General features: G+C 39.8%; 1 protein-coding gene across 3 annotated transcripts; it reads right to left on the bottom strand.

The window, feature by feature from the left end:
- Nucleotides 1-20410: 20410 nt before the first annotated feature.
- Nucleotides 20411-69012, bottom strand: TMEM19 (transmembrane protein 19). Of its 3 annotated transcripts, XM_021922605.2 has the most exons (7): nucleotides 68293-68626; nucleotides 65338-65451; nucleotides 58463-58600; nucleotides 57527-57781; nucleotides 55971-56180; nucleotides 54056-54249; nucleotides 20411-20640 (listed from the first exon to the last, which is right to left on the bottom strand). In XM_021922605.2, exons 1-6 carry the CDS (start codon nucleotides 68420-68422, stop codon nucleotides 54086-54088), a joined length of 1011 nt encoding a protein of 336 aa, XP_021778297.2. In that variant the 5' UTR covers nucleotides 68423-68626; the 3' UTR covers nucleotides 20411-20640; nucleotides 54056-54085. The 3 variants fall into 3 exon arrangements, with proteins under 3 accessions (XP_021778297.2, XP_021778296.2, XP_021778298.2); XM_021922604.2 differs by lacking the exon at nucleotides 20411-20640 and having other exon boundaries at nucleotides 51038-54249; XM_021922606.2 differs by lacking the exons at nucleotides 20411-20640; nucleotides 65338-65451 and having other exon boundaries at nucleotides 51038-54249; nucleotides 68293-69012.
- Nucleotides 69013-72089: the final 3077 nt, after the last annotated feature.

Below are 72089 nucleotides of genomic sequence, written 5' to 3'. Positions count from 1 at the left end.
CTCCCAAGTAGCTGGGATTATAGGCATGTACCACCAAGCCTGGCTAACTTTGTATTTTCAGTAGAGACGGGGTTTCTTCATGTTGGTCAGGCTGGTCTCGAACTCCTAACCTCGGGTGATCCACCCACCTCGGCCTCCCAAAGTGAACAGCAATTTTTTAATTACTAAAAACTTTCTGTTCAGAATGGTAACAGTCTCAACGAGTCAGTCTGCAGTATGTCGATTTTTAAAAACTAGATGCCAGTAGTCATATGAAACTGGAAATTCTAGAGATATTTGTCTATTTAAGATGGGCCTGAATGACTATACTTTCCCATCTCCTTGAGAAATCAATCACTGTAGAGAATTTTAATAGCCTCTTTAGTAAAGAAATTGCTTTGCCCTGGTGAAATAATTTGGCTGAGGATTCTTACAGATTTGTGATGTTGAGATTGGAGAGCTTTGGAACAGCTATAGTCAGATGGGAAGTTTGTAAGTATTAATGCTAGCATATTCTGAGAATTATAGCATTCAGTACCACTGATTTGAGTGTTTTCTCCTATCAGTTACTCATTCCTACTTGGCAAATGTTTTAATTAAAATTCAGGTGTTGTTAGGCCAGGTGCAGTAGCTTGCACTATAATCCCAGCACTTTCGGAGGCCAAGGCAAGAGGATCACTTGAGGCCAGGAGTTTAAGACCAGCCTGGGCAACATAATGAGGCCACCCCCATCTCTACCAAAAACTTTTTAAAAAATAAAATCAGCTAGGCATGGTGGTGTGCATCTATAGTCCCAACTACCTGCAAGGCTTAGGTGGAAGGGATCACTTGAGCTTAGCAGTTTGAGGCCACAGTGAGCAATGATCATGCCATTGCACTCCAGCCTGGGTGACAGCAAGACCTTGTCTCTAAAACAAAACAAAATCTTACCATTCTTCTATACCCCCTTCTAAGTACTTCCTAGCATGTATTGTTGAGTATTATAATTACTTATTTATCAGTACTAAAGCTGTCAGTCCTGAACTAGTCGAGATCTGCCTGTTTTGCTTACCATTATATCCCATGTATAGAATAATGACTGAAACATAGTAGGTGCAAAATAAATGAACTTCCAAGTGCAGCCTCCCTCCCTAGTCCATCCACCAGTCCTCTCTTGGTCTGTCTCTATCTTCCTGACTTCTAGCTGCCTCATATTCCCACGCTCCTCACAACCAGGTTCAGACTCTGCACTGAGTATCTAAACTCTTGTCAGCACATTTGATTTTCATGTATTCTTATATTTCCACTGCATCATCACAAAGCACCAACTTTAATGTGAACTTCTGGAACAATTTTCTAAGCTACCTGAATTTTGCGCATCAATACAAATTCATAGTTACTAACTTCATTCTCAGGGCTATCAGTCCCTGTATTTGTCTGGCTTCAGTTTCCTCTCTTATTCTCCTTTACCACTATTACAAACTTTCTTCAGTCTACTTCTGGTCCTAATTAGAGTTGTTTGTAGCACACCCTTATTATCCTTTAGTATCTGTAGGTCTGTAGAGATCTTCCCTCTTTTATTCTCGATATTGGTTACTGAGTAGTCTTAGTTTCTTGGTCAGTCAAGTTAGAGATTTATCAATTTTAATTATTTTTATAAGAGTCCACTTTGGTTTCATTGATTTTCTCCACTATTTTTCAATTCTCAATTTCATGGATTTCTGCTGTTTATTAGTTCCTGCTTCCTGCTTGCTTTGGGTTTAATTCACTCTTCTTCCTGCGGTTTCTTAACGTGGAAAATTAGATGACTGACTTGAGATCTTTATTCTTTCCTATTATAAGTACTTAATGCTATATATTTCTAAGCACTGTTTTGGGTGCATCCATGAATTTCAACATGGCATATTTTCATTTTCATTCGGTTAAAAATATATAAATTTAGCCAGGTGTGGTGGCTCATGCCTGTAATCCCAGCACTTTGGGAGGCCGAGGTGGGCAGATCACCTGAGTTCGGGAGTTCAAGACCAGCCTAGCCAACATGGTCAAACCCCGTCTCTACTAAAAATACAAAAATTAGCCAGGCATAGTGGCACAGGCCTGTAGTCCCAGATCCTTGGGAGGCTAAGGCAGGAGAATTGCTTGAACCCAGGAAACAGGTTGCAGTGAGCCGAGTGTGCGCCACTGTACTCCAGCCTGGGTGACAAAATATATGTAATTTAATATATAAATACATACATTATATATAAATATAAATATTATTTATATATCAATAATAGATAATTCAATATTTTAAAGACATATTTATTAATATATTTGTTAATAAATATATTTATTAATAAAATATTTATTGATAGATATATTGATATGTTTAATAGGTATATTGATATATTTATTAATAGATGCATTTATTGATATAATATTTATTAATAGATATTTATTGATATAACATTTATTAATATATATTTATTGACATAGTATTTATTAGTAAATATATAATTTAATATATTTAATATATTTTATATAATTTAATTTCCATTGAGACTTTCACTTTGATGGCTGGGTTGTTGTAGAAAGCAGAATAATGCCCTCCCCCTACTCTGGCCACAAGATGTCTACATCCCAATTCCTGGAACCTGTGAATGTGTTAGGTTATGTGGCAAAGTGAGGAATTAAGATTGCAGATAGAATTAAAGTTGCTCATCATCTGACCCTAAAATAGGGAGAGGATCTTGGATTACCCAGGTGTTTCCAGTAATTCCACGGTTCTTCAAAGTGGAAGCGAGAGTTAGAGATGTGATTACAAAAGCATGATCAGAGTGATGGGATCCACCATAGTGAGCTTTGAAGATGTAGGAAAAGAACTTATGAACTAAGCTATATGGGTGGCCTCTGGGAGCTGAAAAAGGCAAAGAAAATGACTCTCCCCTATATCCTCCAGACACGAATGCAGCCTTTCCTATACTTTAATTTAATTTAATTTAATTTATTTATTTTGATACAGTATCTCACTGTCACCCAGGCTGGAGTGCAGTGGCGCGATCTCGGCTCACTGCAATCTCCATCTCTGGGGTTCAAGCGATTCTCATGCCTCAGCTTCCCGAGCAACTGGGATTACAGGTGTGTGCCAACATGCCCCACGAATTTTTGTATTTTTAGTAGAGACAGGGTTTTTCCATGTTGGCCAAGCTGGTCTCAAACTCCTAATCTTAAGTGATTTGTGTGCCTTGGCCTCCCAAAGTGCCAGGATTACAGGGGTGAACCACCGTGCCCAGCCCCTGTACCTTAATTTTAACCTAGTGAGACCCATGTTAGACTTCTTACCTACAGAACTGTAAGACAATAAATTTGTGGTTTTTAAACCACTCAAAGAATGATAATTCCATTACAGCAGCAATAGCAAGCTGATACAATGATGTTAAAATGTGTCATTTAATTTCCAAATATTTGGAGATTTGCCATAATATCTCTTTCTGTTATTGATTTATAATTTGATTGTTATGGCTTGGGAACATACTTCATATGATTTTTATTCTTTGACTTGCAGTCTGACCTCTGTATCCACTGGTTCCACATCTGAGGATTCAACCAACCACAGACAAAAAATATTTTAAGAAATAAAAATCGGTCAGGTATGGTGGCTCATGCCTGTTATCCCAGGACTTTAGTAGGCCAAGGCCGGAGGTTTACTTGAGTTCAGGAGTTCAAGACCAGTCTGGTCAATGTAGTGAGACTTCATCTCTTAAAACAAAACAAAACAAAACAAAAACAACCAGAAAAACAACTAGCCAAGGATGGTGGCATGCACCTGTAATCCCAGCTACTCAGGAGGCTGGGGTGGGAGGATTGCTTGAGCCTGGGAGGTTGAGGCTGCAATGAACCAAGATTGTGTACTCTAGCCTGGGCAACAGAGCAATACATTGTCTCAAAAAAATTAAAATTAAAAATTACAATACAACAATAAAAAGTAATACAAATAAAAACCAATACACTACAACAACTATTTACATAGCATTCACATTGTAATAGGTATTATAAACTCTTCATTTAAAGTATATGGGAGAATGGGCATAGGTTAGACACAAACACTACTCAGATTTCGGTTTCCTCTCAGGTTCCTGGAACCAATCTCCTTTGGATATTGACAGATGATTGTAGTTTAAATGTCTCATTGCCAAGATTTTGATCTATCTTTGCGAACGTTTTATGTGTATTATGTGTATTTGAAAGGAATGTGCATTATGCTGTTGTTGAGTGAAGTTTTTTTATAAAATGTCAACTAGGTCAAGTTGATTGATAAAGTTGTTCAGATCTTTTCTATTTTTGTTGATTTTCTGTCTCCTCAAGTCTCCAACTTCAACTGCGGATTCGTCTGCTTCTCCTTCCAATTCTATTAGGTTTGTTTTTGTTTGTTTTGTTTGTTTGTTTGTTTGTTTCTTTGAAGACAGGATCTGGCTCTGTCACCCAGACTAGAGTGCAGTGGTAGGATCTCGACTCACTGCAACAACCTCTGCCTCCCAGGCTCAAGCTATCCTCCCACCTCAGCCTCCCAAGTAGCTGGGACCATAGGTACGCACCACAAGGTCCAGCTAATTTTTGTATTTTTTATATAGATGGGGGTCTCACTTTGTTGCCCAAACTGGTCTTGAACTCCTGAGCTCAAGTGATCCGCCTGCCTTGGCTTCCCAAAGTGCTGGTGTTTCAGGTGTGAGACACCATGCCTGGCCAACAGTTCTATTAGTTTTTGTTTCACGTATTTGACACTCTATTTTTAGGTGCATCCATGTTTTGGATTTCTGTCTTCTTGGAAAATTAATCCCTCTATTATAATGTAATGTAACTATTTATTCTTGATATTATTCCTTGCTTCGAAGTCAACTGTGTTTGATATTAATATAGATATTATAGCATTCTTTTCATTGTTGTTTGCAGGATTTTTTTTTCTATCCTTCTACTTTTTGTTGTTGTTTGTTTGTTTGAGATGGAATCTCGCTCTGTCACCAGGCTGGAATCCAATTGCATGATCTCGGCTCACTACAACCTCCGCCTCCCGGGTTCAAGCGATTCTCCTGCCTCAGCCTCCCAAGTAGCCGGGACTACAGGCATGCGCCACCACATCCAGCTAACTTTTGTACTTTTAGTAGAGATGGGGTTTCACTATGTTGGCCAGAATGGTCTCGAGCTCTTGACCTTGTGATCTGCCCGCCTCGGCCTCCCAAAATGCTGTGATTACAGGCGTGAGCCACCGCGCCTAGCTATCCTTCTACTTTTAATCTATGTCTATGGGTTTCTTATAGAAAGCATATAGTTTTGAGTCTTGCTTTTTAATCTGGTCTGACAGTCTCTCTTTTAATTGGTATTCACAGCCCAAATTAAGCCAATTAACAGGTACTGTCAGTGGATGACTTTACCTTCTTGATTACTAAAAACTAGATCGATAGATGTGTTCTCCCTTAACTTTCAATTATCCTATTTAATAATAATGGCAATGGTTGTAATTATTCAGAATTTTCTGTGTACTAGACTTCTTTTTACATGTATTAACTAATTTAATCCTAATAACAATTTTATGAGCACTATTAGTATCATCCCAATTTACAGATTAAGAAAACGGAGTGACAGCCGTGTGCGGTGGCTCACACCTGTAATCCGAGCACTTTGGGAGGCAGAGGCAGGTGGATCATGAGGTCAAGAGATCAAGACCATCCTGGCCAACATGGTGAAACCCCGTCTCTACTAAAAATATAAAAATTAGCTAGGCGTGGTGACATGTGCCTGTAGTCCCAGTTACTCAGAGGGAGGCTGAGGCAGGAGAATTGCTTGAACCCGGGATGTGGAGGTTGCAGTGAGCCGAGATTGTGCCACTGCCCTCCAGCCTGTCAACAGAGCGTGATGCCATCTAAGAAAAAAAAAAGAGAAAAGAAAACCAAGGGACAGAGAGGTTTAAGTAACTTGATCAAGATCACAATAAGAAACAGAGCAGTTTCCAAATGCAAGCACTAGGGCTTCAGATATTAATCCTACACTATATTTTTTCACCACCTTTAACGGGACTTCTCCTTCTCCTTCTCCTTTTTTTTTTTTTTTTTTTTTTTTTTTTTGAGATGGAGTCTCACTCTGTCACCCAGGCTGGAGTACAGTGCAGTGGCACAATCTTGGCTCACTGCAACCTCCACCTCCTGGGTTCAAGCGATTCTCCTGCCTAAGCCTCTGAGTAGCTGGGATTACAGGCACGCACCACCATGCCTGGCTAATTTTTATATTTTTAGTAGAGACGAGATTCACCATGTTGACCAGGTTGGTCTCGAACTCCTGACCTCAAGTGATCCACCCGCCTCAGTCTCCCAAAGTGCTAGAATTATAGGCGTGAACCACGGCGCCTGGCTGCTTCTTCCCGTTCTAATCCACATTTCAAGAAGGATGTCTTCATGCATTATCTCTACTTTTTTCACTTCTTAACCATGCCATCTGCTCCCATAGTACTATTCTGATATAATTAACAATAATCTTCATATTGTCAAATCCAATACACATTTCTTAGTTATTCCTCTGGCCTTTTCTGCTATATTTGACTTTACAAATTTCTCTCCTCTAAACCACATTAGATATTTCTTCTCTGTGTTCCCATAATGCCCTATATACATTCTTATTTTTGTAGTTATATAATGTACCATAATGAAATGTTCAGAAGTATTATGGTCTAAATGGGCCCCTTAAAATTCTTATGTTGAAACTTAATCACCAATGTGATACTAAAAGATGGAGTCCTGTAAGAGGTGATTAAGTCATGAGGGCACAACCTAATGGATGAGATAGGAACTTTAGAAGAAGGCTTGAGAAAACGGATTTACTCTCTTCACTTTTTCCACCATGTGAAAGGACATAGTGTTCATCCCCCTTTTGCCCTTCCATCCCTTCTGACATGTGACGACACATAGATGGTGCCATCTATGAAGAGCATGCCCTCACAAGACACAGAACCTTGATGTTGGACTTCCCAGCCTCCAGAACTGTGGGAAATAATTTCAGCTCTTTATAAATTACCCAGTCTATGTTATATTGTGATAGCAGCACAGGTGGACTAAGACAAGGAGTTGGACTGTTCACTGTGTCATAAGCTCCCTGACATCAAATGCTGTTTCTTATTTATATTTGTATGTCCAGTGCAACTATAGTGCCTGGCACATTGTAGGCATTAAAAAATAGTTTGTTAAACCAATAAATAGTCGAAAACCATTTATTAATAATGGGTATATTATTTGTTGTCACTTTTACAGCAGCAAACAAAAAAACCTCTCCAGGCATAGATTTTATGAACTGTATTATTATTATTATTTTTTGAGATGGAGTCTCGCTCTGTCGCCGAGGCTGGAGTGCAGTAGCATGATCTTGGCTCACTGCAACGTCCACCTCCTGGGTTCAAGCAATTCTCCTGCCTCAGTCTCTCAAGTAGCTGGGATTACAGGCCCCTGCCACCACACCTGGGTAATTTTTGTATTTTTAGTAGAGATAGGGTTTCACCATGTGGGCCAGGCTGGTCTCAAACGCCTGACCTCAAGTGATCCACCTGCTTCGGCCTCCCAAAGTGCTGGGATCATAGATGTGAGCCACCACACCCAGCCAGCTGTATTATTTTTTATGATTCAATAAGGAGATAAAGCTCGGCTGAAACTCAATGATTCTTCTCTTCCCCAATAGGACCCCTTATGATGCTCTGTGGAAAAAGGGAAATTAAATATGTTAATTTGTTAATTAACAAATAAATAAATAAATAAATAAATTGAATTATGGCCTTATAATAATATCCCCTAGCATGATTTTCATTAGAAAAACCATTGCCATGAACTATGGGCTTGACAGCATTAATATAGCATCTTACTGCCTCCATCCTCATGAGCTTTCTTTCATGTTCAAAAGCAAAGGAACTTCCATCAACTATTTTCAATCACTGATTCTGTAAGTTTAAGAATTTCAGGGACTGCTACAAAGAATCAGTTTGATTATTAAGTCAAAGCCAGACTTTTGTTTTCATGCTTGAAGAAATAACTACTCTGGGACTCCCCTCCCTCCTACTGTAGACAACAAGAAACAGGGTGGAGAGGGTGGAATTAAACTAATGGACAACAGGCAGCACAGGACTGTGATCTTTGAGTGAAGGGAAATAATCTAGATGAGCATGATAACTGCACTGGCTTTCTGTCTGGGGACAATTTCTAACCACAGTGTAGGAAGGTCTCATTAAGATGAGATGATAGTAATTGAAGTTCAGGGGTTCCGAAGCCGCTAAAATTTGTGGGACAGTAAATAGGAGAGAAAGGAGCTAGAAAAGGAACTCCAGAAATTTGCATAGGGTTTCCTCCCTTGAGTCTTTGAGACTAAATTCAAATCTGTGTGCCTGAAGGGTGAAACTCTATGAGACTGGGCAAAGAACAAATGCTGCGGAATGAACATTTACAGAGGTGCTGTAAGGTAGAAAATTTCTAGAACTCCCAAAAGCCTAGGAATCATTTTAGTGCCCATCAGAGAGAGTAGAGGGACCTCATTGAATAAATGGGCCATTGACTAGAGATCCCAGAGGGTTCCAGCTTAACAGTGGAGCTAAACTAGTTCTATAGTAAAGGCGACCTCTACTTACCTTAAAACACGTAAAATCAAACATTGAAAAGATGAAGTTGATCCAAAAGTCACTTAATTGCCTGCCAGAATAAAGTTCAATACTCCATAGGAATACTACAATAACTTTAAAGGAATATTACAAAAAACTCGTGAAGACAGAAATCACAGTTCAGGGAGATTAAGCTGCTAGAATTGTGAGACAGAACTAGAGAGTAGGGCACTGAGTAGAGAGAGACTTCTGGAGAGCTGTAGAGGGGTTTCAAAAAATATTTGACTAAGTACTGATTTGCACATGACTGAAAGAAATTTTGGAAATAGACACTGGAAAGGAGTGAGCAAAATAATTACTGGCATTCATACAGAGAATAATTTGCATTCCCACCAGTTGGATTGGAGAGGCCTCATCATAGACAGGGCATTGGGTACAGCCCTCAGAAGAGTCAGGTCTTAGGAGTGTGGACAAACAGCCAAGTAAAGTATTCTCTGGACCCACCATAACAAACTTAATACAAAGCCTCAAATGGTTCAAACTGATCCTCAAGTGTATTAAGCTGAACATCAGAACAAAAATCAAAACTCTTTAAAAGGATACAAAAATTCAATACTTCACAATGTAAAGTTCACAGTGTCCAGCATCTAACAAAAACTGGCTTAACCTGCAAAGAAGCAGAAAATATGATCCATAACTGGGATAAAAATTAGTCAATAGAAATGGGACAAGAAATGACAGAAGTGATGGAATTGGCAAGCAAAAACATTAAAACAACTACTATAAATTTTAAAAATACACTAATGAATTAAAGGAAAATGTGAACATAAGGAGGAGAGAAATGGAAGACATAAAAATGTTAATAAAATTTTTAGAGATAAAATATAATTTATTAAATGAAAAATACACTGGATGGGATTAAGAGCCCATTAAACATTGCAGAGGAAACAATCAGTGAACTTGGGTAAGAACAATAGAAACTATACAAAATGAAGTATACAGAAAAAAGACCAAATATAAGTCAATTGAGCCAAGGGGCAATATCAAGTGGTCTAATGTATATGTAAATGAAATCCTAGCAAAAGACAGCTGAGCAAAAATATTTGAAAGTTGGTCAAGTACTTTCTAAATCTGATAAAAACTGTCATTCCAGAGATCCAAAAAAGTCAACAGACCCAAAATAGAAGCAGTATATAGAAAGCTCCATAAAAGGAAATCAGTTTCAAATTGTTGAAAACCAGTGCAAGAGAAAAGCAGCCAAAGGAACAAAGATTTTTAAAAAGTAATAATTTTCTCATGAGAAGTTATGCAGACCAGAAAACAATCAAATGGTATCTTTAAAGTGCCGAAAGAAAAAATATTCAACCAGTAATTATCTACCAGTGAAAATGTCTTTCAAAAATGAAGTCACGTCCAATCCTGGAAGCTAAGCATGGTTCAGCCTAATTAGTACTTGGATGAGAGACTGTTGAGTGATGTAGGTTTATTTAAAAAAAAATTTAAAAATTTAAAAATGAAGTTAAAGTGACAACTTTTCAGATCAATGAAAGCTGATAGAATTCATTGCAAGTAAATCTGCACTGTAACAAAGTTCTCTAGGCAGAAGGAAAATTATGAAAATGTGGATCTGTGCAAAGGAATGAAGAGTACCTGGAATGAGAAATCTTTGAGAAAGAAACATTAAATTTCTTTCTCATATCTTAATCTCTTTAAAAGATAATTATTTGTAGCAAAACAGACAAGTAGAGAAAACTCACAATGCTAAAAGTTGCCTCTTTGAAAATATTAAAACAACTGATAAATCTGGCAAGAATAAGAAGAAAGAAAACTCTAATTATTAATATGAGAAATAAAAGAGGGAATATCATGACAGATCTTATGGATATAAAATCCATGAAAGAAAATCTTATGTGAATTAATGCCTACATGAAATGGAAAAATTCCTTTAAAGACAGGAATTTTAAAGTTCGTTTAACTGACTCAAAAAATAGAAAATTTGAATAGCACCATAGCTATTAAATGAATTTATGATTTATACATTTTAAGCAAAGAAAGTTTCAGAGCCAGATGACTTCACTGGTGAATTTTACCAAATATCTGATGGAAGAAATAATACCAATCCTACACAAAGTTTTTCAGAGGATTAAGGACAAGGGAACATTTTCAATTCATTTTATGTTATTTATTTTTACTTTTTTATGTTTTTGAGTCAGAGTCTCACTTTGTCACCCAGGCTGGAGTGCAGTGGCATGATCACATCTCACTATAGTCTTGACCTCCTAGGCTCAAGTGTTCCTCTCACTTCAGCCTCCCAAGTAGCTGGGACTACAGGCATTCGCCACCACACCCAGCAAATTTTCTCTATTTTTTATTGAGATGGGATCTCCCTATGTTGCCCAGGCTGGTCTCAAACACTTGGGCTCCAGGGTTCCTCCCACTCTGGCTTCCCAAAGTGCTGGGGTTACAGGTGTGAGCCACCATGCCTGGCCACAACTCATTTTATGATGCCAGCATTACCCTAAAATCAAAATTAGGCAGAAATTACAAGAAAACAAACAAACAAACAAAAAAACCCTGCTGGTCAATATCCCTGATAACTCTAGACACAAGAATGATTTTTTAAATTGGCAAATTAAATCCAGTAATGTATAAAAGAATGATATGCTGTGATTAAGTGGAGTTTATTCCAGGAATTCAGAATAGATTTAACAACAATAACAAAAATCAAAGAATGCGACTCACTATACTAACAGAATAAAGGAGGAAAACAGTAAGATTATTTCAATAGATTCAGAAAAAATTCAACACACATTCATGATTAAAACTCTCAGCAAGCTATGAATAGAAAGGATTTTTCAATCTGTTAAAGAACATCTATGAAATACTACAGCTAATATGATAATGGTCAAAGAGTAAACATTTCCCTTTAAGATAAGAAACAAAGCAAGGCTGTCTGCTCTCACAGCTTCTATTCAACGTTATACTGAGGTCCTAGACATTGTAATACACCAAGAAGAAGAAATAAAAGGCAAAGAGACTGGAAAGAAGTAAAATTCTCTTTACTCATAGAAGATACGATAGTTAATGTAGGAAATCCTAAGAAATCTATAAAAAACCTACTAAAACCATAAACTGAAACTGGCAAGTCACAAAATAAAAGTTTAGTTTTGTTTTGCTTTGTTTGAGACAGAGTCTCGAGAGTCTCGCTCTGTCGCCCAGGCTGGAGGGCAGGGGCGCGATCTCGGCTTACTGCAAGCTCCGCCTCCCGGGTTCACGCCATTCTCCTGCCTCAGCCTCCCGAGTAGCTGGGACAAAATATAAGATTTTTAATGTTAAAAAATCAGGTGTAGGCCGGGCGCAGTGGCTCACGCCTGTAATCCTAACACTTTGGGGGGCTGAGGCTGGCGGATTACCTGAGCTCAGGAGTTTGAAACTAGCCTGGGCAACACGGTGAAACCCCAACTCTACTTAAAAAAAAAAAAAAAAAATTAGCTGGGCGTGGCAGCGTGCGCCTGTTGTCCCAGTTACTCGGGAGGCTGAGGCAGGAGATCGCTTGAACCTGGGAGGCAGAGGTTGCGGTGAGCCGTGATCGCGCCACTGCACTCCAGCGGGAGTCAGAGCGAGATTCCGTCTCCAAAAAACAAAACAAAACAAAACAAAAAATGAGTTGTATTTCTTTATAATAGCAAAATTTGGAAGTCAAAATTAGAAAACAGTCTCTTTCATTCTCTTTTTTTTTTTTTTTTTTTAAAAACATGGTCTTGCTCTGTCACCCAGGCTGGAGTGCAGTGACACTATCTCATCTCACTGTAATCTCTGCCTCCCAGGCTCAAGCGATCCTCCTGCCTCATCCCCTGGCGAGTAGCCAGGACTACAGGTGCTCGCCACCATGCCAGACTAATTTTTGTATTTTTAGTAGAGACAGGGTTTCACCACGTTGTCCAGGCTGCTCTCGAACTCCTGGGCTCAAGTGATTCTCCCACTTCGGCCTCCCAAAGTGCTGAGATTACAGGCATGAACCACTGCAACCAGGCTCTTTTTGTTTTTTCTTTTCTTTCTTTTTCTTTTTCTTTTCTTTCTTTCTTTCTTTTTTTTTTTTTTTTTTTTTGAGATAGGATCTCACTACATTGCCCAGGCTAGAGTGCCGTGGCACCATCATAGCTCACTGCAGCCTCAACCTCCCAAACTCAAGTGACCCTCCCACCTCAGCCTCCTAAGCAGCTGGTACCACAAGTGCATCCCACCATGACCGGCTAATTTATTTACATTTTTTGTAGCAATGGAGTTTCCCTACCTTGTCCAGGCCAGTCTATGTTGTCCTGGGCTCAACTGATTCTCCCACTTTGGCCTCCCAAAGTTCTGAAATTACAGGTGTGAGCTTGTAATTTGTGAGCACAGGCTTCTCTCTCTCTCTCCCTCTTTTTTTTTTTTTTTTCCTGGAGAGATGGGGTCTGTCTTGTTGTCCAGGCTGATCGCAAATTCCTGGCCTGAAGCGATCCTCCTGCCTCATCCTCCCAAAGTGCTGGGATTACAGGTGTGAGCTAGTGTGTCTGTCCACAATCTCATTTATAATAGCATCCAAATATATATATATATATATATATATATATATATATATATATAAAAGACACAATTAACAAAATATGAGCAAGATCTTTGTGGAGGCCAAAGCAACTCCATCTTGGATGCTAATCTGCCATGTTGACTTCTGATTAACTCCTATTCTGGGAAGACCTCTACGATTTCCAGTTTATTGTTCCTTGTGTAACAGCATGTACTTACAGTAAATCTTGCCCTTGGGTCAAAACAACCTTGATGTTGAAACAGAAAGGATCCTTTGTCACCCTCACAGGGTGTGCGATGGGGGTTTGGCTGGCTTCTTCAGTGCCCCCACTGCTCAGACCTCTAGGGGAGCATACAGACGGGCAGGCTATGGGGTTCCGATCCCACGGCAGTGTCTAGGGGTGAATGTTTACAGCCGAAGCCCCTGTGGGCATGCTTTACAGGGTGCTCTTTTAGTTTGCCATCTATAGGCGGCTTGTGTTAACCAGCTCAGTTACACCCTCTACCTTGTCGTAAAGACAGAGGGCTCTCTGTATCCGGGGTTCTTGCCTTGGTGCGGTGGAATAATAGGATCACACGTGAGCTTGGAGAATGAGTGCAAAGTTTTTATTAAGTGGAAGTAGCTCTCCACTGAAGGGGGAGCAAGAAGGGAGATGGTTTTCTCCTGGAGTTGGGCCGCTGAGTGGTCTCGCTGTTTTCCGACTGCCTGGGCCAAACTCCACCTCGTCTCGTTGGTCGATGGCGGGCCGGCATGCCAGCCCTCATCCAGCCGCTTGTGTCTTCTTCCACAGATCTGCTCCTCTCCACGTCCAGCAGCTTGTGGGTATGCCTGCTAGGGTCTTGGGTTTTTATAGGCACAGGACTGGGGGCATGGTGGGCCAAGATGGTCTTGGGAAATGCAACATTTGGGCTGCAAGGCAGGAATGCCTGTCCTCAGCTAGGTCCATGGGGGTGGAGCCCTAGTCAGGGACTGTGCCCTACTCTGCCCAGCACTTTCCTTCCTCCCTTCCCTGCTTCATCATTTAAAGGACCACACTCTTCCCTTCCCAGCACTTTGGTAACAATGTTATCGTACTTCAATTGTCCCACGCATCCTTCTGAGTCACGCTTTTCCTACGGTATGTAAGTCCTGGGTCTTGGGAGTAATGGTGCGAGACACTATCTTGTCTCCCTACCGCTCAAGACTTGGACATGCCTTCTATTCATAAGTCTCTATTAAATGTTTCTTTCTGAGAAACTGGATCCATCAGCCTCTTTCTTTGGCCTCTTAGCTTTCTCTTGTTAGATATAAGTTCTAAATTTCTTTTCAAAGAATCAATATGTCAGTATGTTCAATTCTTTGCCTTCTACTTAACTTCCTCGTAAAGCAACCTTTTTCGATTACCTGCTCCACCCTGACTCATTCCGATTACCTGCTCCACCCTGGCTCATTCTGTCATAACCATTTTTCCCACCAAACCACTCACCCCATCACTCTCTTTAGCCAATTGGAATTTGTTTAGCCTGTGCGGTCTAACCCTAGCCAATAGGGGAACAACACGGCAATAGGGGCCACTTGCGTCAGGGATAAGAACCCCTTCCTCTCCCTTGTCCAAGTGTGTGCTCACCATTCCTCCATCTGTAAGCGCGCACCCTTCTATAGAAGTACCTTGCCTTGCTGAGAATTAAAAAGAAAATTTTACATTCGAGTATGATTTCTTCTGCGGCACTGAAAGTTTATTTATAACACTCTGGACTTTGGGGGTAAGTTTGCATAGACCTGTTCACCTTGGAACAACCTGTTCACTGAAAACTACTAGGTATTTCTGAGAGACAACAAAAACTTAAACAGTGAAACATACAATGTTTATGGATTAAAAAGCTAAATAACGTTAAGATGTCAATTATTTGAAAATTGCTACATAGATAAACACAATCTCAGTCAAAATTCCAGTTGATTTTGCCAACTGTATGTAACACATTGTAGAAATTGACTGGCTGATTTGGAATTTTGACCATTAAGGGGATTTTTTTGTTTTTTATTTTTATTTTTGTTATCTATCGTCTATCTATCTATAATCTATCTATCTATCTATCTTGAGTCATAGTCTCATCTATCTCATCCAGTCTGGAGTGCATTGATGTGATCACAGCTCACCACAGTCTCGACCTCCTAAGCACAAGCAATCTTCCCGTGTCAGTCTCCCTAGTAGCTGGGACTAAAGGCTGCGCCAGCATGCCCAGCTAATTTCTTATATATTATTTTAGAGACAGGGTCTGTTGCCCAGGCTGGCCTCCCAAAGTGCTAGAATTACAAGTGTGAGCCACCACACCTGTCCTATTTTTGTTTCTTTAAATTCAAATATGTTTACCATTTCTTGTATGTTTTCAGAGTTTTCATTTGTAGTTAAGAAAGTCTCTCCCCTCCTAAATTGTAAATATGGTATTTTATTTTCTTGAAATATCTAGAAAAAAAAGTTCAGTCATATTCTATCTACAATTTATATTTGAATATGGTAAATAACTGGTTTAAATTTATTTTCTTCCAGATGGGCAACGAGTTGTGCCATGCCATTTAAAAAATAACCCATCCTCTCTCCAGTTAAACTATCATCTTTTTAAATATCTATATCTATATCTATATATCTATATCTATATATATATATATATATTTTTTTTTTGTTTTGAGACGGAGTCCACTCTGTCACCCAGGCTGGAGTGCAGTGGCGCGATCTCGGCTCACTGCAACCTCTGCCTTCCAGGTTCAAGCAATTTTCCTGCCTCAGCCTCCTGAGTAGTTGGGACTACAGGCACCCGCCACCACACCCAGTTAATTTTTTGTATTTTTAGTAGAGACAGGGTTTCACCATATTAGCCAGGATGGTGTCAGTCTCCTGACCTCGTGATCCGCCCGCCTCAGCCTCCCAAAGTGCTGGGATTACAGGCATGAGCCACTGTGCCCAGCCCTCACTATTCTTATTTCTCATATTTTTTGGCTGTTCTGTAGCATTTAGCCTTTCATATAAATGTTACAGTTATTTTTATCCTTTTCTAAAATAAACATAACTGGATGACAACTATTAATATATTAGTTTTGAAAAGACTGCCATTTTTATTCTGTTACGTTTTCTCATCCAAACATATAATTTATCTTCCCATTTCTCAGGTCTAATGTTCTTAAATTGTGGCTGTCAATAAAATTTTAGTTTTCTTTTCATATTTTTATTTTCAATTTATTCCAAAGCACTTTATATAGTTTTTCCATTATTATGAATGGAATATTTTTTCTCACTTTTTATTTCTAGGTGCTTATTGCCAGAAAATTGAAAAACCTATTGTATTTAGTACATTGCTTTGATATATAGCTACCTTACCAATTTATCTTTTAACTCTACAAGTATTTTACTAGCTCTCTTAGGTTTTCTAGGTATATAATGTCATTAGCAGAAAGAGATCACTTAAACTGTTCTTTTAAAATTTTTATGCCAGTTCTTTCATTTTCTCATCTTATTGTATTCATGAAAACTTCTAAGACAGTGTTAAATAAATATGGTGCCAATATGATTCTATGCCTAGTTTCTGATTTGAATGTAAATTGTTTACTTGGCCTGCCATTTAAAAAACTATTTTCCACTGTATTTTGCTAAATGGTGTTCGTTATATTTAGGTAGTTTCCTTCTATTTTTATTTACTTAGAATTTTTGTTAGAATGGTGATCTAGTTTGAATATATATCCCCACCAAATCTCACATTGAATTATAATCCCCCATGTTGGAGGTGGGGCCTGGGGGGAAATGTTTGGGTCATGGGGGCGGATCCCTCATGGCTTGGTGCTATCCTTGGGCATTGTGAGTTCTTGAGCGATCTGGTTGTTTGAGTGTGTGGCACCTCCCCTCCCACTCCGTCTCTTGCTCCTGTTTTCACCATGTGACGTGCAAGCTTCTGCTTTGCCTTCTGCTATGAGTCAAAGTTTCCTGAAGACTCCCCAGAAGCAGATGCCTACACTATGTGTCCTGTACAGTCTGCAGAACTGTGAGCCAATTAAACCTTTTTTTTTTTTAAATAAATTCCCCAGTCTCAGGTATTTCTTTATAGCAATGCAAGAATGGCTTAATACAGATGGCTAGTAATCTAGTCAAATAAATATTTTTGGCATTTGTTGATCTCACCATATACTTTTCTGTCTTTTAATTGTTATAGTAATGGATCATGTTGGTAGATTTCCTGATGTTCAAATTCCTGATGTTCAATTGTTTCAGGATTGCATTCCTGAAACAAATCTTGCTTGATTTTTTTTTTTTTTGAATACCAGACTTCACTTTTTAATTTTTATTAAAAAAATGGATTTTCAATTTATTCTGACATCCTAAAATAAATTGGGAAGTGTTACAATCTGAGCAATACCTTAAAAAGAAAAAACCAATTATCTGTTCTTTAAAAGTTGTCAAAGGCTCTGGTACCAGAGCCTTTTTCAAACAGTAGATTTTTCCTTTTTTTATCGTCTTCACACTGGGCATGGTGGCTCATGCCTATAATCCCAGTACTTTGGGAGGTCAAGGTGGGAGGATTGCTTGAGCCCAGGAGTTCAAGACCATTATGTGCAATATGGGGAGACCAGGTCTCTACAAAAAAATTAAAAATTAGCTAGGGGTGGTGGTGTGCACCTGTAGTCCCAGCTACTCAGGAGGCTGAGGTGGGAGGATGGTTTGGAGGTCAAGGCTGCAGTAAGCTATGACCACGTCACTGCACTACAGCCTGGGTGACAGTGAGACTCTGTCTCCAAAATAATAATTTAGCCAGGCATGGTGGCATGCACCTGGGAGGCTGAGATGGCAGGATTATCTGAGCCCTGGTCTCTAGATGGCCACCTTTTCACTGTGTCCTCGCATAGTAGAGAGAGAGACAGCTCTGGTGTCTCTTCTTTTTATAAGTCCCCAGCCCTATTGGATTAGGTCTCTGCCCTTACTACCTCATTTTACCCTAATTACCTCCTTTTAGGCCCTGTCTCCAAATATAGTCATGTTAGGGGTTAGGACTTCAACATACGGATTTTAAGGAAACAAATCAGCTCATAGCAATCCACCCATAATCCCCAACATTCATTCTCTGATTACATGCAGAATATGTTCAGTCCGTTCCAACAGCTGCAAAGGTCTTAACTCACTCCAGCATGATTTCTGAAGTCTAAAGTTCAGTCTCATCTAAACATCATCTAAATCAGATATAGGTGAGATTTGAGGTATGATTCATTCTGAGGCAAAATTCCTCTCCCACTGTCAACTTGTAAAAGCAGACAAGTTTCCAAAATACAATGATATACCAGGCATAGGACAGACATTCCCCTTCCAAAAGAGAGAAATTGGAAAGAATGGTGGTAGGTCTCAAACAAGTCCAAAACCTAGCAAGGCAAATTCCATTAGACCTTAAGACTAAAGAATTATCCTCTAGGCTGGGCGCGGTGGCTCATGCCTATAATCCCAGCACTTTGGGAGGCCGAGACGGGTGGATCACGAGGTCAGGAGATCGAGACCATCCTGGCTAACATGGTGAAACCCCGTCTCTACTAAAAAAATACAAAAAACTAGCTGGGTGAGGTGGCGGATGCCTGTAGTCCCAGCTACTTGGGAGGCTGAGGCAGGAGAATGGCATAAACCCAGGAGGCAGAGCTTGCAGTGAGCTGAGATCCGGCCACTGCACTCCAGCCTGGGTGACAAAGCGAGACTCCATCTCAAAAGAAAAAAAATAAAAAAATAAATATCCTCTAAATAAAATGTGGTACATATACACCATGGAAAACTGTGGAACCATGCAACCATAAGAAAGAATGAAATTATGTCCTTTGCAGCAACATGGATACAGCTGGAGGCCATTTTTCTGAGCTAATTAATGCAGAAACAGAAAAAAAAATGTTGCATGTTATCACTTATAACTAAATATTGGATACTCATGGGCATATTGGATACTCATGGGCATGGAAACTAAATATTGAATACTCATGGGCATAAAGATGGCAACAATACACATGGAAAACTACACAAAGGAGGGTAGGAGGGGACAAGGGTTGAAAAACAAACTATTCATTACTATGCTTACTACCTCAGTGTTGGAATCAATCATATCCCAAAACTGAGCATCACACAATAAACCCATGTAACCTGCACATATATCCCCAGAATCTAAAATAAAAGTCGAAATGAAAAAAAGAATAATCCTCTTTTGTTTGATGCTCCATCTTCCAGATCCACTGAAGTGATGGTCCCATCTTCTGGACCCATGGGGTGGTCATACCCCTTGGGCTCTCCCAGGGCCCTGCCCCTGTGGCTTTCTGCCAGGGTCCCTTCCATGTGGCTCTCTGTAAGTACCCCACTTTCTGAAACACAATAGGAAACATCCTTCCCTCCTGGACCTGTGGTGGGAGTGGCAGCCCTGGTGATCACTGAAATCACCTTTGGGTTATTCTCCCCTTTTCTTGAAGAAGAGCAAGCATTTGCAGGCAAATAGCTCTATGATCTTGTGCTATAGAATTCCAAAAATTTGGCAGCCTTTATTTTATCCCATCTCCCTTCCCTTCAGTTCAAACTGGCAGTGTTTCTGCTAATAGAATCCCAAAAACTCTTTATCAAGTGATAATCCAGCCATATCTTTGATGTTCTCTTTAGAAAAAAGTTTGATTTTTTTTGCAATATGGATGGTTGAGAATTTTTCAAATCTTTAAGGTTTTGTTTCTTTTGTTTAAAAAATTCCCTTTTTAATTCATCTCTTTCCTTTTGCATTTTCCTATAGTACTCAGGAGGAAACAAGCCACACCTTCAACACTTTACTTAGAAAGCTCCTCAGCTAAATATTCCAATTTCATTGCTGGCAAGTTTTTCTTCCACAAAACAGTAGAACAAAGTTTGGCCAACTTCTTTGCCACTTCATAACAAAAATCACCTTTCCCCAGTTTCCAATAACATGTTCCTGATTTTCATCTGAGATCTCACCAGAATGGCCTTTAACACCATATTTCTGCCAATATTCTGCTCATGATTATTTATATATTATCTGAGAAGATGGAGGCCTTCTCTCCAGCTCTCTCTTTTCTTCTCTGGAAGAGAATCACCTTTGATGTTCATATTTCTATTGTGAAGCAGGTTCACTAATAACCAATCCTAAAGGGGGACTCCCACTGCAGAAAGGACAACAAAGATCATCACTATGCCAGCCACTAAGAATAGGATTCTAAACACTTCCGCCCACTGCATCCTGGGTTGCAGTGTTACCAATTGCCTGAGGCCAGTGAGACAGAACACACTAACATGCAACAAGTTACATGAAGCAGATTTATTACTTACGGATACTCAGAGGAAGACAAAAGCAGCCTAGAATCCATTGTGTTAGGATTGCCAGCGTAGTTGATCACTGGCAGGACAAGGGAGTCACTCTGGTCAGTGACAGAGTAAGGTCCAGGATGGCAAATCCAACACTATGTCGTAGTGTCCCCAGCTTGGGAAAACCTCACAAAGGTCCCATGCTTCCAGGCCTCTGCATCCACGATCCTATAGAAAGACCGAATTGACAGGTTAGTTCCCCTCTCTCCTTCCCTCAGCCTCAGATGTTCTCTGCCTATCAGACAGGGGTTGCTCTGAGTTGGTGTAATGATTTTGTCTGTCTATCCCTGTCCCAAGCCCACTACCTCTGCAGGCATCCATTGAGTGCCCTTCTTGTTTGACCCATTGTAAGTTGAAAAGATCATAAGTTGAAAATGCATTTAACAAACCCTGACACATGGAATATCATAGCTTAGCCTGACCTACCTTAAATGTGCTCAGAGCACTTACATTAGCCTGCAGTTGGCCAAAATCATCCAACATAAAGCTTATTTTATTTTATTTTACTTTTAATTTAACTTAATTTCTTTTTTTTGAGATGGAGTCTTGCTCTGTTGCCCAGGTGCAGAGCCAGTCGATCTTTTGGCCTCAGCCATCTAGTCCAGGAAAGGAAGTCACATTCTGTATAAACTTGACATTCTGATGTCACCCACTCCTGTGGGATCCCATAGAAGGGAGGATCCCAGGGAAAGCATTACTTCCCGATATGAGTTAGAAAACTCTGTCTGGAGCACTATTGTGTGAACCATAAACCACCCCCAAGATGTGCACTTTAAAGGAAAAAAGGAAAATGAATGATCAGGAGCACTAAGATTGGAATTTCATAGGTGCAGCCTAATTGGACTGCTACCTGGTCCACCTCCACCCCAAACAAACTCAGTGTTTGCCAATGTATGCTGCATTGCTGTGTTTCTCTTGTGATGGAGTGCAGTGTTTAGTGTCCATGCTGCCCTAGTCAAATGGAAGTACCAACCCACTACAAGAGCTCCTTAATGCTCTTTCTTCAGTTGCTTTGTGAGGCAGCTGTTTCATTGAATAGCTCCATTCATCTGCAGGTGATGGGGTGCATGTGAAGTCCTTCATATCCCACTAGAGTGTATTCATTGTCATGTTGCTGGGGGGAGTGAAGGATGTTCTTTGACCAGAAAGAAGTCTCATAGGGTATCCAAAAACATGACATAGGTTCTTTTCAAGGGCAGCTATGGTAGTCCCAGTATCTACTCAAGTGACATACCAAACTAATGATGTTTTGAATTATGATTTTTCAACTTTACAATGGTACAAAAGAATACATATTCAGTAGAAACTATACTTTGAGTACTCATATAACCATTTTGTTTTTCACTTTCAGTACAGTATTGGATAAATTTCACAAAATATTCAACATCTTATTGTAATATGGTGAAACCCCATCTCTACTAAAAATACAAAAAATTAGCTGGGTGTGGTGGCAGGTGTCTGTAATCCCAGCGACTCGGGAGTCTGAGGCAAGAGAATGGTGTGAATCTGGGAGGCAGAGCTTGCAGTGAGCCGAGATCGCGCCACTGCACTGTAGCCTCGGCGACAGAGCGAGACTCCATCTCAAAAAAAGAAATTAAATTAAATTAAAAATAAAATAAAATAAAATAAAATAAGCTTTACGTTAGATGATTTTGGCCAACTGCAGGCTAATGTAAGTGCTCTGAGTACATTTAAGGTAGGCCAGGCTATGATATTCCATATGTTAGGGTGTGTTAAATGCATTTTCAACTCATGATCCTTTCAACTTACAATGGGTTTATTGGGCCATAACCACATTGTAAGTGGAGGAGCATCTGTATATTTGTCCCTTCCAGGTAGAGGGCTGTTGCCATAGTTCTTGTCCCCCAACAGTGGGTTCTTTAATAGTCCAGTCATTTAATTGCCATTCTCGTGCCAGATGGCTAGGCTGTTAGCAACAGCCCATGAATCAGTGAAAATGTAACAGGGTATGATTGTAGGGGTGGCTTGCATGGTCATCACCACTGCACCTAGTGCAGACCATTGGCAAAATGTTCATGTTTAGTCTCAGTCAAAAGATGGCCCTACATTGGCCAGATGGTAGTCCCAGCCCAGTGGACCCAATCTGCTTGTTGTTTTGCAGAGTCATCAGTAAACTGTGTCATACAGTCAGTAGGCACCCTCTGAGTCTTGGGCTTCAAGTGGCCACAGGAAGAGTCAAAACACACCTTAAACATTCCTTGGTCCTTTCTGGTAAGCTAGCCATTTGTTCATAGAGCCTACTGGTCCCTTGGGGTTCCAGTTGGTTCCAATCTTGACTGTACCATTTCCATTTGATAATGGAGCTTTGTTGAGCTGATCCAATTTTATTTTGGGGGGTTGTGAGCACTCTAGTAAGAATGGGAAGTTCAGGTTGCATTGTTGCATGTGGCATCCCTGCCATAAGTTGCTCAGTCTCCACCGGTGTCCAATAACAAGCAAGACATTGCCTTTCAAAAGATGTATATCTGGTGACTGTCTCAGGTAACTTACATATTCAAAATCTCACAGGTTGATATACCTCAGTGGCAGTTTTCTGTTGCCACAGACTCTAATCAGCATGCATGGAGGTTGCAAACGTTTGTAATTTCATCAGGTTAGCAGGCTCTAAAGGTTTTCAAGGTAGTGCCTGAGCCATGGCTTGTTAAATGACTTCCAAGGTCTTCTGCTGCAAAGGGCCCCATTCAAAGTTAAGTTTGCTAGTCACTTTGACTAAGGGAACCCAAAAAACATCCAAGTAGGGTACATGCTGTGTCTAGTGGTCAAAGTGGCCTACGAGCCATTGGGCCTCCTTTTTATGAGTGGGTACTGCCAAGGTTAAACATTTTTCCCTGACCATATCTGGGATACTCTTTTTTTTTGTCTTCCTATCCAAGTAGCCTTGACATTCAGCATATGATAGTCCATTGTTAATCTTCATACCTGGAAGGTGTTTTTGACCAGCCAAATTGGGCTGTTACATTGTAACAGGATGGGTTGTAACATTTTTGTCCATAGTAAATTTTGAATTAACTCAATAATATCCTGTTCTCTACTTAGTATGCAGCACTGCTTTTGTTGAATAACCCATTAGAGCTTAAGTCACTTGAGTGGCAGGCAGGAGTGGATATGCCCCACTGCTAAGGCTTGAATTCTTAGCTGTCAGGAGGCATAACCCGTTAGGTGGTGGTGATGCTGTGTGTCACAAGCAGCCAAAATGTCAATGCCTATAATGTACTCAGTGGTTGTAACCATGGTCACTAGCACTGGAAATGGCCCAAAGTGTCCCACCTATAAGGAGATAAACTCTACCAGCAGATAAGCACCACGGATTACCACATTATTCCAAAACTTCTTGATACAATGGGTTTATTTTTTCTCCTTTTATCTTGACAGAAGTATAGGGCCATTGCCTCCCATGGGAGCGTGGAGACCTGGTTCCCATCCCCACTTGTGCCATTTTTTTTCAGGAGAGCAAAATGTTCTGTTCTCCTTGAACAACTATCTAAGACAGCCAAGATAATATGTCCTTTGTTTTTCCCCATATCTGTCCCTTAGATCATAAGTTTCCCTTCCTGTGAAGGCACATGTCACACTTGTTGGTTCCCTCTTAGATGCCTCAGAGACCATCTGAGGACTTCATTCTTGTTCCATGTGTCTCAGAGTCCATCTGAGTACCCAATTCGTGAGCTCTCCAGCTCCAGGAATGAGTGATTACATAAATGCCCAACAGCCAGGGGACTGAGCACACGCTTCCCTGTTTCCACATTTCTTCCTGTTGCTTCAGCCCATGCAACCAGCTCCCTCACATCTGTGAGGCAAGGGGCAGGGGTTATGTAACCTACATTCCACTTGTTATTCTTTCTTCCCTGTAAATTATCCAGTTGCATGTTTAGACCCTATTTCCCTAGGCTGACATCTCTATCCAGGGCTGAGTATTAAGGCATATAACTCCTCCTGTTTTTCCAATAAAGTCATGGTTCTGTCAGACTGGACCCTGCTCACTGCACCAATTTTGTCAAGCAGTCTTACTTAGTTCCTTTTTGTTTTTCTTATTTAATAATAAATTTATTTAATGGCAATAACCAATTTCAAGGGAGGACTCCGCTATGTGGAGGACAGCAAAGATCCTCCATTATACCAACCAACAGGAATAGGAATCTGAATACTTCCACCTACTGCATGCTGGACTGAGTCCATGAGACAAAACATACTAACATGCAACAGGTTATATGAAACAGATGTATTACTTACAGATAGGCAGCAAGGGGCAAAAGAAGCCTAGGATCCATCATGAGCTTTCCCCCAAGGCTTAAAAAAATCTGCCTGGGATGGATGGAGTCTCAACGACATGTGCCTCACTTGCACCACAAGTGAGGGACACAGAAAGGTGGCCAACACTGGGTCATATACTTTCAGAGAAAAAATGTATCACTGGGAAAAGCTTTAAAGGACACCCTGATTCCAGAGGAGAAGGGAACAAAGCTCAGGCTGTCCTGGTCAGTCTCCCCCTAATTCAAGATGTTACATTTCCTAAGAGGGATAGAAACAAGGCCTGGGCTGTTTGGGGAAGGTCCTCCCTATCTCAGGATACCACATTCCCGTCACATTCTATCATTATTCTGAGAACTCCAGGTAAGAAGAAAAGAGGGGAGAAACTAGGTTGGCCATAGCTATCTAGGAATCATTGAGCATCTACCAACGTCTCTTCATGGCAATCCAGGCCTTTTCTATCATGCACCTCAAAGTTTCTCTAGCTTCTATCCATTACCCAGTTTCAAAGCCACTTCCACATTTTTAGATATTTGTACATCAGCACCCCACTTCTGCAACCAAATTCTGTCTTAGTCTGATTGGGCTATCATAACAAAATACTGCCGACTGGGTGACTTGAACAACGAAAATTTATTTCTCAGAGTTCTGGAGACTGGAAAGTCCTAGATCAAAGTGTCAGTTGATTCAATTCCTGGTGAGGACTCTCCTTGTAGATGACTGTCTTCTCATTGTGTCCTCACATGGCAGAAAGCAAGAGAGAGAGCCCTGGTGACTCTTCCTTTTCTTATTTTTTCTTTTTTTTTTTTTTTTTGTTGTTGTTTGTTTGTTTTTGTTTTGTTTTTTGAGATGGAGTCTCACTCTGTTGCCAGGCTGGAGTGCAGTGGTGCGATCTCAGCTCACTGCAACCTGTGCCTCCCAGGTTCAAGTGATTATTCTGCCTCAGCCTTCCAAGTAGCTGGGATTACAGGGGTGCACCACCACGCCCAACTAATTTTTGTAGTTTTAGTAGAGATAGGGTCTCACCATATTAGGCAGGATGGTCTCGATCTCTTGACCTTGTGATCTGCCCACCTCGGCCTCCCAAAATGCTGGGATTACAGGCGTGAGCCACTGAGCCAAGCCCCCTTTTCTCATAAGGCATCAACCCTATCAGATTAGGGTCCCACTCTTAATTACCTCTTTATAGGCCCTATCTCCAAATATTGGGAGGTAGGGTTTCAATATATGAATATTTAGGGGACACAATTTAGTCCATAGCACTATTTCTTTTGTAAAGATTGCAATTTTATACAGAGTACCAATTTTTGGTAAAATATTTTACTAAAAAATTATTCATTTGCTTAAGGCTTTCAAATTTGTTGCTGTAAAATTGCTGGTAGTAAGACTTCAAAAGATTCATAAAAAATGTGTATTATGGCCGGGCGCGGTGGCTCAAGCCTGTAATCCCAGCACTTTGGGAGGCCAAGACGGGTGGATCACGAGGTCAGGAGATCGAGACCATCCTGCCTAACATGGTGAAACCCCATCTCTACTAAAAAATACAAAAAAACTAGCCGGGCGAGGTGGGGGGCACCTGTGGTCCCAGCTGCACAGGAGGCTGAGGCAGGAGAATGGTGTAAACCGGGGAGGTGGAGCTTGCAGTGAGCTGAGATCATGCCACTGCAGTCCAGCCTGGGCGACAGAGCAAGACTCCGTCTCAAAAAAAAAAAAAAAAAATGTGTATTACAAAAAAAAAAACCTATACACAAATTCCAAAATTTGTTTGCACCAAAGCAAACTTGTACTAACTTGTTATAACATGTCTGAACAGGATCTAATTTGAGGTACTAAGAAAGATACAACATCAGGTTGAAAAAAGCCCCAATCAAAGCAACATGAATTCTGCTAAAATTGAAGCAAGAACAAACATCAAATTTATGGGGAAGCTTGATTGGAAGAAAGGTGAAATCACCGATGCTTTCCAAAAGGTATATGAGGACAATGCCCCAGTGAAATCAGCAGTGTACAAATGGGTAGCTTCTTTTAAGATGGGAAGAGATGATATTGAAGATGAAGTCTGCAGTGGAACATCATCCAATTTTTGAGGAAAACACTAATCATGTTTGTGCCCTAACTGAACAGGACTGATGAATAACAGCACAAACAATAGCCAATACCATAGACATCTCAACTGGTTCAGCTTACACAATTCTGACTGAAAAGTTGAGCAAACTTTCCATTTCATGGGTTCCAAAACTGTTGCACCAGATCAGTTGCGAACAAGAGCAGAACTTTCAATGAAAATGTTAAACAAGAGGGGTCAAGATTCTGACGTCCTTCTTCAAGGAATTGTAACTAGAGATGAAACACGGCTCTACCAGTACACTCCTGAAGACAAAGCACAATCAAAGCAATGGCTACCAAGAGGTGGAAGTGGTCCAGTCAAAGCAAAAGTGGACTGGTCGAGAGCAGAGGTCATGGCATCAGTTTTTTGAAATACTCAAGGAATTTTTCTTGTTGGCTTTCTGGAGTGCCAAAGAAGAATAACATCTGCTTATAATGATAGTGTTTTGAGAAAGTTAGCTAAAGTTTTGGCAGAAAAAACATCTAGAAAAGGTTTACCGAAGTCCTTCTCCACCACAATAATGCTCCTGCTCATTCCTTTTATCAATTAAGGGCAATTTTGTGACAGTTTTGATGGGAAATCATTAGGCATCCACCTTACAGTCCTGATGTGGCTCCTTCTTACTTATTTTTGTATCCTTATCTTAAAAAGTCTGTAAAGGGCACCCATTTTCCTTAAGTAAATAATGTAAAAAAGTCTACATCAACATAGTTAAATTCCCAGGACCCTCAGTTCTTTAGGGATGGGCTAAATGGCTGGTATTATTGCTTACAAAACTGTCTTGGACTTGATGGAACTCATGTTGAGAAATAAAATTTGTAATTTTTATTTTTATCTTTTTTCTTTTTGTGGAGAAAAGGTTTCTCTTTGTTGCCCAAGCTGATCTCAAACTCCTGGCCTCAAGTGAGCCTCCCGTTTATTTTTATCTTTTAATCCACTTTTTTTCCACAAACTTTTTGAAGTCCCCTTGTAGTCTCATAATTATTTTCTGCTTTGCTGAATATGTAGTATGTCTTCTTTTTATGCCTAATTGTGTCTATTTTTGCTGTATCCATTTTACTTTATCAGACTCATGAGTTTATTTTGTTTTCAAAGAACCAGCTTATGTAATTATGCACACTTTCTATTCTTTTTGTTTGTTCTCTGTTTCATTGATTTTGGCTACTAGATTATTTTTTTAAATCCTCCTGTCTCAGTATACTTTGCTAATTTTTAATTTTTAAGATGAAAAAATTAGTTCCTTTTTGTTTTTCTTATTTAATAATAAATTTATTTAATGGCAAACATATCATTTTGGATTCAGCTTTCAAATGTCCTATAAGTTTTGGTATGCAGTCTTCACTGCTTCCAAAATAGTTTCTAACTTACCTTTGGTTTTCCCCTAATTTTTATTGTGTTATTATCTGAGAAGGTAGTCACTAGTATCTCTACTTTTAAAATTTTATTTTTTAAAAATATTCTTCATGAGAAAATACGTGGTATATATAAATGTTCTAAGGACATACAAAAAAAAAGAGAGAATATTGTCTGTTAGAGAAATACGAGATTCTAACTGTAGCCATTAAAGCAAGGTAATTTTGTGCTTTATTGTGCTGTTCCCCTAGAATTGATCAATTCTAAGAGAAATATACTTATGTCTGCCACTAAATACATATCTATATTATGCATTTCTAATGTTTTTGCTTTACATGATTTACCAGTATGATGTTTGGTGTATAGAATTTAAAAACTCTACCTTTTTCAGGCCAGGTGTGGTGGCTTATGTCTGTAATGCCAACACTTCAGGAGGCCAAGGCAGGAGGATTGATTGAGGCCAGGAGTTCAAGACCAACCTGGTCAACATAGCAAGCTCCTGTCTCTACAAAAAAAAATAAAAATAAAATAAAATAAAGATTAGCTGGGCATGGTGTCACATGCCTGTAGTCTTAGCTACTTGGGAGGCTGGGGCAGGAGGATCACAAGTCTAAGAGTTCAAGGTGGCAATGAGCTATGATGATGCCAGTGCCTACCAGCATGGGTGACAGAGTGAGACCCAGTCTCTGAAAAAATAAATAAAATAAGTACAATAAAATTATACTTTTTGCATAAATTGTACTTTTTATTTTTTATTTTATTTTTTTTGAGACAGAGTTTCCCTCTGTCGCCCAGGCTGGAGTGCAGTGGTGCAATCTCGGCTCACTGTAACCTCTGTCTCCTGGGTTCAAGCAATTCTCCTGCCTCAGGATCCTGGGTAGCTAGGATTAAAAGCACGTGCCACATGCCTGGCTAATTTTTGGATTTTTAGTAGAGATGGGATTTCACCATGTTGGCCAGGCTGGTCTCGAACACCTAACCTCAAGTGATCTGCCTGTGTTGGCCTCCCAAAGTGCTGGGATTACAGGCATGAGCCACCACGCCTGGCCAAATTGTGCCTTTTAAAAATTACATAATGTCGATCTTTACCCTGTTTAGTGTTTTTTATTTTAAATTCCACTTACTCTTATATTATTGGTGGCATTTCTGCTGTCTTGTTTGCATTTGCTTGAGATATTTTGCCCACTATCTTGTTAACTTCATCATTTTAATCTTTTGAACAGCTTTTATATTTACATACTTTTTTTTTTTAGACAGAATCTCGCCCTGTCACCCAGACCGGAGTGCAACGGCACCATCTCGGCTCACTGCAACCTCCACCTCCTGGGTTCAAGCGATTCTCCTGCCTCCCAAGTACCTGGGATTATAGGTGTCTGTCACCATGCCTGGCTAATTTTTTAGTATTTTTTAGTAGAGACAGGGTTTCAGCATGTTGACCAGGCTGGTCTTGAACTCCTGACCTCAGGTGATCCGCCTGCCTTGGCCACCCAAAGTGCTGGGATTACAGGTGTGAACCACCACGTCCAGCCTCAGGTAGTTCTTTATAGCAGTGTGAGAATAATACACTCAGTATATTCTTATTCATTTACGTATAACTATGCATACACATGGCAGGGTGTATTTTTGCTCATTCTGTTTTTTCTCTCTTTGATTTTGAGGCGCTTGTACAGATTGTTGTCTTTTCTTTAATATCTTTCTCAGACGAGTCATGTGAGTGACCCTCTGAATTACTGCACATTCTCAAAGACTTTTTTTTCCTTTGACAGATTAATTATATCTGTCAACCTAAAAACCATGAGATCTATAAATCTGGAAAGGAGAACTTTATTTCTTGAGTAGGGCTGCAACCTGTAGTCTGGGAAGCAGAGCCTCCAGCTAAGACCAAAAGCAGACAGTTTGAGGGAGGTAGGGTGGGACAGGAGTTTTATGCTAAATGGGTTGGCTAAACACATATTTAACAGGCTAAAGGAGAAACTATAAATATTCACGAAGGGGGGGTTGTGGTCATGCATGGTAAGCAAACATACATGTTACATACATTCACTTTGGGGTGGAGACTTAACATTAAAATGCAGTAAAATTAGGCTCTATACATCAAAATGTGAAACTTAGGACACAGAGGTGCTGTGTGGGTAGCCTCTGTAAACCGGCCAGAAACATGGTCAGTGGTTATTTATCAGGAAGGAATACTTTGTGAAACTGGTAAGCTGCCATGTCTATACTGCACAAGGGAGGGGAGTCTGGCCATAGTGTCAGGTGGTGGTTGAAGCTGAAGTTAGTGGAAGGGTTTTCCATTCTTTGTTTTCCAAGGCTGCTTTCTGTTTAACTCTTAAGAAAAGATCCAGGGCCTGGTGTGGTGGCTCACGCCTGTAATCCCAGCACTTTGGGAGGCCAAGACGGGTGGATCATGAAGTCAAGAGATCGAGACCATCCTGGCCAACATGGTGAAACCCCATCTTTACTAAAAATACCAATAATAATAATAACAATAATAATAATAATAATAATTAGCTGGGCATGGTGGCACATGCCTGTAGTCCTAGCTACTTGGGAAGGGAATCGGTTGAACTTGGGAGGCGGATGTTGCAGTGAGCTGAGGATTGTGCCACTGCACTCCAGCCTGGTGACAAAGCAAGACTCCATCTCAAAAAAAAAAAAAAAAAAAAAAAAAAGAAGAAAGAAAAGATCTGGTAACAGTTAATGAACAAAGGGGTATACTGAGGTGTGACTGTGACTGACTTCCTGTCTTGTCATGGCCTAGAAATTCAATTTTTAGTTTTTCTGGGTTCTTCTTGGCCAAGAGGGGTCCATTCAGCCAGTCAGGGGCTTAGGATATACTTCACATATCATGGCTAAGTAGAGAATCTTGCCTTTTCTCTAAAGATGATATTCTACTGCTTTCAAGTTTCCAATAAAGTACAATGCAAGTCTGATTCTTTTTCTTTTTTGACAACTTTTTCTTTTTAAATGGTAGCAAATAATAATTTGCTCTTCAAAGTTCAGGAATTTTACCTGATTTTGTATATATCATTTTTCATCAATTTAGTCTACCTTGGATTTTGGGGAGCTCTTTTAATTTATAAAATTAGGTCTTTAGCCCTCCTCCAATGTTTCTTTTATGTATCTAGAATGCCTGTAATTTTATATATTAGACCTCTTGACTTTTTCCTCCCGTTGCTTATTTTTTCTCTCCTAATTTCCATATCACTTTTTTTTGCTGTATGCCTTGAGAGAGTTCTTCTACTTTACCTTCTAAGCCACTACAGTGACCTACATCTTTTTCAATTTACTTACCAACATAATTAATTTTTTATATTTCTAGTAATTTTTCTTTATAACACTTGAATTTCATTATGTGGTTTAAAAATATATAAATATAAAATTTCTTCCCTTTTGGTGGAGATTATTATTTTATGACTTTTTCCCATTGGGCTTGGGTCTGGTTTTTGGAGGACCTGAATTAAAAGAAGCAGTTCTCTTTCCTTGTGCTGGCAATGTAGAAAGCAGGCAGGTTGTCATCTTAATTTTGACTCCATAAATAGAGGTTTGGGAACAGTAGATGCAAAAGAGGACTTAGGAGCCATACTTCCTGAGTCCAAATGCCAGCTCTTCTGTTTATTAGTGATCAATCCTTGGGCAAATTATTCAGATTCTATATCTCAATTTCGTTATCTATCCAATAGGGGAAAATAAGATTTAAGAAATTTAATTGTATGTAAGACAATTCTTGAGGGGTTGTCATGACCATTAAAAAAGCCTACCTTTTTGAAGTACTAAGTATAGTTCCTGGCAAACATATTGGCTATTTTTAAAACTTCTTTCTGAAAATGAATGCATACATGGTAGAATACAAATTATTAAATCTGTGAACAGTCGAGCTTCCCTGCTAGTGATTCTCAACCTTGGCTCCACATATGAATCACTGAGAAGCACTTAGAAATCCTCCTACCTTATCTCAGACAAGTTAGATCAAGTCTCTAAACTTGGGGTTTCAAGGAAGTAGGAATTTTCAAAACTCCCCAGGTGATTCCACTTTGACACCAGTGTTGAGAACAACTGCTTTAATACCTGTGCCAAAAAAAGAAATCAATGTTTGCCTGTTGATTTACTCTCATACTGGTCATTGCTGAATTTCCCCAGACAGATTTTTTGGCTTTGCAGAATGCAGATCTTAAAGAGAATGAGGACTTCTGAATGTGGCTACATCTCAGATTCAAGGAGATTTGTAAAAGCTGTCAGTGATTTCCCATTGCCCTAAGATAGAGTCCTAAATTCTGTCAAGGCAAAGCTCATTGGTCTAGTCTCTTTGTGCCTGATGCTCCCACCTCCTGTCTCACTCCCACTATGGCTCACTAGGTTCCAGACAAAAGAGCCACTTTTCCCTCACTTTAACATGCCAAGCTCTTTCCTGCCTCAGAGCTTTTCTGCTGGTTGTGTCCTGTTCCACCTTTGACCTGGCCACTGCCCATTATTGCATAGACACAATCTACTAAAACTCACACAAAGAAAAAGAGATATTCTGAACAGGGCTTTCTATTTTAAAAATTGAATCAATAACTAATAACCTTCCAAACAGAAATTACCAGGCCTAGATGTTTTCATTGGTGAAGTCTACCAAGGATTTAAGGAACAAAAGATACCAGTTCTTTACAAACTGTTACAGAAAACAGAAGCAGAGGGAACACTTTCTAACTCACTATTTATAAAGTCAGCAATTTTCCCTAATGCCAAATTACAAGAAAGAAAAACTGCAGACCCATATCTCCCATGAATATAGTTTCTGTAGGTCATGAATTCAGGAGTAGCTTTGTTGGGTGGTTCTGGCTTGAAGTCCCTCATGAGGTTGCAGTTAACATTTGGCCAGGCTGGAAGCTTGACAATGACTGGAGATCTATTTTACACAGTGCTGGTTGTTGGCAAGAGACCTCAGTTTCTCCCCATATTGGGAGAAACTCTGCTGATTGCTTTAGCGTCCTCATGACATGGTAACTGGCCTTCCTCAAAATGAGTGATCCCAGGGAAAGCAGGTTGAAGCAGCAATGTCTTTTATGGCCTAGCCTCAGAAGTCACACACCGTCATTTCATCTATGTCCTATGGGTAACAAGATCAATATTTAGTTCCCTATTCATTTTGGGAGGGGACTAAAAAGGTGCCATCCTGGAGATTGTTGATGACATCATACAATAGAATACGTTTCAGCAATGGGAAGCCATGAATTACTTATACATGCCACCATGCACAGAAAGCTCTGATATTATAGTGATAAAAGTCAGACACAACAGAATACATCCTACATAATTCGATTTGTATGTTGTTCTAGAATAGGCAAAACTATGGTCTTGCCTCTGAAAAGAGGAGGGATTGACAGGAAATAACACAGGGGAATTTCTGGGATGATGGAAATGTTCTATATCTTGACAAGGGAGTGCTTCACATAGGCATATCATTTGTCAAAGTTGTACAGTTAAAAATATGTGTGTATTTCAATGTAGAAACATTCACCTCAAAAGAATAGGACCATAAAAAAAATCTAGCAGGGACTGGGAATGAGTCGTGGTCTAGAAAAACAAGAATGGCAGCATGTCCATAAGGGTTGAAGTTAGGTCATGGAATTTATCAATGTATATTATATTAATCTGTATATGTTTAAACATTCCAAATGAAAAGTAAAAAAAACCCAAAACAAAACCCAAGCTGTTTTGTGTAATAAGCTTCTTATTCCTTTGTGTAAGAGTGTATCTTCCCTTTTGTTTTACCATGCTAATTAAAAGAGCATTTATATCTCATGGAGGCTGCATTATTAATTACACACCAACAGGGTCAAGTCACCTTAACAATCTTAATTATAATTGAGAAGCCAAAAGTGGCTTCTCAACCCACTTCTGATGGGTGGGTAGTGAAAAAACCCTCCAACAGCCCAACCCTCCAAGATGTCATATTACTTATGTAAAAACTGGTGAAATCCATCCAGCTCTTAGGGAAAATGGGACAGCAATCATGGCACAAAGATGGCTCAGAGACCATGTGTCCTCTCAAGTCAGTTAACTTTTCCCCCTTTCTACCAGAGGGAAGCTGAGCAGGCAACACAGTGATCTAGACATCTAGAGACGACCTCCTACTTTTTTTGTAATACGTCCTATTTCTTCCCTTAAGGGCTCTAGGAGCATTTGGAGGTCGGAGTGGAGGTGAAAATTAAATGAGAGGAAAGGAATTTGTAAATTGGCACACAGGTTAGTTTACCATTCCTGAATCACTCCAGGATCTAATTCTAAATGCAAAAGTACATATACATTCTCACAGATGCCAGTGAACTTTCTGCCAGTACAGAACCAATAGCCCTCTAAAAGGAATGTGCAGAACAATGTGGTGATGTTAGAAAGCACAGAGTATATCCTGGAACCAGTAATAGTCCAGATGGCCTGAATACACGAGGCATTTTAGGAGAATAAATATTGAAAAGGCTAAAGAAGCATAGCGGGCCTTGTGCCTATTAGTATGCCTTATCTCATCAGGAGAAAAATGACCCCAAAAGTTTAAGAATGAGGTTTGGTTAATATAGCTTGGTGTAAAAAAATTATTTTTTGCAAAATGAATTACACAAACACTTTATGCATATCAGATTGGGACTCATCTTTTTTCACAGAATAGTAACACCAATAAATATAAAAGAAGAAACTTGCAGTTGTATAGCTCTTTAGTCATGTTGAATAGTATAGTAATGGTAAAACGTATTGGCTACTTAATGTCTACTAGAGACTGTACTAGGTACCTTAGGTGACTTAACTCCCTTGATCCTCCCAACTACGTCATGAGGTACTATTAATAACCCCAATTTATGGGCCGGACATGGTCTCACACCTGTAATCCCAGCACTTTGCGGGGCCGAGGTGGGTGGATCACCTGAGGTTAGGAGTTCGAGACCAGCCTGACGAACATGGTGGAACCCTGTCTCTGCTAAAAATAGAAAAATTAGCTGGGCATGGTGGCAGGCACCTATAATCCCAGCTACTCGGGAGGCTGAGGCAGGAGAATCGCTTGAACTGGGGAGGCAGAGGTTGCAGTGAGCCGAGATTGCACCATTGTACTCCAGCCTGGATGACAGAGTGAGACTCCGTCTCATAAAAACAACAACAACAGAAACAGGCCGAATGCGGTGGCTCATGCCTGTAATCCCAGCACTTTGGGAGGCCAAGGTGGGCAGATCACGGAGCATCCTGGCCAACATGGTGAAACCCCATCTCTTCTAAAAATACAAAAATTAGTTGGGTGTGATGGCATGCACCTGTAATCCCCGCTACTCAGGAGGCTGAGGTAGTAGAATGACTTGAATCTGTGAGGCAGAGATTGCAGTGAGCCGAGATGGTGCCACTGCACTCCAGCCTGGCCACAGAGTGAGACTCTATCCCCAGCCCCCACCCCAGAAAACAATTTGTGGATGAGGAACCTGAGACACAGGGAGGTTAAGTAAACAGGTTCACAAAGCTCGAGAGTGGCAGAGTTAGCATTTGAACCTAAGCAGTTGAGGTCCAGAGCCTGTGCTGCATTACCCTGTCACTCAAAGCTGATATGCTGTATTAGTTTTCTGTGGCTGCTGTAACAAATTATCACAAACTTCGTGGCTGAAAACAACACAAATTTATTATCTTACAGTGTTGTAGGTCAGAAGTCCTAAAATCAAGGTTTTAGCATCACTGTGATCCTTTCTGGAAGCTATAAGGAAGAACACATTTCTTGGCCTTTTCCAGCTTCTAGAGCCCACCAATGTTCCCTGGTTCATAACCTCCTGCCTCCATCTTTAAAACCAGCATCTCTCTGACTCCTCTGTTGTTACATCACTTTCTTTGACCATAGTTAGGAAGAGTTCTCTTTTGCATTTACCTATGTTGTTTGAATTGTGGTAAAAAACATAAAATTTACAGTCTGAACCATTTTTATTTGTACAGTTCAATAGTGTTAAGTATATTCACATTGCTGTGAAATGGATCTCTAGAACTTTTTCACCTCTGAAATCTGAAACTTTGTACCCATTAAACATCTGTTTTCCCTTTCCCCTTATCTCCTGGTAACCACCATTCTACTTTCTGTTTCTGTGAACTTTAGATACCTCATATAAGCAGAATCATATGGCATTTATCTTTTTGTGACTGGCTTATTTCATTAAGCATAAGGTCCTCAATCCAGTTTCATCCATGTTGTAGAATGTGACAGAATTTCTTTCCTTTTTATGGCTGAATAATATTTCACTGTATGTATATAATACATTTTGTTTATTCATTCATCCATGGAGGGACATTTGGGTTGCTTCCATCTCTTGACTGTAGTGAATAGCAATGCCATGAGCATGGGATTGAGACCCTGCTATCTCTTTGGGATCCTGCTTTCAATTCTTTTGGATATATATCCAGAATTGGAATTGCTAGATCATATGGTAGTTCTATTTTTAATTTTTTGAGGAACCTTTAAACTGTTTTCTATAGTGGTCACACTGTTTCACATCCCAACACAGTGCACAAGTTTCATTTCTCCACATAATTGTCCACACTTCTTATTTTCTGTTTTTTTGTTTTTGTTTTTTTGAGTTGTCATCCTAATGGCTATGGGTGATATCTTTTTGTGGTTTTGATTTGCATTTCTCTAATAATTAGTGATGTTGAGTGTCTTTTCATATGCTTATTTATTTGTATGTCATCTTTGGAGAAATGTCTATTCAAGTTCTGTGCCCATATTTTAATTGGATTTTTTGATTTTTCAGTTGTTGAGTTGTAGTTCTTTATATTCTAAATATTAGCTCCTTATCAGAGATATGATTTGCAATTATTTTCCCCAAAGAACACTCTGATTGTGTTCTTTGATGCACAAAATTTATAAATTTAATGTAGTGTCATTTGTCTATTTTTGCTTTTCTTGCCTGTGCTTTTGTTGTCATATCCAAAACATCATTGCAAAGTCAAATGCCATGAAGCTTGCTCCTGCATTTTCTTCTAGGAGTTTTAAAGTTTTAGATCTTATGTTAATGGGTTTGTTTTTTTTTTTTTTTTCAGACAAGGTCTTGCTCTGTCGCCCAGGCTGGAGTGCAGCCAGTGGCACAATCTTGGCTCACTGCAACCTCTGCTCTTGGACTCAAGGGATCCTTCCACCTCAGTCTCCTGAGGAGCTGGGACCACAGGGGCGCACCATCATGTCCAGCTAATTTTTTGTACTTTTTGTAGAGACAGGGTTTTGCAATGTTTCCCAGGCTGGTCTCAAACTCCTGGACTCAAGCAATCCACCCTTCTTGGCCTCCCAAAGTGGTGGGATTACAGGAGTGAGCCACTGCACCCAGCCAAGATCTTATGTTAATGTCTTTAACTCACTTTGAGTTAACTTTTGTATATAGTGTAAGGTAAGGATCCAATTTCATTTTTTTACATGCAGATACCCAGTATTCCAATATCATTTGTTGAAGAAACTATCCTTTGGCATTGTCTATTATTGGTACCTTTGTCAAACATCATTTGCCCATATATAAGATAATTTATTTCTGGGCTCTCTATTTTATTCCATTGGTCTATCTGTCTGTCTTTATGACAGAACACATCAGTTTGATTACTGTCTCATTGTAATAATTTTTGAAATAAGAAAATGTGAGTCGTTCAATTTTGTTACTGTTTTTCAAAATTGTTTTAGCCATTTAGGGTCCATTGAGATTCCATATGAATTTTAGGATGAATTTTTCTATTTTATAACAAACGTCTTTAGAATTTTTTTTTTTTTTTTTTTGAGACAGGGTCTCAATGTGTCGCCCAGACTTGAGTGTAGTGGTGGAATCATGGCTCACTGCAGCCTCAACCTCCCAGGCTCAATAGATCCTCCCAGCTTAGTTTCCTGAGTAGCTGGGGCTATAAGAGCATGCCACGACATCTAGCTAATTTTTGTATTTTTATGTAGAATTGAGTTTCGCCATGTTGCCCATGTTGGTCTCAAACTTCTGGGCTCAAGTGATCCACCCACTTTGGCCAACCAAAGAGCTGGGATTACAGGCATGAGGCGCTGTGCCTGGCCCCCACTGGAATTCTGATAGGGATTGTATTGAATCTGCAGATTGCTTTGGGTAGTATGAACATCTTAACAATATTGTCTTCCAATCCGTGAACACAAGATGTCTTGTAACTTATTTGTGTCTTCTCTCATTTCTTTCAGCAATGTTTTATAATTTTCAGCACACAAGTGTTTTACCTCCTTGGTTAGGTTTATTCCTATGTATTTTATTCTTTTTGATGCTATTGTAAATGGAATTCTTCTTAATTTCTTTTTCAGATTGTTTACTGATAGTGTACAGAAATGCAACTAATTTTTGTGTTGTTTTTGTATCTTGCAACTTGGTGACTTCATTTATTAATTCTAATAGGTTTTTCGGTGAAATCTTTGTGGTTTTCTACATATAAGATCATGTTAATTGCCAGCAGAGGTAGTTTTACTTCTTTCTTTCCAATCTGGATACTTTTCTTTTTCTTGCTAATAGCTCTGGCTAGAAATTCTAAAACTATGTTGAATGGAAGTGACCAGCGTGGTTATCTTGGCCTTCTTCCTTATTTTAGAGGAAAAACTTTCAGTCTTTCACCATTGAGTATAATGTTAGCTGTAGGCTTTGTATAAATCGCCTTTAATATGTTGAAGTAGTTTTACTTCTATTCCTGGTTTGTTGAGTGTTTTGTTATAAAAGGATGTTGAATCTTGTCAAATGTGTTTTCTATATCCATTGAAATGATCCTGTGGCTTTTGCTCTTCATTTTGTAAATGTGGTGTATTACACTGACTGATTTTCATCAGCTGAACCATCCTTGCAGTCCAGGAATAAATTTTATTTGGTTGTGCTGTATAATCCTTTTCATGTGCTATTCTGTTTGCTAGTATTTTGTGGAAGATTTTTTGCATCACTATTCATCAGGGATATTGGTGTGTAGTTTTCTTTTCTTGTAGTGTCTTTCACTGTGGTATCAGGGTAATCATAGCCTCATAGATTAAGCTTAGAAGTGTGTCCTTCTCTTCAATTTTTTGAAAGAGTTTGAGGAAAATAAATGTTAATTAGTCTTTAAACGTTTGGCAGAATTCTCCAGTGAAGTCATCTGGTCCTGGACTTTTCTTTGTTGTGAGGTTTTTGATTATTGAATTGATTCAATCTTCTTATTTGTTATTGGTCTGCTCAGATTTTCTATTTCTTCATGATTCAGTTTTGGTGGGTCATATATTTCTAGGAATTCATCTATTCCTTCTAGATTATCCAATTTGTTGCTGTACAATTGTTCATAGTATTCACTTATACTATTCTTTTTTTTTTTTATCTCTTTGGCATTAATTGTACTGTCTTTTCTTTCATTTATGAATTTAGTTATTTCAGTCTTCTCTCTTTTTTTAAGTTAATCTAGCTAAGGGGTGTCAATTTTATTGATCCTTTCAAAAAGCTACTCTTAGTTTTGTTGATTTTTTTCTACTGTTTTTCTGTTCTCTATTTAGTTTCTCTCTGCTCTAATCTTTATTATTTCCTTCTGCTAGCTTTGGATTTAGTTTGTTCATCTCCTTCTAGTTTCTTAAGGTGTAAAGTTAAGTTGTTGGTTCGAGATCTTCTTTTTTAATGTACACATTTATAGCTATAAAATTCTCCTAGTACTGCTTTTGTTGCATCCCATAAGTTTTGAAATATTGTTTCCGTTCTAATTTGTCTCAAGTTATTTTCCAATTTTCTTTGTGACTTCTTCTTTGACCTATTGGTCAAGAGTAGTATGTTGTTTAATTTCTACACATTTTTAGATTTTTCAGTATTCTTTGTGCCACTGCTTTCCAGTTTAATCCATTGTGATGTCAATTTTCTTGAATTTGTTAAGACTTGTTTTGTGGTCTAACATGTGGTTTATCTGGAGAATGTTTTATGCACCCTAGAAAGAAATGTATACTCAACTGTGGGGTGTTTTGTATATATCTTTTAGATCCAATTGATCTGTTGTGTTGTTTAATTTCTTTATTTCCTTATTGATCTTCTGCCGGTTGTTCTCTCCATTTTGTTTTTTTTTTTAAGTGGGGTATTGAAGTCTCCTACTGTTATGTGGCTATGTAATTCTATCTCCAATTCTGTCAAAGTTTACTTCATATATTTAAGTGCTCTGAGGTTTGGTGTATAAATATTAATAATTGTTATATTTTCTTAAAACGTTGACTTTTCCATCACTATATAATGTCCTTCTTTTCTTATCCCTTTTGCTGGTACCCCCTTTTTAGTTTTTGTTTTCTTTTGAGATGGAGTCTCACTCTGTCACCCAGGCTGGGGTGCAGTGGTACAATCTTGGCTCACTGCAACCTCTGTCTCCTGAGTTCAAGCAATTCTTATGCCTCAGCCTCCCAAGTAGCTGGGACTGCAGGTGCCTGCCACCATGCCTGGCTAATTTTTTTGTATTTTTAGTAAAGACGGGGTTTTGCCATGTTGGTCAGGCTGGTCTCGAACTCCTGACTTTAGGTGATCTGCCCGCCTTGTCCTCCCCACATGCTGGGGTTACAGGTGTGAGCCACCGCACCCAGCCCCCTTCTTAGTTTTATAATAATTTTGGTGCTGTAGCTTCTCAACTGACCTCTAGCATCCCCACAGAGGTATTCTGGTCAGTATATTGCTATTAATTTGGTGACTCTGTGGGAGGAGGAGGGCCTGTAGTTTCTTAGTCCACTATCTTGCTGACTGGTCCTCTGCTTTTATTAGGTTGGGTCCACTTGGATAATCCAGGTTAATCTCCCCATTTAAAAATTCTTAACCTTAACCATGTCTGCAAGTCCTCTTTGCCACAGAAGGCAAATATTTACCATTTTTGAGGATTGGAACATGGACATTTTGGGGGAACCCTTACTGTCTACTATACATGGTTTCTCCAAAGGATTTTCACATATATTAACTCATTTAATATCAACAATGTGGTGGAATAGAAATTACAGTACTTTTCCATACAGGAAGACTAATAGATTTGTTTTTGCCCCAGGGTTATACTAGTATTAGGGCCTTTACAAATGGATCTCATCATACCTCTCTAGCTTCATTTCACACAACTCCCTCCACCTGATTTATAGTCACAGTCACCCCTCACACATGTCATGCCCCTTCACAATTCAGTCACCAAGCAGTTAGGTAGAGAGGTCTCACCAAACTTTGTCATACCCTCTATTATCATACATATACACTAGTGTATAGTGTTTTGCTACACATTAGCCACACATATGTGTACGCTGCTAACAAATGGGGTTTTAGGATAGAATTGACTCTAATTGCCTAGTTTTGCTTGAGAAGTGCTATAATAGACAACAGGAAACTGAATTGAGGGTGAGACATACATCTCTCTATGTAGAACTTATAAAAAGAATGGTTTAGACACAAGTCTACAAGCTGTTGCAAAACTTGTAGACTCCTTAGCTGGGTAAGGGTCATAAAATGGGATCTGAGAGGAAAAAGCTTTTGTAAGAGTAGGGAAGAGTTTCTTTAGAGGGAGTAGTAGTCAGGCTGTAAATCTCCAACTTGGAGAGGAGTGGGAGATTGCCATCTTCCAACATCACGCCTAGTGAGGGGGCATTAAGTGTACCTTTGAGGAATGTTTCCTTTAGTTGGAGAGAGAGATGACTGGTGCCTGACTCATGCCTGAGAAAATTAAATGGGGGCTGACTCATGGCCAGGGATTCCAGAAAACACAAAAATGCCTGCCTCTCTGATGGTGAACCAGAAAGGTGCTGCTACACTGAGATCGACTAGCACTGTCAAAATCCCGGCTGTCAAAGCAAGGGATTTTTCCCATGGAGCATGTGGATGACCTGGTGAAACCCTATCACGAAGTTGTCTTAAGTCTTGGCCAAGATCACTGCCGGAGAGGGGAGACTGCCTAGCAGAAAGAGGGCAGATACCCAGGAGCTGAGAAAGCAACAACATGGTATAGTGTTAGAATAACAACCCCCAATGCATAATACCTCTCTGCCACCTTTCCCCTTGCATCTAACTTTGCTACTCCTTCCATCAAGAGGTGGAATATATTTCCTTATACCTTGAGTCTTACTGGCCTTGTGAGTTTTATAATCAATAACTGCAGCAAAAATGACATTGTGAAAACTGAGGAAGAGAACTGGTATGGGTATTTCTTTTGAGAATATGCCCTCGACATGAGATCAATGGGTCAAAGTGCATGTGTTCAACTTTAGCAGATACTGCTAAACACTTTTACAAAGTGGTTGTACTAAACATATTCCCTGTAGCAGTACAAGAGTTCTAGTTGAACTGCATCTCCTTCAACAATTTAGTATTTTCTATTGTTTTTTGCTTTAGCTATTGTGGTAGGTGGGGTATCCAGTGTGGTTTTAATTTGCATTTCCCTGATGACTAAAGATGTTAAGCACCTTTTCAGATGCTTATTGGCCATTGGATATCCTCTTTTATGAAGTGACTGCTTTGCTCATTTTTCTATTGAGTTGATGGGACTTTTCTTATTAATTTGCAGGTGTCTGTTTTATAGTCTGCATATGAATCCTTTGTTGGACATACATGCTGCAGATATCTTCTACTACTCTGGAAGCAACTTTTTCACTCTTAATAGAGCCTTGCTGACCAGAAATGATTAATTGTAACATAGCCAAACTTATTTTCTTTCTGATTAGTACTTTCGTGTTCTATTTAATAAACTGGGGCTTGGCACAGTGGCTCACACCTATAATCCCAGCACTTTGGCAGTCTGAGGAGGGAGGGTCGCTTGAGGCTAGGAGTTCAAGACCAGTCTGGGCAACATAGTGAGATCCTGTTTCTTTCTTTTTCCTTTTTTTTTTTTTTTGAGATGGAGTCTCGCTCTGTCGCCCGGGCTGGAGTGCAGTGGTGCAATCTCCGCTCACTGCAAGCTCTGCCTCCTGGGTTCATGCCATTTTCCTGCCTCAGCCTCCTGAGTAGCTGGGACTACAGGTGCCCGCCACCACGCCTGGCTAATTTTTTGTATTTTTAGTAGAGACGGGGTTTCACCGTGTTAGCCAGGATGGTCTCGATCTCCTGACCTCGTGGTCTGTCCGCCTCGGCCTCCCAAAGTGCTGGGATTACAGGTGTGAGCCACTGCGCCCGGCCTGTGAGATCCTGTTTCTAAACAAAATAAAAATAAATGAGTTGGGTGTGGTGGTGCACATCTGTAGTTTCAGCTACTTGGGAGGCTGAAGCAGATCACTTGAACCCAGGAATTGAGAGCTGTGGTGAGTTAGGATCACATCATCACACTGCAGCCTGGGTGACAGGGAGACTTGTCTAAATAAATAAATAAATAAATAAGAAATGTCCTCCCATTTCAAAGTCACAAAGTTGTTCTGTTTTTCCCAAAAACCTTTCACAAGGTTAAACAATATATTCTATAATCTATCTGAAATTGATTTTCTTTGTGGTACAAGAAAGGGGTCAAAATATTTACGTATTTTCTCACCCAGATATCAAATGACCCAGAACCACTTACTCAAAAAACCATCATGTCCCCTCTGCACTGTACTGTGATAATCAAGTGACCACTTCCTTTCTCCATCTCCCTTTTCATAAAAAATTACTGCATTAGGCCAGGTGCAGTGTGGCTCACACCTGTAATCCCAGCACTCCGGGAGGCTGAAGCGGGTGGATTGCTTGATGTTAGGAGTTTGAGACCAGCCTGGCCAACATGGTGAAACCCCATCTCTATGAAAATATAAAAAAAAAAAAAAAAAAAAAAAGCCAGGCATGGTGGCGCACACCTGTAGTCTCAGCTACTCAGGAGGCTGAGGCATGGGAATCGCTTGAACCTGGGAGGCAAAGGTTGCAGTGAGCTGAGGTTGTGCCACTGTACTCCAGCCTGGATGACACAGTGAGACTCTATCTCCAAAAAAAAAAAAGAAAACTGCATTATTTAGTTACAAAAGCAAGAATATTCATTGTAGAAGGTGCAAAAACATACAGTTAAAATTAAGAAAATGTTAAAGCCCCAACAATCCTACCTCCTGGGAGGTATATACACATCCCGACTTCTTTTCTGTGGCCATATATCTGTGTGTGTGTGTGTGTGTGTATATATATATATATATATATATTTTTTTTTTTTTTCTTAGGTGGAGTTTTGCTCTCATCATCCAGGCTGTAGTGCAATGGTGTGATCTTGGCTCACTGCAACCTCCAGCTCCTAGGTTCAAGCAATTCTCCTGCCTCAGCCTCCCAAGTAGCTGAGATTACAGGTGTGCGCCAGGAAGGCTGGCTAATGTTTTTTTGTATTTTTAATAGAGATGGGGTTTCACCATATTGGTCAGACTAGTCTCGAACTCCTGACCTCAAGTGATCCAACTGTCTTGGCCTCCCAAAATGCTGGGATTACGGGCGTGAGCCACCATGCCCAGCCTCTAGGAATATATTTTTTAAACCAAATGGGACCATACCATCAATTCTGGTTTTTGAATTATTTTTTGCTTAATACATTATGAGTATCTCTCACGTCAACAACTATGTATGTTAAATATTTTTAACTAAATACTATTCCTTTTAACATTGTACTCACCCAAGATACAATTATTTTGACACTTACTGGTTTTCTTTTTTTTTTTTCTTTTTTTTTTGCGGGGGAGGGGCAGAGTTTCATTCCTGTTGCCCAAGCCGGAGTGCAATGGTATGATCTTGGCTCATTGCAACCTCTGCCTCCCGGGTCCAAGCGATTCTCCTGCCTCAGCCTCCTGAGTAGCTGGGATTACAGGCACGCGCCACCATGCCTGGCTACTTTTTTGTGTTTTAGTAGAAACGGAGTTTCACCAACATGGTGAAACTAGCGAGGTTGTTCTTGAACTCCTGACCTCAGATGATCTGCCCGCCTCAGCTTCCTAAAGTGCTGGGATTACAGGCGTGAGCCACTATGCCCGGCCCACTTACTGGTTTTCTTTTGGCCTTTGTCCTTAGAAGAAGTGTAATTAAATTCACTAACCGTGAATGTGAAAGTTTTTAAACCTGCTGCCAATTGCTTTAAAGAAAACAAAAACTTCAGTCAGAGGGCAATTAGAGGGGCTGTTGAATGGCAATAGTTCAATTCTCTCAATTCTCCTATCCCATTAGCACAATTATCTACTGGATTTTTTTTTCTTCTTTTGGAAAATCTCAGTGCTGGTTGAACAAGCTATACCTTTGCTATTACAATACAAATAATAATTCCCTAACTGCTCAGTATTTCCTTCTATTGTTAGTTAATCTGAGTGTCTATCACCCATGCTTTCTTACTTAACCTTTTTGAGCTCAGTTTTGTTATCGGTACAAAAATGAATAATGTACCTACCTCATATGGTTGTTGTGAGAATTAAGTTAATGTATGAAAGTATTTAAAACAGTACCTAGCACAGAGTAAACTACTACTATTATTATTCCAAAATGCTTTTCCTTTGGAAGACTACACAGACTGTGTAGTTTTCTATGCCCTTCTTCAAGATTCATTTCTTATAAATTAAAAACAGGACACCATTTTTAATCTAAATGGTAAAGATTAAGGAAGCAATAATATTCAGTGCTGCTGAAGCTGCAGTGAGACCAGTACGCTCATACACTGAGTTATTAGAAACTGTTGAAATCTTCCCAAAGAGCAATTAAGTAATGCTTAACAATAGCCTTTGATGCAATAATTCCACAAGGTAGTCCAAGACTTTTCCATAAACCAGTCATCACTATGCTATTTATTATAACACATATAGAATAAAAAACTAAATGCTCTCAAATAACAAATGAAAGTATGGTGATCTCTAAGCTGGATTGCCCAGCCATTAGAAATATGTTCAAATAATTTTTAATGGAAAGAGAAAATTCTTACACTCTGAAAAAGCTTCTCAGAGGAAGTGTTATTGAGCTGGTTTTTGAAGGATCAATAAGGGAGTAGAAAAGAATTCTAGCCATAATGGATGGGTACATAAAGGAAAGGAAGTGTTCAAGAGTTGGATAAGATTATACTCACTCATATGAGATAGTGTATGTATTTTTTAGCTTCAAGTCTGGGCAATGAGGTAAAAAGGTTCCTTAAGGTTCTTTATTCTAGAATTCTATGACAATGTGTTGAGAATTTTGTCATGCAATAAGGTGTCTTCCATGTATTATTCCAAATGTAAACTGCTAAGCAAGATCAGAAGAATTTGAAAAATCTGCCAAAACTCCAGTCTCATACCAGATTCGCTACATGGGCAAGAAGACATGTGATACTTACATTAATTTCTACAAGAATCTGAAAGCGAAGGTGATACAAACAAGAAGCAGAGAAATACTAGGTAGAAAAGGGAGTAGTCCCTGGTGAGGGCTCCACCCTCAAGCCTGGACCTGCAGCCCTAAATGAGAACTTCACATCCCTGTTTTCCCACCCAAATGTTGCCTTTTCCAAAACCACCCTGGCCTGCCCTACCCCCACCCAGTACCCATAAAACCCACAAGCTCCACCAGCAGAAAAGCAGAGTGGAGCGGCAGACAAGGAGAGAAGAGAAGCAGCAGTTGGAGAAAAGCAGCTTGACTTCAGAGGGATGGCTTGATGGCGGGACTTCAGAGAAGAGTTTGGCCAGGAATGGCCAAACTCCAGGGGAAGATTATCTGCTCACTCCATCCCTCTCCAGCTCCCCTTCCCACTGAGAGCCACTTCCATCACTCAGTAAAACAATCCGCATACACCACCCTTCAACTGGTTCGTATGACCTGATTCTTCCTGGATGCTGGACAAGAACTTGAGTACCAAGACGGAAGAGTATAAAAGGCTGTGACCCTCACCCTCCACTGAAGTGGTGAACACTTAGCCATTTGCGGACAGCAAACACTAAAAGAGCACTGATTGTAATACATGCCCTCTGGGGCTCTGGGGGTCACAAACACCCGCTCCCGGATGGCAGAGCTAAACATTGTAACATGCTTGGACGCTGCCATGGGGCCTGCTCAAAGCTTGATCCTACCAGAGAGGAGTGACCGGATGGTTCCAGCATTTGTTTGCCCCGGCAGCTACACCTGCTCACCTGTGTGCTCCCCTTCTTGAGGGGTTCAGAGCTTCGGGCTGAGTAAACGAGCTACCCCTTCACAAGTCCTGTGAAGAGGTCAAGGGAAGTATCCTGTCTCAAAGGTATCAAAAAATTCCCTTGAGTATCCACTGTTACTTTTATTTATACTAAAATTCCATTTTACTCTTTCAGTTCATTGTTAATAAAGTCGTTTATTAAGAGAAGAAATACGATTTAAAATAATGAGGAGAGGGTGGAGGGGAAAGAGGGGTAATTCCCAGAGATTATTTTGTTACTTTGAGCATGTTTTTGATTCATAGAAAAAACAAATTTGATTATAGACTTTATAAAAAAGTACTTAAAATTATTTTGTATGTGTATTTTTAATAGCATTAAATATATCTGTAATTATCTCAGATAACAATAGTATTTTGGTGTACATCCTTCTAATCTTTCTTCCTAGATTTTTATTTTATTTTATTTCTGAGATGGAGTCTTACTCTGTTGCCCAGACTGGAGTACAGTGGTGCAATCTCTGGTGCAACGGAGTCCAGTTCACTGCAACCTTTGCCTCCTGGGTTCAAGTGATTCTCGTGCCTCAGCCACCTGAGTAGCTGAGACTACAGGCATGTATCACTACACCTGGCTAATTTTTGTATTTTTTTAGTAGAGAAGGGGTTTCACCATGTTGGCCAAGCTGGTCTCGAACTCTTGACCTCAAGTGATCTGCCCGCCTCGGCCTTCCAAAGTGCTAGGATTACAGGCATGAGCCACCGCGCCTGGCCTTCTTCCTAGATTTTTCTAGGATATAAGCACCTGACTTGAAGCAGCAAAAAGACAATCAATGAAATTATAACAATTTCATTGAGTTTAAAGTGTGTTAAAACACACTTAAACAATTATGTACAAAATATTGCAAATTTATTTTTATTTGTTAAAGACAGGTCTCACTCTGCTGCCCAGATTGGAGTACAGTGGTACAATCATAGCTCACTGCTGCCTTGAACCCCTGGGCCTAAGCGATCCTCTTGCCTTAGCCTCCTGGGTAGCTAGGACTACAGGCACACACCACTACACCTGGCTAATTTTTAAATTTTTTTTGTAGCGATGGGGGTCTCACTATGTTGACCAGGCTGGTCTCAAACTACTGATGTCATGCAATCCTCCTGCTTCAACCACCTAAAGTGCTGGGATTATAGGCATGAGCCACTATGCCTGGCCCATATCCCAAATTTATGTCAATAATTAGCTTGGGGAAGATAGGAGGAGCTCAGTTGCTGAGGGGTTAGTGGGGGCAAAAGAATATTTAAGCTTTTTAGCCAGGCATGGTGGGGCGCACCTGTAGTCCTAGCTACTTGGGAGGCTGAGGCAGGGGAATCACTTGAACCCAGCAGGCGGAGGTTGCAGTGAGCTGAAGCTGCACCACTGCCCTCCAGCCTGGCGACAGAGTGAGACACCCTCTCAAAAAAAAAAAAAAAAATTACTTTATGTCTAATGTTGTAACTTTTATTATTATTTTTATTACTTTTTAAATTGAGACAGAGTTTCTGTCACCCAGGTTCAAGTGCAGTGGCACAATTATGGCTCGCTGTAGCCTCCAACTCTCATGCTCAAGCAATCCTCCCACCTCAGCTTCCTGAGTGGCTGGGACTACAGGTGTGCACCACATTTGGCTAATTTTTTATTTTTTGTAGAGACGGGGTCTTGCTATGTTGCCCAGGCTGGTCTCAAACTCCTGGCCTTAGGTGATTCTCCCACCTTGGCTTCCCAAAATGCTGGGATTATAAGCATGAGCTACTACATCTGGCCTAATGTTGTAATTTTTAAAAAGGAATAGAGTCAGTGTATTATTTAATATTAATAAAAATTTAAAAATCCAAATTTAAAAAAAGAGTTGTCATATTTATAAAATAAATTTGTGGCTGGGTATATGGCTTGCACCTGTAATCCCACACTTTGGGAGGCCGAGGTGAGAAGATCACTTGAGCCCAGGAGTTCAAACCCAGTATGGACAACATAGGACATAGTCTGGATTCATCTCTGCAAAAAATTAAAAAAAAAAAAAAATTTAGCCGGGCATGGTGGCTAAAGCCTGTAATCCCAGCACTTTGGGAGGATGAGACGGGCGGATCACGAGGTCAGGAGATCGAGACCGTCCTGGCTAACCTGGTGAAACCCCGTCTCTACTAAAAAAATACAAAAAACTAGCCGGGTGAGGTGGCAGGCGTCTGTAGTCCCAGCTACTCGGGAGGCTGAGGCAAGAGAATGGCGTAAACCCGGGAGGCAGAGCTTGCAGTGAGCTGAGATCCAGCCACTGCACTCCAGCCTGGGCAACAGAGCGAGACTCTGTCTCAAAAAAAAAAAAAAAAAAAAGTAGCCGGGTATAGTGGTGCAAGTCTGTAGTACCAGCTACTCTGGAGCTGAGGCGGGAGGATGACTTGAGCTGGAGAAGTTGAAGCTATGATCATGCCACTGCATGATACAAACAAGAAGCAGAGATCATGAGCTATGTGAGCTATGATCATGCCACTGCAGTCCAGCCTGGGTGATAGGGTAAGACTCTTGTCTTAAAAAAATAAATAAATAAATAAATAAAAATAAATCTTGTCTGGATTCACAATTAGATCTACAAAAACAAATTTTTTTGAAGAGGGTAGTTATGATAAATGGAGAGTTTAGTTTTGTCAGGGAAAATAATGTCAAGCCTTGTCCTGCCACTCCTTCACTTCTTCAATAATTCCTGACTCATTAGTTTCAAAACCATTAATACTGTTTGGCATGATTGAAAAATGCTGGAACCATTCCAGTTCTCAGAAATTCAGGCAGCCAAACTGGTTTTTCATTTTTTATTTTCCTCCAGGAATATGGTGCTGATTATCACCTTCCAGTCACTCTTAAAAGAAACAATGATTAGAGTCAAACAATTCAATGAATACATACTGAATGCTTAAGTATTTTAAAAATATCGAGAACCACTTGGAGTTATAAAAACAGATACTCCATAAGGAGATTAAATAATTAAACCATATAATTGTGTTTTCATTTTTTTCTTTTCTTTCTTTTTTTTTTTTTCTGAGATGGAATCTCGCTCTGTCACCCAGGCTGGAGTGCAACGGCACGATCTCGGCTCACTGCAACCTCTGCCTCCTGGGTTCAAGCGATTCTCATGCCTCAGCCTCCTGAGTAGCTGGGACTACAGGCATACACCTCCATGACCAGCTAATTTTTGTATTTTTAGTAGAGACAGGGTTTCACTACGTTGGCCAGGCTGGTCTTGAACTCCTGACCTCATGATCTGCCCGCCTCGGCCTCCCAAAGTGTTAGGATTACAGGCATGAGCCACCTCGCCTGGCTGTGTTTTCATTTTTAAAGCGCACCACAATTCACCTGAGATATGGTGGCTAGTACAGACCATTCTCATTGTGATAGCACTGGGAACATTAGATAAAACATCAGGACGGTCAGATGATTGGGCCCTAGTATACCCACTGTGCCTAATAGGCAGCAGCTGTTCATATCACAGGCATGCGGCAAAATTTAAAACATCATTTCACATGCTTTCTCTCTATACTAGTCCTTTATCTAATTGGGGTGGGGTTGGTATTTCTGCAGGCAGCATCCTACGTGTACAGCAACTAGAAACAGGAAAGATATATATGAGAAATAGATAACTCAAGTAATGAGAAAAGCTAATAATAGAATGTCCTGCTGAATCAATTCTTTGGTCTCCTGGTGGCTCCATTTAATGAGTTTTCAACACGCTACTCCTGGAATTCTTCAGGAGCTGTCCCAAGCCACATATATCTGCTCTCTTCTATCATGGAACAGTATGAAAAGAAATAGTATGCTTTATATTGCTAGGTAGGTAGTTTTATTATACTGTTACATAGAGCTCTTTCCACGAAAAGTGTTTTTAACATGAACTGCCCATTCTGCAAAGAGGAAAAATATGTTGAATTAGGTAAATACCCAATTCAAAAGATGTTACAGTAAAATACATATAAGACTTACAAAAAAAAAAAAAAAAGGACAGAGACACAATTTCTTATCCTCAATTCTCATCTCCAAAAAGCTATGAAAACCAGTTTCTTTATAAAGTTTGGTGACAAAACCTGACCAAACTTGATCTGAGGCTTTTTATGATCTTTAGTTATACTTAGTGGGGATGTTCATAAATCACCACAAAAATAGGAGTATATTTGATAATGAGCTGCTATCCCAGACTTTTTTCAGTAGTTTTGAGTGAAATATTTTATACAGATCCTATTAGTTTTTGAATATCTCAAACATTTTGATTGCAAAACACAACTAGACCTAAATTTTCAAATACAGGATGGCAAAGCAATATTTCCCCAAACTGTTAATGATACAGTGATTCCACTAAATCCAAAGATAGTTCCAATAAATATTTTTGTCCCCTCGTATGTCATGAGGATGAATCTCCGGGAAAAGAAAAAGGGCATGTGAGAACAATGTGCAGGCTGTGTGAAAAGTGACACATGATTTTATAAGTGATGTAGCTGTAAGACACTGTGCAATTACCAGAAGTTATTAATCCACAAAGATAACATATTGTGTTGTTGCTAATAGTTATCTCCCAAAAACTGAAAAGTCCCATTCTTTTCAAGTGCTTAGATACAGTGCTTTAGGACATTCTTATTCAGTAGTTCTAGTGCTTAAAATATTCTTTTTTTTTTTTTTGAGATGGAGTCTCACTCTGTTGCCCAGGCTGGAGTACAGTGGTATAAACATGGTTCACTGCAACCTCCACCTCTGGGTTCCAGCAATTCTCCCGCCTCAGCCTCCTGAGTAGCTGGGACTACAGGCACGCACCACCACGCCTGACTAATTTTTTGTATTTTTAGTAGAGACGGTATTTCACCATGTTGGCCAGGCTGGTCTCGAACTCCTGACCTCAAGTGATCCACCCGTCTCGGCCTTCTAAAGTGCTGGGATTACAAGCAGGAGCCACTGTGTCCGGTCCAGGATATTCTTATTCAGTGCTTCTCAACTTGGTTAAGCATTAGAATCTCCCAGAGAGCTTTGTAAAAATACCCATGCATGGGCCTCGTTGTCCAACATTCTGACTGACTTGGTCTAGAAAGGGCCCCTGACAACAGTGTTTTAAAAACTCCTTACATGATGATTCAATGTACAGTCAGAGCTTTAAAAAGTCTCAATATCCAGACTGTACCTTAGATCAGATAAATCAGAATTTTGCAGTGTGAAACCCAGACATCAGTGCTTTTTTAAAAACATGCCCTGGTGGCTGGGCACAGTGGCTCACATCTGTAATAGCTCTTTGGGAGGCTGAGGTGGGCAGATCACTTGAGGTCAGGAGTTCGAGACCAGCCTAGCCAACATGGTGTAACCCTGTCTCTATTAAAAATACAAAAATTAGCCGGGCATGATGGTGCACGTCTGTGATCCCAGCTACTTGGGTGGCTGAGGCATGAGAATCGTGTGAACCCAAGAGGCAGAGGCTACAGTAAGCCGAGATCATGCCACTGTGCTGGAGTCCAGCCTGGGCCACAGTGTGAGACTCTGTCTCAAAAAACAAACAAACGAAAAAAGCAAACATGCCCTGGTGCTTCCAATATATACCCGAAGTTCTAACCCAACTGTTGCAACCCCCTGATCTGACTGGCTTAAAGATTAAGGGTGTGATTGTTTTTTTTTTTTCTGTCCTGAAGTCAGTCAGTTCTAGATCATCACCATAGTAGGGCCACCAATAAAGAATCGTAAGCATTATCCACTCTGCTGGTGGTATATTCATAAATCCTTCCCCATTTTCTTTAAAAAAGCAAAAGGGGCAGGAGGAAGAAGGTACGGAAATCACATGAAAAACATTTTAAAATACTTTTAGTAAAATACTCTGTACCATATCAAAACTCGTTTGGCACACAGTAAATCATAGTGAAGAACAAAATTGAAAAGCAGAATTTGCCTTAGTTGAGGCTACAGTGTAAGAGAGAATACAACTTAGAAGGTAATAATAGAAAACCATAGCATTTTCCAGCAATTGATATGATAGTAAATTCATAAAGAAATACAATAATTTCCCAATGACTCTTAACTGTTCAGGATGCCAATGCTAAACCAGGCTGCCATACATAATTCAAAGAAAGCTAGAAAATACATTCCACATATTAAATTGAAGATAATTTCTGCTCAGAGAGCAACTGAAACATCTATAGTAAGGTATACATTTTTTAGATATAAGATAAAGTTCTTTTGCTTTTAGTTAAAATAACTTTTTTCATACATTCTAATGGTCATATGAAAAAGATATTTACTTTTTTTCATCACTAACCCTGAGGAAGGAAGAACAAATGTGGAGTAGGCCACAAAACTCACTAGGAACCAATCTCCATACTTTTCCCAATTGTGAATAGCAATTAATGGGAGAAGTTCAGGATACTATACTTATTCAGGCTTCCATACACATCAGCCTGAACTATTTAAAATAGACATAACATTTGGGCAACTAGCACAGTGGCATTTCTCTGCTTCAACTGAGAACTATTTTAAATATCATCACTTTTATTTCCCACACTGGTTTAAACAAACAAAACAAAATAAGACAAAACTTGACACTGATTATCTAAGAACTTTCAGTTCAATATATAGCAGTATGTATGGACAATATAGCTTCATTGCTCAAGACTTCCATTCAGCAGAAAAAAATATGCTTAAGTTCTTGGAATTCTTCTCTTTCACTAGAAAGATGCTAGCTGTTACAGGGGAGTTGATGAGAGCAAAATGTGAAATCCCATCACAATGGAATATAGGAGGAGCTGGCATTTCTGCTTTGCCATTACAATTATTCTTCTTAGGATGGAAGTTGGAATTGCAAATTTAGCTGGACTTACCAGTTTCAACCTGTGGAAACGAAATAAAGTTCATCCCCTGGGCCAAAAACCCCAAGCAGCAGTTGGAAGCAAGAGGGCAATAAGAACAGAAGAAAACAGATTCACCGCATTGTTATCAAGAATGGGTTTCCCTGCTATGTGCTTTGCCTCATTTGTTGGGCTGTTGACCACCATGCCAGTGCTTTCATCCAACCCTGGAATGGAAAAAGAAGCAAGTGAGGTAGAACACCCAAACGACTTGATTTTGTTTTTTCTTTTCTTTTCCTTTTTTTTAAATTATACTTTAAGTTCTAGAGTACATGTACTTGATTTTTAAAAAAGAACAAAATAGACTTTTTCCTCCAAAGGAGACAATCTTTGAAAGGTTCTAAGTGACTTGCTAAATGACTTTAATGGATCATTTATATGATGAGAGATATGGGACCCTTGATTACAAATGGCCCATTTAAATGCTTAGTAATTTTCTGTCAATACCTCTGGAATTGCTTCAGAAGTGGAAGAGAGAACATGAAAAGCAGAGAGGGCATGAAAATGGCAGGTTGGGCCTGCTTCCCAGTGGTTCCCCTCCAAGACTGATCTATGAGGTCCCTGGGAGTAGGGATCATGTCTGTGGCCGCAGTACTGTAAACGCACGGTTGAGCATGGGGCTGGCACAAAGGAGGCACATGAAGATTTGCAAAATCTCCCCTACTGCACGCATTTCTTTTCAACCCACTCAATGCAATCAGAAACTTTCCCAGTTAGAACCTAATTTAGAATAAACTCACACTCTTTAAAAAACATGTTTACTGTCTGTGTGTGCATGTAGAGTTATTGACCCTTTAGTGAGAATTAAGATCAGATTGCTTCGTCCTTAAAATCTAAATGAGACTAACAAAATGGAGAACAAATATTCTGACTGATGGGGAGAGGGGAGGAAGGGCACATAAATTTTCTGAGGCATGAAGAGCGCTGGGAGGACGGTACTGAGAGAACCCTTCTCTAGCCTTCCAACCTCTTCCTGATGTCAATCAAAGGAGAAACATGGTTGATGAGAGTGAGGAGCAAATACACACCTAGCAGAATATGTGAGTACATTGATGGGATGGGAGAGCCTTAGAAACAAAGCACAGAAAATTTTGAGAAAAACATATTCTACCACTCTACCATATATCTTTTTTTTTTTTTTTTGAGATGGAGTCTTGCTCTGTTGCCCAGGCTAGAGTGCAGTGGCATGATCTTGGCTCACAGCAACCTCCGCCTCCCAGGTTCATGCAATTCTCCTGCCTGAGCCTCCCAAGTAGTTGGGATTACAGGCAGGCACCCCTATGCCAGACAATTTTTTTATTTTTAGTAGAGATGGAGTTTCACCATGTTGGCCAGGGTAGTCTCGAACTCCTGACCTCAAGTGATCCAACCCGCTTGGCCTCCCAAAGTGCTGGGATTTAGATGTGAGCCACTACACGCAGCCATCTACCGTATATCTTGATTGAAGCAAAAAACTCAGGGGCAAGAATAGCAAGCATGATACCACAGTAAAAAAGTAGGTGGTATGTATAGTCAGATTAGTACAATTATCCCTCAAATGGAATAGGAAAATGAATGGAAGGAATTGTATTAAAATGATATGATCCAAAATGTCTTGCTTTTCTGGATTAGGTAATGGCCCACACAAAAGCGTCTGTTCTCTGCACTATTGTATCTTCCCCACACAGCTGCTAATCATTGCTGTGCAGGACTAATTCGACTAATTCTCTTTCAATTAATTTAATACAAAAGAATAAGAAAACCAAAATTGTGAGGGACTTTGCCCTATCATTTCTAGTCCCTCAACACCCTGTGTCTTTGGATTTGTTTTCATTGTTGACATTTTTTCTTTCTTTTCCCTATTTCTTTAACACACCAATAAGTTGCAAGAATGAAGGAATGTTCTTACCAGTATACTGCATTATAGCCCCTAAGTATGAGTCCACAATTGATCCTAGTAATCCAGCTAAACCACCAAATGCAATAATTGGCCACTGGGGGGCAGAAATGTCTAAATCATTCACAAAAATCAGCTGTGTGAGGAAGTATGCAATGCCCACAAAGGTACCACCAAGGAGACTGGAGACAAGGCCCACCACTGTAACTCCTCCATTGGTACCTGAAGAAGAAGAAACATGTAGAAAATCATCTGGTTAATAATCAGCAAACACATAAAGGCAAGGACAGCAAGGTACCTATCTAATCAAGACTAATTTAAAGAAAGCATTCTCTTTAAAGCAATCTAAATACTGTAGCTATTTAGAAAATAGTATTTTCTCCTCAGTAACTCTTGACATTTTAAGTGATGAAGCAGAATGGTTCAATGAAGCCAGATTCCCTGGTTTCAATCTTGGTTCCGCTTGTCTCTCTCAATCTCTCTCTCTCTTTTCAGAGACAAGGTTTTGCTCTATCAACCAGGCTAGAGTACAGTGGTGTGATCATAGCTTACTGCAGCCTCCAACTCCAGGCTCAAGTGATCCTCCCACCTCAGTCTCTATATTAACTGGGATGACAGGTGTGAGCCACCTTGCCAGGCCCAATTCTGCTACTCTTAAGCCGTGTGACTGTAGTTAATTTATCTAACTTCTTTGTCCTTTAGTTTCTTTATAAGACAGAAATAATAAAAGAACCAATTCATATGATTATTAGGAGTACTAAGTGGCAATCCATGTAGAGCAGTTACAATAGTGCTCTGTAGTAGGTATCTTAAAATGTGTTAGCTGTTATAATGATGATGAAGAAGAGAAGAAAAAGGAGGAGAAGGCGATGATGGGGGATAGGATGGGGTAGAAAGAAAAGAAGGGGACGAAGAGGAAGAGAAGCATCAGAAGACAAAAAGAAAAAGCAGTACAGGTTGAGTATTCTCTTTACCCGAATTGCTTCGGACTAGAAGTGTTTTGGATTTCAAATTTTTTCAGAGTTTGGAATATTTGCGTTAATATAGACTTACCAGTTGAACATCCAAATCTGAAAATCGTAAATCTGAAATGTTCCAATGAACATTTCCTGTGAGCATCATGTCAGTGTTCAAAAAGTTTAAGATTTTGGAGCATTTTGGATTTTGGATTTTCAGATTTGCGATGTTCAACCTATGTAGTTGTTGATAATGTTGATAATGGAGAATTGAGATATATGTTAAAGCACTGATACCATAACAGGCCCTCAATAAATATTCCATTGTTCCCTTTCTTTTCCTTCCCTACTGATATGTTTGCAAATCAATCTCTAAGTTCCTGTATTGCTTATCTAGGTCTTGCTAACATTTCCTGCAAATACTATTTATTATTACCAATTTAATAGTCTATGGAAATTTTCCAATTATTAAAGAGACTAAATAAAGTTTTTAAAAGACTCTAAAATAAGAAATACATTAAATCAAGAGGTTTTTTGGTTTTTTTAAAGAATCTCAAACCAAGACTCACCAACTGTGTCTACCAATGGGTCAAAAAGAAGAAAAGGACTCACCAACTGGAACTTTCTCCCAGGTTGTTATCAGTCTTGGAGGACTTTTACTCAGAACTGTGCCAACTTCTGAAGCCCATGTGTCTCCAGCAGAGCAGGCCAGTGCAGCCAAGAGAGACAAACACATCCAGGAAGCAGAGTACTGCTTGGAAAAATCGACTGGGATTTCCCCAGGGCCATTTTCTATCATGTACAGCAGGGCCAGTTCTGTGGGTACAGCTCCATTACAGAATACCTGAATCCAATTCCTTTGCCCACCTGGAAACAAACAGATGAAAAGGACAAACAAATGCTTTCTCCTCAGAAGAAAAACCATGCAGTTATAGGTGTTTATGTTTTAAAGTTTATGAAAAGAAAAACAACGAAAAAATATTTCAAAACAGTAAAAGTGTTATGGTACATTTGCCCAGATTCTATACTGTTATTAACAAATCTGGAAAAATTATGACAGACTCTAGTGCTTCTAAAATTCTGCTGTTATTTCCTATTGTTGTGAATAAATTATAAACTCAATTTGGCTACTAAAGGAATTCTCATATAAAAAGTGATGTGTTTTGACAGTCTAAACAACATTCTGATTGAAAGCTTATGTTGGCCAGGCGCAGTGGCTCACGCTTGTAATCCCAGCACTTTGGGGGGCCGAGGCGGGTGGATCACGAGGTCAGAAGATTGAGACCGTCCTGGCTAACACGGTGAAACCCCGTCTCTACTAAAAATACAAAAAATTAGCCAGGCATAGTTGCAGGTGCCTGTAGTCCCAGCTACTCGGGAGGCTGAGCCAGGAGAATGGCGTGAACCTGGGAGGCAGAGCTTGCAAGGAGCCAAGATTGCGCCACTGCACTCCAGCCTGGGTGACAGCGAGACTCCGTCTAAAAAAAAAAGCTTATGTTATGATGAAATGAAGTTTACTATTTTGAATAATATCAAACATAATCTTACCTTCCTTATATTCTGAATCTAGACGCTTCTTCATTTCTCCCTTCCATTTAGTGAGTTTTGAAGAAGACAAGAAAAACATCAGCAAAGAGGTAAAAAAGCTGAAATTTGCAATGGTTAGGATAAATCCAACCACGAGCCCTGAAAGAAACATATATAAACACAGAATTATATTCAATTCATACATCAATGCCGTGAAAAAAGGATGGATTTTTTTCGTTTTTATGTTATAACCTGAAATGTACATTTCTAACAATTTGCATTTTGCCAATTAAGTTGTTACCAAGCAGTAACCTGAATGCGATTTTGAGTACACATTTTTTACCATATTTTAATCTCATTTCAAGCAATGCCATATGAATGTAAGATATTATTTTAGATAATATTTTTAAAATACCTTTATTTTAAAAAAGTAGAAATAGAGATGGGGTCTCACTATATCGCCCAGGCTGATCTCAAACTCCTGGGCTCAAGCAATCTGCCCAGCAATGGCCTCCTAAAGTGCTGGGATTGCAGGAGTGAGCCACTGCACCTGGCCTTCTTTTTCTATAATAACCCTTTCCATTGCTTAGCTCAAAGTTCAGATATCATAACCAATGAGATAGTTATTCATCGACTCTTCCAGAGATGCTCAATTACTGGTATTTAACTTTGGTACCTTTTAATTGAGAGCACAAGAAATAGGGTAACTTGAAATAAAGTATTAACAATAACAAAGTGCTTCAGCTCTGGAGTTGAACAGTCTAGAGTTCAAATTTTGGCTCCTTCACTTACCTCTTCAAGATTAGGATAAGTTACCCAACCTCCTGAAGTCTCAATTTTGCACTGATGAAATGAGAATAATCAGAATTTACTTTGCCAGCTTGCTGTAAAAAGTCAGGGATAATTTTTGCAATATGCTTATTATATTATCCAGGATGTAAGAGGTCCTTAATAAGTGTTACCTAACGTCATGGATACTAATAACAGCAACAGTTCCAGTGGCAAAAGCTCAACAATAATCATGATAAATATTATAATATTGTTATCCAACCTTTAAGTTTTTTCAATTGATTTTTAAAACATTAGAAAAGTTGTACGCAACTACTGAAGGGGAAAGTCAAAACATATGGAGGTATACAAATTGAAAGTCAAAGTGTCTCCCCTCCTCCTCTTCATGAATATTCACTGTTAACAATTTGTTCCGCCGTCTCTAAACAAACCCAAAGTAGAAGAGCCCTAAACAACCTACACTGAGATGTTACAAATGGCATCTATATCCTTTTTACTTCAACCACCTTAAAATAGCACATGAGGTGATCAATGTTCATGTTGGTGACAGCTTCAGATTGAGGAAATGAACAAGACAAGTTTTGAGGGAAGGGTTTCTTTCACGTAGTCCTAAGACAGCTTAGAACTTTTAGCAACTCCCACCTATGTCTACATTTTAGATTAGTAACTGCTATCTCCTGTTCGTATCTTTTCCACCTCTCTATCCTGCAGATCTCTAAATATCATTGATAAGGGGTTCACAGATATGACAATAGGGTACTCCCAAATAATTTGAAGACTTGAGGACTATGGTTGCCTTCTGAGCCTTAAATAGGTAAATTCTGTACCTAACAGATAGCATCAGGGGAGTAAAATGACGCTGTCTACAAATTTCTGACAATGGGAGTAGAGTTATACCCCAAATTCCAACCAGGGTGACCTGGGTAATCTCCAGGAGGTGTAAAAGAGAAAGGCAGGACTGGAATTTCATAGCAATTTAATAAACTCAGGGCTAACCTATTGATTCATACATATTCTATGATAATTTAATTGGCTAGCCCAAAATGTAGAAAGTGAAGGCCAAAAAACCAGAGGTTGGCAGATTTCTTGAACCACGTCCAAGGGAGGGGAACCCGTGATCTGTGGACTTGCATAACTGTTTCTCAGACTTTGTACTCACCAAAGCAGCCTTCTAATTATAATCCGACTTCTCAAGTGGCCTGACTACAAGAATAGGGCATGCCTGAACAGTGATGTTTGTGTTCTTCTGCCTGGTAGTTCTTCTATCTGATTAATAAAGTGGCATTCTGGCTCATATAGCAATCCTTTATGACAATGAGCAACATTCAACCAGTTTTCTAGGCTCTAATCAACTCTGGGTACATGACAGAGTGAGGTTTCTACTTCAGAAAGACTGAAACCAGACCCAACGTATAGTGACCAAAAAGAGGTCAGGCCACCCTTGTGAAACCACACAGAGCACCACCACTGGCCTCTCCTGACAACACCCCCTCTTGCTATGCTCTTCCACAAACACTTTACCACAAATCCCCCTCATGTGACCCTCTCCTTATTCTGGCAATGCTTGCTGTCTCTCCAAATGACCAGAGTCCTCCACTTCAGTGTGCAGCTTAGAGACGAAGTGTGACTGAACCCCTGCCCAATCCTCTCAATACTGAGGTATATGTTTCTGTCATGAACGGTTCTAAATACCCAGATCCTGAGGAAGTTCTGTAACTCTTACTTCTCAATCCTAGACACACTAAAGTCATCATGTAGGAAAGTAAAATTCCTTATAACTGCGTGTATTAGTCTGTTGTCATGCTGCTAATAAAGATAAACCTGAAACTGGGTAATTTATAAAGAAAAGAGGTTCAATTGACTCACAGTTCCACATGGCTGGGGAAGCCTCACAATCATGGCTGAAGGCAAATGAGGAGCAAAGTCACATCTTACCTAGCGGCAGGCAAGGGAGTTTATGTAGGGGAACTCCCCTTTACAAAACCATCAGCTCTCATGAGACTTACTCACTATCATGAGAACAGCACGGGAAAGACCTGCTCCCATGATTCAATTACCTCCCACCAGGTCCTTCCCTTGACATGTGGGAATTATGGGAGCTACAATTAAAGATGAGATTTGGGTGGGGACATGGTCAAACTTGTATCACTGTGGACAGCAGTAGTGGAAGGAAAACAGTAATAATAACTAACATCTATAAAATATTTGTATGCCAAGTACTGTGCTAAGCATTTTACATGGATAACACTTCAAGATAATTCATTGCCATAGATACCATTATTCCTTCACATTTTATAGACAGGACAAGTACAACACTGAGAGTTTAAGTGATTTGCAGTCATACTCTAGGATAGTATTCCCAACTACTATGATATATTTTAAATCAGCATTAGATTTTTTTTTTATCCTTAAGGAAAGAAAAAGTTCCAAACAGTAAGAAAAGCTGGGTGTGGCGGCGTGTGCCTGTAGTCCCAACTACCCAGGAGGCTGAGGCAGGCGGACTGCTTGAGCCCAGGAATTCAAGGCTGCACTAAGCTATGGTTGCGGCACTGCACTACAGCCTGGGTGACAGAGCAAGACCCTGCCTCTAAAAAAAGGTTTTTTGGGGACAGGGCCTCGCTCTGTCACTCAGGCTCGAGTGCAGCAGCATGATCTTGGCTCACTGCAGCCTCCGCCTTTTGGGTTCAAGCGATTCTCCTGCCTCAGCCTCCCAAGTAACTGGGATTACAGGCACCCGCCACTATGCCTGGCTAATTTTTGTATTTTTAGTAGAGCAAGGTTTCACTGTGTTGCCCAGGTTGGTCTCAAACTCCTGGATTCAAGCGATCTCCCTACCTTGGCCTCCCTAAGTGCTGAGATTACAGGTGTGAGCCACCATACCTGGCCATAACTTCTTTTTACACAAAAAGGTAGAAAAAAAAAAAAAGACAAACGTTTCATAGAATGAAATAATTAGGAAAAAAGCAAAGGTTTTTAAAAATCAGACTACATCTATTCCTAATCATCTATTATGTATCTAGCACTATTCAAAGAAACATGGGACACAGAAGCATAAGATACTCTTTGTCCTCAAGGAGTTTACAATCTAGTAGATTTTCTTTATGCTCAAACAGATCAAGTGGCATGTTATACCACCATGTAATTTTTAGAAACATGCATATTATATTTTTGCTACCTGACTTTAGAACTATCAGTTACTACTGAAAGTAAGTTAATGACATGCTTCCATGTACTACTACATCTGATCATTTCCATCTCTAAGGGCTGGCAGCAAATAAATGACTTCATTAGATCTGAATCCTATTCAATAAGAATACTTCATTAAGCACTAAGAAGCCTAGAACCAGAAACTTTCTTAGTGGGAATACTTCATTTAATTTTACTCTGCAAGCATTAGTTTCAATTTTCTGCAGTTCTCATTGTTTTCTGCCCAGAACTGTCTCTTCATCTTTGAAATCTCTCTATATACTTCTCTATTAATGCAGATGATAATAATAATCAGCATATATAATGAGGTAGGAGAGAGGTCAGAGGGGGAGGAGTAATGTGAGCAGAGGTATGGAGAAAGAAAGAAATGTTTGTGGCAATGCCAATTTAATAGTCATTCACGTATAAAAATATGGTTGAAAGTACATAATCACAAACAATGAACATTTTTGCACCATTTACAAAGATGTGTTGCCTCACATAATATCTTGTTTGAGCTTCACCAATAAGCCCATAAGGTATTACTATTGGAGGTATTTTAGAAGAAAGAAGAAAGTGAGGCTCCTAGGAGTTATGCAGCTTTCCCAAGTTTGCACTGATAATAGGTGGCAGTGTTAGGTTTCAAATACATATCTTCTAATTCTAATCAACATAGGACAGGAGTAGATGCCCAAGGGCTAGAAGGCAGCCCTTCCAGCAGCAGGAAAGAAACAACAGGAGAGATCATAAATGCCAGAGAAGCAGGACAATATACAGCACAGAAGCCCAAGGGAGACAGAATTTCAAGAAGGACTTGACCTTTCTTTCTATAAGAATAATAAATTCCAAGGCGAGGATATCTGAGAGCTTTTTTTTTTTTTTTTGACACAGGGTCTCACTCTGTTGCCCAAGCTGAGTGCAGTGGCACGATCAGCCTCCTGTGTAGTTGGGACTACAGGTGTGCACCACCATGCCTGGCTAATATTTTGATCTTTTGTTTTTTTTGTAGAGGTGAAGTCTCATCATATTGTCCAGGCTGGTTTCAAACTCCTGGACTCATGTTATCCTTCCGCCTTGGCTTCCCAAAGTGCTGGGATGACAGGTGTGAGCCACCGCGACCAGCCCAGAAAGAACATTTTTTAGCAAAGCATAACTCCATGTTATTATATTTAAGCAGAGATTGTTCAAGTTATGTTATAAATGAGTTAATACTACCAAAGTGCTAACAGCAGTGCCTGGTACATAGAAAGTGTGATACAAACATTTGTTAAATAGATAAAATATAACCATTCCTAATACTTATTGATTACATGGTAAAATAAAATTCATACAAAAATATCAGTATGTCTAGTTAACTTTAATTCTCAACTACCCCACAAAAGGAAAAGAAATCTCACAATATAACTTAAAAAATATTTCTTAATTATGAAGAGAATTGGCACGATTTTGAAGAACTCTGCCTAATAATAATAGTTATAAGCACTGAATAAATGTTGGCTATGTGTTCAGGCAATGAGGTAAGGACTTTAAATTATCTCATTTAATTCTCTCTATGCCCTAAAAATGAAATAAGGGGGAGATCGAGGCTTTGTGGAGCCCGAAGCTTATATAATTTGGGGTTCCCTCTTTAAGAAAAAGAGTACAAAAGTTTTGACCTTTGCAAAATTGACAAAACCATAGGACCATGAGAGCACACTGCTAGTTTATTTATTCAGTTTTATCTCTCACTTCTTTTCCTATTGTTACTATTTTCTAGTCAAATGAGCCTTATTATTCTTACTCTCAAATAAGCCTCTAAAATATCTGGACTTTTGCACTTGTTATTCTGTCGGCCTGGAACATGATTCTGTCAGCTCTCATTGCTAGCTTCTTTGGATGCCAGCGCAAAATGACCTCCTTACAGAAAAGCACCTGACACCATTTACAGAAGAATGCACCACGTCTTCCAACATATGCACTTAACACTTAATTATCTTTTCATTTTTCTCATAAACATCATCATTACCTGAACAGTTTTATATATTATCTACCTGCCCTAAAGAATATAAGTTTCATGAGAACTGACACCATGTTCTTTTTGTTTACAGATATATCCCAAGTTTTTAGAACAGTGGTACATACTAGTAAGTGTTCAATAAAAATTTGCTAAAAGATGGGTCAGGCATGGTGGCTTACACCTGTAATCCCAGCACTTTGGGAGGCCCAGGCAGGTGATCAACTTGAGGCCAGGAGTTCGAGACCAGCCTGGTCAACATAGTGAAACCCTGTCTCTAATAAAAATACCAGAAAAAATTAGCTGGGCATGGTGGCACAGGCCTGTAGTCTCAACTACTCGGAGGCTGAGGCATGAGAATCGCTTGAATCCAGGAGGAGGAGGAGGTTGCAGTGAGCCGATCGTGCCACTGCACTCCAGCCTGGGCAACAGAGCAAGACTGTCTCAAAAAATAAATAAATAAATAAATAAATAAAATTGCTAAAAGAATGAATACATGGCCTGTTCTCAACTCAGTTTTGGAAAATTAATCCAGAATGCTAAGTTTGGACTGCTCTGTTTGAGATTACTAACAGCAACTTCCAAGAGTTTATTCTCTCCAAATGCTCTATTTTACATCTAGGAGGAGTGCTCCAGTGTTTCTGCTGGTAGAAGACTAAAGGAGCAGAAAAGTCAAGGTTCATCTATCCTATTAATTTACTTTGTATCAATCACAAAATTTAATTTGTATGTTACACTAAAAGTGTATGTTAGTTTCTGAAATTTTGACAATAGGAATGCTGAGCAAGATGTAACTTTATCATTGTCTAAAATATATAACACTATGATTTGTAGTCAGTCTCATATATTCAGAATTTAGAAAACATAAATTTAAATTATATAAGCAAGCACTTAGTAGTTACTGTAAACATTCAAAATAAAAACATACCTCCTAGAGCCCCACTGTGATCTAGACTTTTCTTTTTAAGTCCATTAGAGACGATCAGAACAGGAACAACAACAGAAAACAGCCAACGCCATGGAGAAATAGGTCGTAAGTTACCTGAAACATTATAAAGGTGGAGCACAAATTGTGTGAAGTCTGCACAGGTTAGTTTTGGCAGTAAACTTCCATTACTGCTTTTGGACTAAAATACTGTCATAAGTACAAACACCAAGATGAAGTCACCAGAGAAAAATATAGTCATGCATCACTTAAGATAGGGATATGTTCTGAGAAATGCATCCTTAGGTGATTTCATGGTTATGCAAACATCAGACTGTACTTACACACACCTGGATGGTAGAGCCTACTATACACTTAAGCGATATGCTATAGCCTATTGGTCCTAGGCTACAAACCTGTATAGCATATTACTGCACTGAATACTGTAGGCAATTATAACAGAATGTATTTGTGTATCTAAACATAGAAAAAGTAGAGTAAAAATATGGTATTATAATCTTATGGGAACATGTTATATGTGTGGTCCGTCATTGACCGAAACATCGCTAGGCAGAGCACGACTGTATTTATGTTGAGACATGCATGCATATTTTCAGAGAAGCAGTCTTACTGGAGAATGGCCAAATAGGTTATGTTCAAGTTTTGAAAACCTTTTACTGCTATTTATGATAATAATGGATATCTAGATATTTAAAATGAATCTCCGGTTCATTTTTTTTCAAGGGGGCATATATTAAATTTCAAGCACTACCCAGAATGAACTCTTTCTGTAACAGGGTCTTACTCCTCTCTGCCTTTTAGAGGACACCTGATTCAATGGTTAGAAATTGATTATTCCAGAGGCTGCATCCAGCTCACAGACGTTTGGCTAGCAGAGTGTTTTCAAATAATTTGAGTCAATATTTAAAGATTAGAAGATATCATATAAAAATCCAGATTCTTGGCTTTTGTTTCAAAATTGGGAAGTTCTGGCCAACGCGGTAGAATTGACTGAAGGTAGAGAGGTCCCCTCCTTTAAACAGGCCGTGGCTTTCCCATTTAAACTGCCCACCACTCCTGAAGGCTCCTAAACGCCAAGCCTAAGTGATTTCCTTATGGTAAAGAAAACCGTGAACCACTGCTTGTATCCATGTTTCTATCAAAAATGAGAAAATGGGCCAGGCGCAGTGGCTCACACCTGTAATCCCAGCACTTTGGGAGGCCGAGGCAGGAGGATCCCGAGGTCAGGAGTTTAAGACCAGTCTGGCCAACATAGTGAAACTCTGTCTCTACTACAAATACATAGCCAGGCATGCTGGCAGGCACCTGTAATCCCAGCTACTTAGGAGGCTGAGGCAGGAGAATTGTTTGAAACCAGAAGGCAGAGGTAGCAGTGAACTGAGATCGTGCCACTGCACTCCAGCCTGGGCAAAAAGAGCGAAACTCCGTCTCAGAAAAAAAAACGGGGGTGGGAAATGAAAGACAAAGAGGGCCCAAGCATTCAACAAAAGATGAGAAATATCCTATTTCTGGAAGTGAAAACTATTACCACACGTCTAACACACAAAAACTTGCACAGTTTCATTCATTTGCATTAGGTGACTGGTCCGAGGGATATTTCAGTTTACAAATCCCGATTTATTCTATTTAGTTCAAGTCATAGTAAATACTATGACTGCATGACAGCCATTCACTAACAAGAATCTTCTCTTATACCCCTCCCCTAAAACTCTGATGTCCCACTGTGAATCATTATGAATGAAGAGCCCTGAGAGCTTCTGTATCCTGGAGAACCCTTTCCAATTATTCACGTGTTCTCTTTGCAAAAAGCCTACAGTCTGAAATGGCAATCCCTTACGATATAACCATTTAAGAGAGTTCACTTTCTCATTCTCCTTTTCATTTTTTCCCTTGTTGTAAACTGACCAGTATTTTGTTTTCATAGGAGAAGGAAGTTTCTGTAAATGGAGGCTTACACTCTAAAGCACCTTCAAAACCTTACAGATCTGAGTCCAGAGTACCTTATATTTAAGCAATGTAGCTTTAGGCTTTAAAAGGAGTCTATTCTTTTGAAGCAGCCAAATGGCAGATAAGTCCTTCAGCTCTCCAAATGTAAATATTATACCGTCTTTAATTCTTATTATATTTACAGAACATGTGAAACTGATAAACTACATTACTAATTTCTTTTTTTGAGACGTATTCTCGCTCTGTCGCCCAGGCTGGAGTGCAGTGGCTCGATCTCAGTTCACTGCAACCTCCGCCTTCAGGGTTCAAGTGATTCTCCTGCCTCAGCCTCCCGAGTAGCTGGGATTACAGGCGCGTGCCGCAACGCCTGGGCCATTTTTCTAGTTTTAGTAGAGCTGGGGTTTCACCATGTTGGCCAGGCTGGTTTGAACTCCTGACCTCAGTTGATCCTCCTGCCTTGGCCTCCCAAAGTGCTGGGATAACAGGCGTGAGCCACCGCTCCTGGCCCATTACTAATATTCTTATTCAAAATTAAAAGCATGACTGTAATTGCTTTACAAAGCTATGTTCACCTCACTTATCTTTCACCAAGACAGATGGAATAGTTACTTAACATATAAAGACATTTTGAAACAGGTATAACTAGGCCAGAAGTGGTGGCCTGTATTCCCAGTACTTTTGGAGACCCAGGTGGGAGGGTCACTTGAGCCTAGGGGTTTCAGACCAGACTAGCAACACAGAGGGACTCCCATCTTATAAAAAATAAAAATTAAAAAAAAGATATAGGTATAACTCGAATTATCACAACAAGCGTTTATTAAAGGCACTGTTTATATTATCTTGTTACTAAGTTAAATCAGGCTACGGAAGTTAAGTAAACACAACCATTCCTAACCATTCAGAGGATACGAGTTTTGGATTTCACAATGGTATGGTTTTAAATTTCACTGACTAGATTACAGAGAAACAACTTAGAACATTCATACTTACCATAATAGGTGCTTGCAGTCATTGACATAATCCAGAAAGCTAAGGAAATGCAAATGATCAGGCTCAATATAACTATATTAGTTATCATCTTTATATATCTTTTGCATATATTGTCGTTAAGATCTGTCATGGAAAATAAGGATGTGAGCTCCTGCGGGGCAGAATATTTAGCGTTTCGGAGAGAAAGTCATTTACGATGTGAGCAAGACACTTGTTCAGAGGCAAACATAAATCCCAACATATTCCACCGACCAAACAAGCAAAAAAAAATCACAAAAATTCAAACTCCTTCCGGAAATTCCTGCTGGACGGAGAGCTCCAATTCCTATGGGCGAGGTCAACGCCTCACCGCAAAAGCAAAGCCGCACCCGGTAGACGGTGAGGGCCGGCTCCCGGCTGCTCAGCGCCTCACGCCGGAGCCCCACGGGGAAAAGAGAAAGCCGAGGCAGCCAATCCGCGGTCCCGGCGCTGGCGAGCTCCACCCACCTCCCGTCGCAACCTTCTCACCCGCGGGCGGCGTAGGTCCGCGGCTGCAAAGGGGCAGCTAGGGCACCCTAACTTGGGCAAGTCTGGGAAGCAAGCCCGACGCGGCTGAACGCAGTCACGTCCGGACAGCTGCGCAAGGCGCCCTAGGCTCCAGGTCCAACTGGCCAAGGCCGAGACCCCAGGAGCAAAGCGCGTGCCTCCGCGCGCCCCCGCCTTTAGCGCCACCCCGCTGTGGGCATGCGCCGCAGCTGCTTAGGGGGACGTCACCTCGCTGAAGTGGGCGGGCACTGCTGGCATCCTGGCCGGCTGCGTTTGCACTGCTTCTCCGAAACCACTTTATAGGTACTAAACAGCATTATTTACTACCTATAATGTGCTAGACTCCTGGCTGCTAGCGAGGTAAAGTTAAACATAGATTCTGTTACTGAGCTCTCGTCATTATTGTCATAACACCACTTAAATTGTGGAAATACCTGTCCTCACACCCCTTATATTTCAAGTGTGTTCATTTAGAAAGCAAAACGTCTTGTTAGCATAAAAATTCTGAATCGTGGCTGATTTCATTATTATTATTATTATTATTATTTTTGAGACAGCGTCTCTCTCTGTTGCCCAGGCCGGAGTGCAGTGGCACATCTCTGCTCACTGCAACCACCGCCTCCCAGGTTCTAAGCGATTCCCCTGCTCCAGCCTCTGGAGTAGCTAGGATTAAAGGCGCCACCACCACCCCCGGCTAATTTTTGTATTTTTGGTAGAGACGGGGTTTCGCCATGTTGGCCAGGCTGGTCTCGAACTCCTGACCTCAGGGGATCCACCTACCTCGGCCTTCCAAAGTGCTGGGATTACGGGTTTGAGCTACCGCGCCCGGCTTGATTTCATGTTTTATGTGAAATTAACTTGTTTGCCTGGGTTAACAGTAACTAACTGATAATTACATATTATTTATCAATTTTTTCAGTTAATTGCTGACAGTGTAAGAAGAGGAGCCAAATTCATTTCAGACACAGTATGCAATTGTGTTTTAACCCCCAAGTAGTTACTTAAAAAAAAGCTCACATTATTTTAAATTTCAAAATACATGCCAAGACTGCTTGTCATTTTCTTTGGTAAGGCATCTAATTAAGTAGTTAACTAAGAACCAAATGTGTGAAGTAGGACTAAATAGTAGTGGGCTTCTTGTACTAGATAATATACATATGGTCTTTATGCTGAAATTTATTATGTGCCTACTTTCTTTTTGTCTTAGTCTATTCTGCATAGGTAAATGTTTGGATTATCTTACCAAGCTGGCCAATATCAATGCTACCAGACTATTGGGTAAAATTATTAATAATAAAAGCTAACGTTTTGTGGTTTGCACAGTGGCATTGTTTTTGTCTCTGCTTAGACAAAATTATGAACTGGTCTGTTTTTTTGTTTTGTTTTGTTTTTGTTTTTGTTTTTGGCCTTGCTTCACCATAGTCACAGAGTGACCCTCTCTGATTAGTTGGTGTTCTATAGGAAAATCATAGCCTAGCTGTGAATGTCAAACTATCTCCCAACACTGGGGTGTAGCTGTGTCAGGTCAGTCCCTGGATGTCAGGGATGATTTTCTCATGACTGGTAGATCTGGCTAAAAATGCATATTAAATAGTAGTGTCAGTGAACTGACCCTTCAAATGAGTATTTTCCCTTGTATTTTTTTTTTTCAGTGACCTATTATTGATTTTTTCTCCATAAAAGTTATTCTAGCTTAAGGCCAAAATAATTTAGAGGAGTTAGTATAATTAAAATACGGTAATTCTTCCTCACATGCAATAGGCAGTTTCAGTTACCAAGGGTTAAACATGATCTTGAGGCAGGAGAATAGGGTCTGGAGGCAGGGAACCTAAGGCGGATTCATGCTGACTTCCTAGAGCTAAATCAAAAGGAAAACCCCAACTTTCCACACCTAAGTAACAAAAGCACCCGAAGCTACTCCCTTTGCAACCACCCTCCCTTTTTTTTTCTGCGTGGCAGATAGAAAATTGAAAGTATCTCTGCTTGGTCGCTTTCTGCAACCAATCAGACGTTTGGGTAGGAGTGTAACTTTGTAACCTCACTTCAGCCTCTAATTGGTTGTTTTTCACAACCAATCAGACTGATTGCTGGCTAGTACTTCATTTACATAGAGTGTACACCAAGTAACCAATGGGAAACCTCTAGAGGATGTTTAAACCCTAGAAAATTTTGTAAGGAGGATTTTTGAACCCCTATGCTCAGGTGGTTCCCACCCTGTGGAGTGTACTTTGTTTTCAGTAAATCTCTGGTTTTGTTGCTTCAATATTTCCTTGCTTTGTTTGTGTGTTTTGTCCAATTCTTTGTTCAAAACACCAAGAACCTGGACACCTTCCACTAGTAGCAATCTGAAAATATTAAAAAGAAAATTCCGGAAATATTCTTAAGTTTTAAATTGCGTGCCAGTCAAAGTAGCATGATGAAATCTCATGCCATCCAGCTCCATCCCACTTGGGACGTGAATCCTCTGTTTATCTAGCATATCCATACAATAAACATTACTCTCTCGTTAGTCACTTAGGAGCCATCTCAGTTATGAGATGGACTGTTGCAGTATCACAGTGCCCTTATTTTAGTTTTATTACAATATATTGTTATAATTGTTCTATTTTATTATTAGGTGTTCCTCCTAATCTCTTACTGTGCCTAATTTATAAGTTAAACTTTATCATAGGTATATAGAAATCGGAAAAAACATAGTATATATAGAGTTTGATATTATCCAGGGTTTCAAGCATCCACTGAGGATGTTGGAATGTATCTCCAAGGATAAGGGGAGAGGGGCTATTGTATACTTTTAAAAGAATCTATTGTTATAAATTTTATAGACTATCAATCTTAAAAATTTCAACAAAGTCTTCGTTTTTCTATTTACTTTAGAAGCCATTTTCTGGCAATGGAAAATTTCTGGTTAGGCATTTCCTAAACTGTATTCTTTAACTTAATAGTAGTTGTTCTTTATTAGTAGGCATCCCTACCACCCAAAGATACCTATGATCAAATTTGAGAAAGATTGTCTCTACGTGGGATAGTTAGAGTGTATTATTGACTCTAAGAAGTTAAGAAACAAACACATTTGTTTAAATGGTTCCAACAGTTAATTGTCTTCCCCAGATTTCTTTCCTGTAGAAAACATGCAGTTTGAGACTTACTATAGCAATCATAGAATAAACTGAAAGTTCATTGTTGTGCTGCTCTTTAAATTTCACAATGTAAATACCCATTTATGGTTTAGTGCTCTTTGATATAAAGTTTGGATTTTTCTGTGATAGACA

This window comes from Papio anubis, chromosome 9, assembly GCF_008728515.1.
Source record: "Papio anubis isolate 15944 chromosome 9, Panubis1.0, whole genome shotgun sequence".
In the NCBI taxonomy this organism is placed as follows: domain Eukaryota; kingdom Metazoa; phylum Chordata; class Mammalia; order Primates; family Cercopithecidae; genus Papio; species Papio anubis.
The sequence above is the reverse complement of the archived record's forward strand: the minus strand, read 5'-3'. Positions and strand labels throughout refer to the sequence as shown.

Bases quoted from the DNA above. Each gene is read 5' to 3' on its own strand.
- TMEM19 (XM_021922605.2), bottom strand. From the start codon at position 68,422: ATGACAGATCTTAACGACAATATATGCAAAAGATATATAAAGATGATA. The intron at 56,181-57,526 runs GTGAGTCCTTTT...CTTCTTCTTCAG, and splicing joins CTGGGAGAAAGTTCCAGTTG to GTACCAATGGAGGAGTTACA. The intron at 54,250-55,970 runs GTAAGAACATTC...TTTCCATTCCAG, and splicing joins GGCTATAATGCAGTATACTG to GGTTGGATGAAAGCACTGGC.